Source organism: Mirounga leonina, unplaced genomic scaffold (genome assembly GCF_011800145.1).
Source record: "Mirounga leonina isolate KUSES-001 unplaced genomic scaffold, KU_Mleo_1.0 Mir_165, whole genome shotgun sequence".
NCBI classification, from domain to species: domain Eukaryota; kingdom Metazoa; phylum Chordata; class Mammalia; order Carnivora; family Phocidae; genus Mirounga; species Mirounga leonina.
In genome coordinates, this window is record NW_023270415.1 from 60,452,283 (window position 1) to 60,524,371 (window position 72,089).

The 72,089-nt window shown below is 37.3% G+C and overlaps 1 protein-coding gene across 1 annotated transcript; it reads right to left on the reverse strand.

Annotated features, from left to right (window-relative positions):
- Nucleotides 1–7,341: 7,341 nt before the first annotated feature.
- On the reverse strand, nt 7,342–35,962 carry RAD21 (RAD21 cohesin complex component). The gene is made up of 14 exons (XM_035011795.1): nt 35,775–35,962; nt 28,517–28,691; nt 23,770–23,899; nt 21,431–21,530; nt 19,622–19,728; nt 18,550–18,756; nt 17,956–18,081; nt 17,504–17,626; nt 15,587–15,810; nt 14,088–14,247; nt 13,523–13,671; nt 11,434–11,583; nt 9,702–9,785; nt 7,342–9,068 (listed from the first exon to the last, which is right to left on the reverse strand). The coding sequence occupies exons 2-14, from the start codon at nt 28,658–28,660 to the stop codon at nt 8,877–8,879; spliced, it is 1,896 nt and encodes a 631-aa protein (XP_034867686.1). The 5' UTR covers nt 28,661–28,691; nt 35,775–35,962; the 3' UTR covers nt 7,342–8,876.
- Nucleotides 35,963–72,089: the final 36,127 nt, after the last annotated feature.

Below are 72,089 nucleotides of genomic sequence, written 5' to 3' on the forward strand. Positions count from 1 at the left end.
TTGGTATTTCAATTTTTAATTTTTTGAGGAAATCCCATACTGTTTTTCACAGTGGCAGTACCAATTTACATCCCCACAGTGGCAGTACCAATTTACATTCATGAGGGTTCCCTTTCTTCTACATCCTTGCCAATGCTTGTTATTTCTTGTCTTTTTGATTCAAGCCATTCTGACAGGTGTGAGATGATATCTCATGGTGGTTGTGATTTGCATTTCCCTAATGATTAGTGATGATGAGCATCTGAGTGATTTGTCTGTTGGCCATCTGTATGTCTTTTTTGGAAAACATATACTCAAGACTTCTGCCCATTTTTAAATTGGATTATTTGGGCTTTTTGGTGTTGAGTTGTGTAAGTTCTTTATATAGTTTGGATACTAACCCTTTACTGGATATGTCATTTACAAATATCTTCTCCCATTTAGCAGGTTGCCTTTTTATTGTGTTGATGGTTTCCTTGGCTGTGCAAAAGTTTTTGATTTTGTTGGAGTGCCAATAGTTTATTTTTAATTTTGTTTCCCTTGCTTGAAGAGGCATGCCTAGAAAAATGTTGCTAAAGCTGATGTCAAAGAGATTACCACCTATGTTTTCTTCTAGGAGTTTTATAGTTTCAGGTTTCACACTTAGGTCTTTATCCATTTTGAGTTTACTTCTGTGTACAGTGTTAAGAAAGTGGTCCAGTTTCAATTTTTTGCATATAGCTGTCCAGTTTTCCTAGCACCATTTATTGAAGAGACTATGCTTTTCCCATTGTATATTCTTGACTCTTTTGCCAGATTAATTGACCATATAATGGTGGGGCTATTTCTGGGCTCACTACTCTGTACTGTTGATCTATGTGTTTATTTTTGTGCCAGTACCATACTGTTTTGATTACTACAGCTTTGTTGCATATCTTGAAATCTGGAATAGTGATATCTCTAGTTTTGTTCTTCTTTCCCAAGATTGCTTAGGGTATTCAAGGTCTTTTGTGGTTCCATACAAATTTCAGGATTTAGTTCTGTGAAAAAATGCTATTGGTATTTTGATAGGGATTGCATTGAATCTGTAGATTGCTTGGGTAGTAGAGACATTGTAATGATATTAATTCTTCTAATCCATTGTAACAATATTCTTCCAGTCCATTAGAACAGAATATTTTTCCATTTGTTTGTGTCATTCTCAATTTCTCTTGTCAACGTTCTACAGGTTTTCAGAGTACAGGGCTTTCTCCTCCTTGGTTGAATTTATTTCTGGGTGTTTTATTCTTTATTGTGCAATTGTAAATGGGCTTGTTAATTTCTCTTTCTGTGACATCATTATTAGTGTATAGACATGCAACGGATTTCTCTATTTAGTTTGTTTCCTGCAGTTTTACGGAAAGTCATCTGTCCATCCTAATAATTTCTGGTGGACACTTTAGGATTTTTTTTTCTTTTTCTTTTCTTTTCCCCTTTCCTTTCCTTTTCCTTCTTTCTTTTTTGAAAGATTTTATTTATTTGAGAGAGAGAGAGAGAGAGAGAGACAGCAAGCATGAGTAGGAGGAGGAGCAGAGGGAGAAGGAGAAGCAGACTCTCCTCCTGAGCAGGGAGCCCAACATGGGGCTCGATCCCAGGACTCCAGGGTCATGACCTGAGCCGAAGGCAGATGGTTAACTGATTGAGCCACCCAGGTGCCCCTAGGATTTTCTATATATAGTATCATGTCATTGGCAAATAGTGCAAATTTTACTTCTTCCTTACCAATTTGGATGCCTTTTATTTCTTTTTCTTATCTGATTACTGCAGCTAGGACTTCCAGTACTATGTTGAATAAAAGTGGTGAGAGTGGACATCCTTGTCTTATTCCTGATCTTAGAAAGCTCTGTTTTTTACCATTGAGTATGATGTTAGCTGTAGATTTTTCATATATGATCTTTATTATGTTGAGGTATGTTCTCTCCAAACACACTTTGTTGAGAATTTTTATCATGAACAGATTTTTAATTTTGTCAAATGCTTTTTTGCATCTATTGAGATGATCATATGGTTTTTATCCTTCGTTTTGTTAATATGGTATGTCAGGTTGGTTGATTTGTGAATATTGAACCATCCTTGCATCCTTGGAATAAATACCACTTGATCGTAGCAAATGATCCTCTGAATGTATTGTTGAATTTGGTTTGCCAATATTTTGTTGAGGATTTTTGCATTTCTGTTCATCAGGGAGATTGTAGTTTTCTACTTATGTACTGTCTTTGTCTGGTTTTGGTATCAGGGTAATGCTGGCCTCATAGGATGTATTTGGAAGCTTTCCTTCCTCTTCTATTTTCTGGAATAGTTTGAGGAATATAGGTATTAACTCTTCTTTATTTTTAAAAGATATATTTATTTGACATAGAGCACAGCAGGGGGAGCAGCAGGCAGAGGGGGAGGGAGAAGAAGGCTCCCCGCTGAGCAGGGAGCCCAATGCGGGGCTTGATCCCAGGACCCTGGGATCATGACCTGAGCCACCCAGTCACCCCTAACTCTTCTTTAAATGTTTGGTAGAATTCACCTGTGACTCCATCTGGCCCTGGACTTTTGTTTGTTGGTGTAGTTTGGCTACTGATTCAATTTGTTACTAGGAATCATTCTGTTCAGATTTTCTATTTCTTCCTCATTCAGTTGGAAGACTGTATGTTTCTAGGAATTTATCCATTTCTTCTAGGTTGTCCAGTTTGTTGGCATATAATTTTTCATAAAAATCTTTTACAATTCCTTGTACTTCTGTGGTGTTGTTACTTCTCCTTCATTTCTGATTTTAGTTATTAGTGGTTTTTTTCTTGATGTACCTATCTCTATTAATTTTATCTTTTCAAATTAGCTCTTGGTTTCACAGATCTTTTCTGATGTTTGTTTAGTCTCTATTTCATTCATTTCTGTTTTGATCTATATAATTTCCTTTCTTGGGCTTTGCTTTTCTAGTTTCTTTATGTGTAAGGTTAAATTGCTTTGAGATTTTTCTTGTTTCTTGAGGTAGACCTGTATTACTGTAAGTTTTCCTCTTAGAACTGCTTTTGCTGCATCCTCAAACTTTTGGACTGTTGTGTTTTCATTCTCATTTGTCTCCATGTATTTTTTGGTGTCCCCTTTGATTTCTTGGTTGACCAACTTATTGTTTAGTAGCACCTTGCTTCGCTGGCATGTGTTTGTGTTTTTTCCGTTTTTTTTCTTGTAATTGATTTCCAGTTTCATACTGTTGTCATCGGAAAAGATGAATGATAGGATTTCAGTCTTAAACTGTTCCATGAAAGGGACATATATGCAAAATGACCTCCAAAGGCTAAAGGAGATGAAGACTGATGGAGACTGAAGAAGTCTGACAAATCCAGGCTGATGAAATATGGTTTATTAAGGGGACTTACGGACAGGAGCATGTCTTTGATGGCTTCAAGACAAGTAGATCTCTGTAACCTCACCTCCCTGAACAGCCCTAGAGTCTGGGAGTACATGCTGGGGAAACACTGCATTGGAGAATGTTTAAGAATATATGTGTATCACAGTCATATCTCTAGAGCAGATCAAGGACATTATGCCCTGATCTGGGTGTGGTGAGACCAAAAGAATCAGGGTGGAGGGAGCTGTATTTAAGATTTCTGGTCATAGAGAGGTCCTCATGGTAGATTTTGTCCAAGGTGGCATTAGTGTGTTCACATATAAATGTATTGAGACTTATTTTGTGGCCTAACATGATCTATCCAGGAGAATGTCCCATGTGCACTTGAATGTATTTTGTGTTGTTTTTGGCTGGAATGTTCTTTATATATGTTATGTCCATTTGGTCTAATGTGTCACTCAAAGACCTTTTCCTTACTGATTTTCTGCCTGGAAAATCTCTCCATTGTTACATCGAGTGTTAAAATCCTGTACTATTATTGTATTACTGTCAATTTCTCCCTTTATGTCTGTTAACTTGCTTTATGTATTTAGGTTCTCCCATGTTGGGTGGATAGATAGCTGTTGCTATGTCCTCTTGTTGGATTGGTCCCTTTGTCATTATGTAATGCCTTGCCTTTGGTCCCTTTATCATTACGTATTTTGTCTGATAGAAGTATTGCTACCCTAGCCTGCCTTTTTTTTTTTTTTTTTTTTTTTTGCTTTCACCTGTATGGAATATCTGTTTTCATCCCTTCACTTTCAGTCTGTATGTGTCTTTAGGTCTCAAGTGGGTCTTTTGTAGGTACAATATAGATGGGTCCTCCTTTTTAAAATCCATTCTCCACTCTGTCTTTTGAATGGAACATTTAGACCATTTACATGTAAAGTAATAATACATATGTACTTATTGGTATTTTGTTAATTGTTTTTCAGATGTTTTGTAGTTCTCTCTCCTCTTTTTTCTCTTGCCCTTTTTTTTTTTTTTCCTTTTGTAATTGATGGCTTTCTGCAGTGTTAGGCCTGGCTTTTTTTCATCAGAATAGCCACAGCATTTCAGGAAGTAGGATGCAGAATTTTCTGCTAATTGTCATTAGAGATCGAAGTTCCATATAGTGAAGTATTGGAAAGGCTGTTTTGAGTAATAAGGGATCAATTAACATGAAACTGATAACCATATTTCTCTGTCTCTCCATTTTACTTGACTTTCTGTGTTTGTTTCTGTGAATTAAGTGCAACAGTTCTCCTAAACTTCAAAGAATGGTCTTGTGTATGGTCGTCTGTAGACTGTGAGTGCCCAATGCCTTTCACTGGCTGGCTAGAGCTGTGGCTGGTGTGGGCTGAGTCTTGGGGCACTCTGTGCTGGGGCTGCCCTAGGGGGGATGGCTGGAGCTGAAGTGGGCATGGGCTGGACTGGTCCTGAGGCACTCTGCTTAGTATATGCTCTGGTAGGACAGCTGAAGCTTAAATGTGTTCAAGCTGGGTCGTTTCAGCTCTCTGCACAGAAGAGCCCCTGGTAGGACAGCTAAAGCTGAAGTGGGTACTAGCTGAGGGGCCCAAGGCTCTACGTGCTGAGGGGCCCAAGGCTCTACGTGCAAAGGGCACATTGGCAGGCTAGCTGAAGCTGAAGTGGGTGTAAGCCAGAGTTTTCCGGGGTTCTCTGTGCAGAGGGTGCCTTTGCAGTGTGGCTGGAGTTGAGGTGAGGCATGGGCCAGGGGGCTTATGGGTCCTCTGTACAGGGGGCACCCTGGCATGATATAGCTGAAGAGGTCATGAGCCAGGGTGATCCTGGGCCTCTCTGTGCAGAGGATGTCCTGGAAGGACAGCTGAAGCTGAAGTGGGTGCAAGCTGGCGTGTCCTGGGATCCTCAGTGCAGGGAGTGCCATGGTGGGGCCACTGGAGCTGAGGCTGGTATGAGGCATGGTGGGGCCACTGGAGCTGAGGCTGGGGTGTTCTGCACAGGGGGCACCCTGGCAGGGTGGCTGGAATCAAGGTGGGTATGGGCTGGGGGTTCCTGAGGTGCTGTGCACGGGGGGCAACCTGGTGAGGCAGCTGGAGTGAACTGGGAGGTCCCAGAGTACTCTGTGCTGGGGGTTCCCCAGCAAACTGTCTGAAGCCAAAGTCATGACCAGGAGTGTCCTGATGTGTGCTACCCTTGGGCTGTGTTGGTGGGATGGCGGGGTGGGGGGGTTGGTGTGGACTAGGGGGCCCCGGGCTCATTGAGGTGTAAGCTGGCTAGGGCACCCAGACCCTACTTCCCGACCACCCTATCAGTGTTGGGGGAATGCAAACCATGGTGTTTGCCAACCTGACTTGAGAGTTCCAGCAACTCCCCTGCTGTTCAGTGGAGTTCTAGGGCTGCTGCTTTTATTTTCTAGTTTCTCTGAAATTACAGCTTCTTTTTCTGTGCTCCAGGACATCCAGGACTGGCGTGGGCTAGGCTCCCAGGGCTCACCGAGGTAACTGGCCGGCTAAAGTGCCAGGAACGTTCTCCTGTCTATCAAGGTGGACGGGGAATGTAAACCCCTGGGACCTAGAGAGTTCCAGAGCCTCTTCCATCATTTGGCAAGGTTCTAGGGCTGGATCTTTTACATACTAGTTGCCATTTTAAACCAGGGCTCCTTTTCTGTGCCCCAGGGCAGATCTGCTCAGTCCCTCAGTACTATCCCTCCCCACCACAGTTCATAGCATCATGACGTGGGGATTCCGTTATCTTGTGTCCATCTCCTGCTTCCATGTATGGTCTCTTTTGTTGTGCAGGTGTTTAGTCAGCCCTCAGTTCTTCAGGAGGAATTATCCTGAAAGTAAGTGTAGATTTGGTGTTCCTGAAGGAGGTGAGTTCAGGATCTCTCTACACTGCCATCTTGGACCATGAATCGAAGTTATTTTCCATCTTCTGAGAATCTTTTCTGGACTACTCCCTAGATACTTTGGCATGCTATATTCTGGGCTCCTATCACTTTCATATTAGATTATAATTTCTCCCTAAGTCTGTTTTACCATAGGTGGGTGGGCCTCAAAGAATCTTTGGGTTTGAGTGTAACTGGTGCTTAGTAAACACTGGTTTTCCTATTACAAACAGCATTAAGCTACTGATGGTTGAAGCCTTGCTCTATCGTTTTTTTTTTTTTTAATATTTATTTATTCATGAGAGAGAGAGAGAGAGGCAGAGGGAGAAGCAGGCTCCCCGCCTAGCAGGAAGCCCGATGCGGAACTCGATCCCGGGACCCTGGGATCATGACCTGAGCCGAAGGCAGACGCTTAACCATCTGAGCCACCCAGGTGCCCCTGCTCTATCATTTTTTAAAGATTTTATTTACCAGAGAGGGAGCACAAGCAGGGGGGAGCGGCAGGCAGAGGGAAAAGCATGCTCCCTGCTGAGCAAGAAGCCCAATGCGGGACTTGATCCCAGGACAACTGGGATCATGACCTGAGCTGAAGGCAGACGCTTAACCTACTGAGACACCCAGGCATCCCAGAAGCCTTGCTGTATCCTAAGCATAAAGTCTTAAGTGTCTTAAAGCTCACGGTTGGGAGCAGGATAAGGCTCAAACGCATAGGAAGGTACATTCCATGTTACTGACTGCTCTGGCTTGCAGCAGGCTTCTCTGATGGACCCAGGAAATCTCCAGTACATGCCCACTAGCGTACACTGACAGGCATGTCACAATTTGTAGGTAGTTAGCAGTTACAGGGATAGATCTGTGCCCCCCAGATTCCTCAGGACAAGCCATTTGTTACTTCCATTTTAATCTTAGATTTGTAACGTTGATGATGTGTATTAGAACATACTATCAAAGTTTCAGATCACATGGCTCTTCTTTTAAAGACACACTCGTCTTTTTTTTTTTTAAACAATTCACCTACTATTTGTATGGACAATTATTCTAGATAAGGCAAGCAACAGATGAGGCCTAATTAACATTTTCCTGGGGGAACATCATCAAACAGCTAATCAGTACTCCAAAATTTACAGCTTATACCACAACTTTTATTAGAAAAGTTATACATAACATAGCATCAACTATTTTCAAGAACAATATTAAACCCGGTAAGCAACAAAACCAGACTAACAAAATGTGTTAACAAGAAACTAATGACCTTTCTATAATCAAACATTCAATTATCTACAAATGACTTTTTACAAAGGGAGAAAAATCCATGGTTTACAGGCACATATTGAAAATAAAGCTGCAATAGCAATTTTTATACACTTACCATTTTCAAGAAACTGAATCATCAAAACAGTAATTACGAGTTCACTAATTTAAAACCTTTCACATAATTTAAAATTACTGGGTATACACTGAAGTCTGAGTTTCAAAAGTGATTTTTTTTTTCCACAAAAGTGCCAACACTTAAGCTAGAACTTTCAGTGTGAATAATTTTGCCCTAAAAAGTTAAGACATGTTCTGATAATCATTAACAGTCACATAATTTCTGGTGCTATCTGGTCTGTTAATAATAAAGCCTTTATTTGGATGCTTTTCTTAAATTATAGGAAACCGGATATAGGATTTCTGTTGCAAAGCCATTAAAATAAAGTTCCAAACACAGGAGTGTGCAGCCTTGGGAAAATATCAGTACTAACACTTATAATAAATACCAGAGAAGCCATTAGTTATTAACAGCACTGTCTGCTTAAGGGTTAAGTCAACCAGGTGTGTAATTTCCCATCAGTCTGTCCTTTTAGTTGGCATAGCAATTTCTATTTTCATGATCTGAGTACTCAAATATATCCAAACATCTTTTTAAAACTTTGATTTAGAGCTTCTGGAAAGTTATAAACGTTTTTATATTCTACTCTAAAAAGTCTACTTCTGCTCATTTTAGAGCCTCACTAAAACAACAGATTTTAGGATAGTCAGGTTCATTAAAAAGTTTCAAATGGAATGACTTACAAAAGAACACTTTAAACCAAGTCCTATCATTTTATAGCTGAAGGGGTTGAGTTTCACACACCCTCTTGGTCATTACAGAATTACACTTTAAAATAGTATCTCAGGAGGACATCTGTTTTAGGCCCCATCCCCAAACACAGCCGTTAACAAGACTGCCAGTGTTACTAGTGGGAAAAGACAACTTCTTTCTCTCAAAGGCTCACAGCATCGTTCTTACTTAAATCGTCAGGCATTTTTTTTTTCTGACAGGTTTTCCTTCCCAATGTGGTGATGGAGAACTAAGATAAAAATCCTGACTTTCAACTGCTACTCAATAGTATTACATGCGCCAGTATTGCACACATCTGTTCTGAACTGTTAAAATGATCTTCTGGGTCCTTGGGTGCGCTTGTTTTCTCCATCAGAACACAAACACACCCATCGAAGCAGTTTCCCTTAAAGATGAAATTGATAAAATACCGGGGGGAAAAAAAAAATGAAGAAAAAGGCAGACTTTGTACAGACAAAAATCTAAATTTTCTCAAAGGGTTTTGTGTGCCCTACACATGGGGGCAATTTGTATACACTAGTGAAATGAACACTAGCTATAATGCTTCTAGCTGCTCAAATAATGTGGAACCTTGGTCCAGGTGTTGCAATGATGTCACTGTATGGTTCTTCCTGCGTCAGCTCAATAGCTTGTTGCTTTTTAAGAACCAAGAAGCTGTAGAACTTTGCTGCAGCTTGCTTTCTGTTTGTGTTTCGACATAACTCAAGCAAACTGATGGATTCAGCTCCAGTTTTAGCAAGAGCTCGCTGAAATAAAACCAAAGGAAGAATTAAATCAAAGTAATCTCACAGTAAAGTGGTAATTTAAAAAGGGTGCCAATTTTGGGTACCAGAAAAAGTATACAGTATATTCTGCTGGGGGTGGACTTTTTTGAAGAGTCTGAGTGAAGGTAATGGGGCAAAGTGTATTATGGCATATCTAAAATCAAAGGTCCTTCCAACAAATGTGATACAATAGTAAAACTGAACATATACAGTCCCTAAAATTTCAACTTATTTTTAAAATCCAACTATCCTTTGACTCTATTTTGGGAAACCTTGAGCAACTTGCCTGGTATTTCACAGATGCGCAAAATATCTCATCTGTATCTGACTCAACAAATTTAATGGTTAAACACATTAAATATGTTCAATGAAAACCAAGAAGATGTAGACACAGAAAGGCGTTCTATAAACCACCACCCCAGCTTCCCTTTGCAGCGTAACTATAGGGAAGTGTTCACCTGGATGCTCTCCAGGCTTACTCTGGGCCTAACAATTTATGTATTAAAATACATAGTGCTAGAAAAGTAGGCTTTCCAGTCCGAGCCTGTTGGCTCTTTTTTTAAGGGAGCAATGCCAAGTCTTTGCTCAAGTGTCAGTCAGGACTGGTGTACCTACCTGAAGCCCATGAAGCATCTGCTGAGTCCTTTTGTTCCATCTTCTTTCTTCTTGATCCTGATCACCTCCGGAAGCATCTTCATCCTGCAAATGGCCCCAACACACAAAAAAGCTGACAAAAGTGGTCTACTGCAAAATGAACTATTTCCTTATGTCCTGAAAGTTTTAAATTGTGTATTCTGAGTAACAGAAAATTATAAATCTCTTTGCGCTTAGTATGAACTTTGAAGCTTGTCTTTCTTAAATTACAGAAGAAAGTCTTCCGTATCTGTAAGTAAACATTTGGATGAATATATGATTCTATGCTGGTCTATTAAGGATGTGGTCTACACCACGTGGCCCCTGGACTTCTGCTGGTTGGTGAGCTACTGGTTACTGATTGGCCCCTGCTAAGACCATTGTGTTGGATATAAATCAACTATGCCACTAAGCACACTGCTTATTTCAACTGAATGTATTTTTTCAGTAGCATGATTTTCTAGATCATTTATATTCTGTCAGATCCCAATCTCATTGTAAACCAGTATCAAAGAGCACAGATTAGCAGATGAGTAAGTAGTACTGGTCTATACAGTGTTTTAAGAGAAATAGGGTGTGGATGGCACAGTCAAGCATGCCTGCCTTTGGCTCAGGTCATGTGGGATCAAGCCCCACTTGAGCTCCCTCCCTCTGTTGCTCCCCCCACCTCTCTGCCAAGTAAATTTTTTTTTTTTTTTTTAAGAAATGGGCTATAATCCATAATACTTGATTTTACTTGAGCTGCCCAGCTCCCTACAGGACTTGCCTTCTAAATGACTTTCTAAACTCCTGAAGCTGGCATAGAGCAACAGCTGAGATGCTTCCATGCTATGCTGGAACTACATACCATACTTCAAAGAGCCAAGAGTTGTAAGGACTTCATAATAGCACAATTTTAAATACTGATTCAACACTAAGTCTGAGATAATGGCATACCTTAGACTAGAGTAGCTCTGGGGCTAAATTTTGACTTTAAAAAACCATAGCACTCCAGCACTAAATGGTTGTAAAATCTATAGTTGACATTTTCATTAGTATCCATTTGTATTTGTAATTTACTGTATGTACCCAGTCCCTAACCTTTAGCCTTAAAAGAATTTTAAAAACCTTCAATGCTTCCTAGAAGATATTTCAAGGTTTTTATTTTACATTTAAACAAAGATCCAGAAAAGGGGGGGGGGGGGGGGGGGGAAGACCTTGAACAGCCAAATAAGGGCCCCGAAAAGGAAATCCATTGCTAAAGTGCCCTTACTTTTCAAAAAATAAAAGCCATTCAAACCTTTACTCAATCTATTTCAGCCAAGTCACATCTCACCCCAGTTAATGAAAACAAACCTCCTACCAATGGACAATGGTTATCAGATTTCCAGGCCACAGAGATGTCATACCAGAGGCAGATGCTAAAAGCAGTAAAAATTGGCCACAAGATAATAAAACTAGCTACAATCAATTTAGAAGTCAACCAAGAAATCAGTGAAAGGGCGGTCAGTCCTATGTCCTTCAAAGGCCACAAGGGAGCCAATGAGTTAAAGCACAGCATAAAATTTGATGTTAACAATGATCTAAATTAAGAATTTGGTTAAATTTTGTTTCTGTTTGAACATTTTTCATCACTGTTATGCTCAACACCAGTTACTAAGAGAGCAGGTTGAAGATCTATACTAAATCTGGGATGGGATTTATTCATGAAGTCTCTTTGCCAGTGTTTCCTTACCTCCTCCTCTTCATCATCTTCTTTCTCCTTCTCTTTCTCCTTCTCTTTCTCTGGTAGAAGTTCTAACTCCGGAATTAACTGACAGATATTTGGAGGCTCCTCAGGGGGTAGCTCTACAGGGGGTATTTCCACCTGCTCTACCTGCTGGGGCTTAAAGCAAGAGAAGAAATACTGGGGTCATACTGCCATTCCTCACAATCAAAAGTTGATTATATCTTGTTCTTACAAAGCTTTAACAGAAATTAACAAAAGTGTTTTGTCCTTATACTTTTTAGGAACCAAATAGTTATAAAGTCTATGTGAGAAATTTGTAAATCATAAGAAAAACTATGAACAGAAAAAAAAAAACCCCAAAACTTTCTGTAGTAGCATTTTAGGAAAAACCACACAAAACAGAACTGCCCACTAATGCAATGCATTTATTAACATTAAATAGCCTGTACTGTCAACTGTTACTGCATGAAATTGTCTTAAGGCTATTACAACTAAGCTTGGGCTCTAAATAAGAGCCTAGGAGCTCTTATGGCAGCAAATAATAGGAATGAGGAGACCATTTTTCTGAGTCTATCTCTTGATTTTTTCCCCTCGGGCTTAATATAAATAGCTGAGAATGTTAAAAACAACTTCTTCCAGGACCGTAGTACTAGAGTAACCCACTTGTTACCTGTCCCCACCCCCATTCCTGAGCTCATACAGAAAGATGCTATTTTGGACAACTCCACCACCAGAGGGAACAGAAAAATAGTTCTTAAGATTGCAGAGGAATCTTCTGCCAGTACCTCTTGATGGAGGCTGAACCAAAAGTCCAAGGTTAATTTATTCTAGAAATTTAAGACTGGGAAGCCTTACACTAACTAGACCTTACTTCCTTCCCAGTTTAGTTCTCCTACCCTAAATGAACTTAATGGTAGAGTGTCTGCATGAAGAGGCCAGTTTTTTTTTTTTTTTTTTTTAAGCAATTTGACAAGTATATTCTGATTATTTAGTAAGGTAGCCTAAAACTGTCTCATGTTGCAGGAACCTGCAACAGAATAGAGAGCTGAGGAGTCAACCCATGCAATGGGGAAATCTTATTTCAATAATGGTTCTGGGAAAACTGGACCACTATCTTACACCATACATGAATACAAACCAAAAATGGATTAAAGACTTGAATGTAAGACCTGAAACCATAAACTACTAGAAGAAAACATAAGACAGGTAAGCTCCTCAAAATAGGTATTGGCAATGATTTTTGGATTTGACAGCAAAGGCAATTTTTAAAAGCCCAAAAAATAAGCAAGTGGGACCACATGGATAGACTTGGAAGGCATTATACTAAGTGAAATAAGAGGAAGACAAATATGTATGATATCACTTGTATGTAGAATCTAAAAAAACTCAACTCATAAAAGCAGAGTGCAATGGTAGTACTAGGGGTTAGAAAGATACTTCCACTTGTAAGTTCTAGGGATCTAATACACAGTATGGTGATTATAGTTAATACTGTATCATATACTTGAAAGTTGCTAAGAGTACATCTTAAAAGTTCTCAGGACAAGAAAAAAAAATGTAATTATGTAGGTGACAGATGTTATACGTGTTGTGGAATCATTTCACGACACGTATAACAATACCGTAAACTAGTATGATGTTGTATGTCAATAATATCTCATTAAAACTAGAGGAAAAAATGTTCAATCTTGCTGACAAAGAAAACCGAAATTTAAGGAACGAGGTGTTAAGAAGTTTGACAGTCTGTGTGCACTTTACTCATGACATACCTGAAGAATTTACCAGGTTCCTTATATTGTTTTTCATCTTTAATCTAGAATTGTCAGATTCACCCTGAACTAAACTGGAACCAAGTTTAGAGTCAAAGATTCCACATTAGCCAAGGATGGTCACATTAGGCCATTTTGAAACAAGACTACCTTAAGAAGAAGAGTCAGGAAGGCTGAAACTCCTGGAATATCTTCTCTCACTTAGGGCTCACCTGTGTTCACATCCTTGGCTGCCAATTCTTTCTCTCTGGACCTATTCCTGGTCATTTTTTTCCTCAACCAAAATATTTCAAAAGGGCTCCTTGACAACTGATGTGCTTACTTACAGGGATCACAGGCTCTGGGTCAATTTGTCCTGCTTTTCGCTTGACTCCCTGAGGAGGTGGTGGAGGCATGGCTGACTCGTCCAAGTTTGTTCTGCTGGTCTCCATCACTGACTCCTGGAGGCGGCTTGGCTCTTCCAAAATGGGCTCATCTGCAATTGGTCATATGAAGAGGAGATGTGAATTATACAGTCTTTAACAATATTTCAGAATTTAATACTAATGCATTAAGACAAAAGTAGAAGGCCAAATAAAAATTTTACCTCTGCAAAGATTACTCAGTTTGTAACAATACACATAAAGATGGGAAAGGGCAAAATTCCACCACCTGTAAATCTAATGCAGGATAATCCTCTTAGCAGAAGATTACTCACAGCCAGTCCTGAACTTTAAACCGTTCCAAAAACAGAAAGCTTCCTATTTAACAAACCAATCAAATGTATTTCCCTGCCCAAAAATTTGAGTATACTCCTTTGTTCCTGATTTCTCTTACTCTGGCAATATACAGGTAAATCTTAAACCAAACTGCATGTAAACTTCATCAAGGAACTATTACGACAGAACACACCGATAACATCACGCTGCTGGTGCTGCTGCTGCTGATCCTCTCTGGGAACCTCCGGATTTTCAAATTCTTTGAGGAATTCATCCAAATTATCAGCCTCTCCTCCTTTCCTCCTTTTTCTAAGATCTTCTGGTACTAGCGGTGTAAGACAGCGGGTAAAGAGCTATTAAAAAAAAAAAAAAAAAATCTCAATTATAAATCACATTAAAAATTTACCACTGACATTTCTATTTTCCATTAAGTACGTTTTCATACAGTTGTAATCAGTGTATATATAATTCAGCGTGATTTCTACTTAATGTTAGATCCACACTTCATTACATCTTAATATAATTTTTAAATATAGGATATTTGATTTTAAGTGCAGCAATTTTAAAAGTCAAATTATCCAGTCTTGTAACTTGGAGATAACACTAAAATTTTAAATCTTCCTGCAGTTTATTTTCATATTTACACACTTAAAACTGTATCTAATGGAATCATACCAGGTAGTTTTACATGTTTTTTTCACTTAATATGGAAATCTTATTAACTATCACAAATTTTCATGACTGCATAATATTCCACTGAGTGGAGATACATGTATGTATGTGTGTATACATCACATTGGAACCATTTTTCAATATTTTTTTTAGTTTAATTGCAAACAATGTAATGAACATCCTCACAGAACTGGCTTTTTCCATATTTGGAATTACTTCCTTAGGAAAATTTCTAATAATGAGACCAGTGCGTCAAAGAAATATTTTAAGGACTTTCTTCCAAATGATTATATGATTGTTCTTCCGATAAATAGTAAAATCTACAGAGTCAACTGGTTCTATGCATATTTCAACGTTAGACTAACCGTCTCCTAGCACTGCTTTTACTCTCCGTTCTTCCCTTCAGAACCTTGTTTTGGAGTAGTCTGGAACTTAAAACGAGCAGAAAAAGGCTCACGGGTGGAAATAATTCTCATAAAGCCAGAGAATCCTTCACTGGCTACGAAGCAAGATCTACAGACGGCAGGCTTGAAGCACAGTGTACACTGAGGCCAAAGAACAGTAATTCATTAAAAGGGTGAAAAGGGAGAACTAGTATTAAAGACCTCAATGGCTTTTTAGGATAGAAAAAGTTCCGTCTATATGTATTTTTTTAATTTTATCAGAGCGGGAGAGTACAAGCCGGGGGAGCGGCAGGCAGAGCAGGCAGAGGGAGAAGCAGACTCCCCGCTGAGCAGGGAGCCCGATGTGGGACTCGATCCTGGGACTCCAGGATCATGACCTGAGCCGAAGGCAGTCGCTCAACCGACTGAGCCACCCAGGCATCCCTCCTTCTACATCTTTGAGAAATACAGGTATCAGCAGGATCTTTCAGATCAGGTTATATTCACTATATTGTGATTTAAGTAAAAAAAGGTGCCATACAGTTGAAAATATCTGATCAAAAAGGTCAAAGGTTTCAAAAATTTTTAAAGATGGCCAAATATATATAGGATAAAAAAGTTCTGCAAACTATATTACCTTCAGTAGTCTATTATTCCATAAAGGCTGAGCAGGTAAGGAGAAGAGTTTTTCCACTCCCCCTGTCTCTTTCCACATCATCAATTTCTTGGTGGGTGGTGCCAGATCCAAAGTAGTAACAATATCAGAATAATCACTAAGTTGGGCTCGAATCGTCTTACTATCCAACTCTTTGACACTGTCAACAATCAGCTTCCTCTTCCTCTTGGCTTTTGTTTCTTTGACTGGAATGATAGAAGAAAATAAGGTCATTTTCCCGTGAGGCCATCATGAAACAGAGCTACCAGACTTGGTCTCATTGAAGCCCTGCTTTTCTATATACCTGGTAGAAAACCCTCAAGACGGCAGAGTCCGTGTTAACAGATGTGTTTCTGCAGTTCCACATAGAGGCTGGCATGCAATAGGTGCTCAATAAAAATCTGAATTAATGAATATATACAGACTTTGGGCAAAAATGAGTAAAGTAATGTAAAAGCCATTATGTTTTGCCCATGTACTGTAAATATGAAACATCTCACCCTTGATTCAGATTAGGCTCAAGTCCTGGGTTTTACGACTATTACACCTGGGTGACCATTAAGAAAAGTTAACTTTATCTTGCTTATCTCTTTATTTCCTCTTTTCAAATATGGCCAACCACTTTTAGGAGTTGTAAAATACTTAAGTTCTCCGTAAATGGCTGCAATTACTATTTTTAGTGGAAAAGTTAAAATTCATATATGGCAGTTGTACAGATTGATTAAATGGAAAAAAAAAAAGTCCACACCCAGTCAGATGGACCTGGAACTCCATCCTAGTTACTTATTGTATATTTATTTCTAATCCTTACTAAAATTGCAAAGTAGGTAGCATTATCTCAATTTCTTAAGATACAAGTAAGTTCAAGATTTCATCCTGTCAGAAATGTTACATGCCCAAAGATTTTTCTGCATAAAATTTTAGGTAAAGATGTTATTCAGTGACAGCCTCTGTCCAACCCCTATCCTCCAGCTACTAAGTTCCCTTCCTTCTCTTTGAAAGTCAAAAGTTATTAAAACAGCCGGCAAAGCCTGGTCATCCTATTTTAAACAGTGCAATGCATCCACCATCCTGCCTCATTTACAGTTCTCTATAATATCTGGCATTAATACAGTACATATTTTACTTACCCATGATCCACTAATTAGTACTTAAGTTCCAGGAGGATAAAGACTTGTTCATTGTTACATTTTTAGTTTCTAAACAGAGTAGGTGCCTAGCAAACACTCTTTGTAAGTGAGAAGCCCAAGTCACAATTTTTGGTGATCAAATTCTAGGAGAAAACCTAAGTAAGTTACTCTTGTTCTACTTAAAAGTAATACCTATATATTGAATTACACTCTGATTTCAAGTGTAACTGAAATGCAAGTATACCCATAAACCATCTAGAAATTTTAGTTTCACATCCAAATTACATATCTTGCTTTTACTGAGAAGCAGCACCCCCAATATGTTTTGCTATGTCTAAAACAAATACAACACTGATTTTAGAATCTATCACATTTCCAGTTTAAAAAAAAAAATTCTTAGGCTTTCCCAGATTGTAGCCCAACTATTATACAAAATCTAGAACTTTGAAACAATCTGTACTTCACTGTAAAATGCTTTGCAATGTTTTCTAATTGTTATACATGTGACTTGTTATCATTTTGGGAACCCCGAAAGACTAAGATACAGGTTAGCAAAAAACTCAGTTCTATACTTTTATATTTCAGAGCAACTTCTACAGGTATTCTCTAAGATACTTAGATTATAACTGAAGATTCTATAATACAAGACTGACAAAGAAGAAAGAAGCTTAGCTATTTATCTAAAACAAGAGTAACAGAATAGAGAAGAAGAGCCAGAATTAAGACCTTATGTTCTGAATTTTGTAAGTCAAAAAGTCTGTTTGCTCACCAGTGATATCAATAGGTTCCAAAGCAAAGGCTTCTTCTTCATTTGGAACAAGTGTTGTCTGATCAGTCATAGTTGGCATTGGTTCAACAGGATCCACTGAATCAGGACTATCAGGCCCTCCCACTATAAAAACAGAAATTTGGTCATAAAAGGCATGGGTATTTAATACATCTCCTACAAATGGGGGAAAAAAAATCCCTTTGAGAATTGAAAGAAACCCACTGGTACCAATACCAAACACTTCCAGTTATGAAGGAGGCCCTCCAGAGGGGCGGCTAAAAAAGGGGAGGGGTGCAGGGTTAATCACGTAAGAGAATCAGAACAATAAGCACTGTTTTTAAGGAGATTTATAATTCATTAAAAGCTGGAACTTTTAGTTTGTGGTCTTCGACATCAAATACCTTTTTAGCTGCATACAGCCACGCCCATGACACCGAGCAGGAAATGCTTACTTGATACGTTCTCATCTTCGTCCATATCATCATGTGCAGGCTGTTCTGGCAACATCACACCTGCCTCTGACAGGGCCGGGGGATCATCAAAGATACCACCATCATTATTACTTATAAGTTTGTCATCTGAAATAGGGAACATAATTTAGTTACAACTTGAAAAAGAAATGCTAAAAGAATTGCCAATCATTGGGAAAATAAAATTACATTAAAATGAACCAAATTTAAAAATCTGTACCCGACTTGCATCTGTTTCTCTTCAAGGTAGCATACAAAAAAGTGTAACGGTATAGAGAAAAAATTCCATTTTCCAGTTCACATCTCCATTTAAAACATTTACTATTAAGATATCAAACACAAATAGAGCAGTTTAAGAACTAGTAAAAACTTAAAACTCTGAGACAAGCACCTTTAACAAAATCAGGTATTGTTATAACATTCTTAGGCTATAGTTTGCGACCCTGAATGAAATCAACTAGTCACAATCCACACATGTCTACCTAACGAGTTGCTTATGACCCAGAATTAGCGACTGCTTTAAAACACTGCAAATGAACAAAGAAATGTTAGAATAACCACCTTCTTGTCACCTACCTAATATACCACCATCATTTCCTTCTCCAAAATTGTCATCTTTATATTGGTCTTCATATTCTAAATGATTAATTTTCTCATTCAGATTGCTGGTGCTCTGTTCAGGCTCTAACAGGAGGTTAGAAGCGCTAGTGCTCACTAACATGTCATCATCCTCAAAAGCACTTCCTTCTCTCATGATCTCACGATCATCCATTCCAAAGTCACCTGAACGAATTTATTAGTTGAAAAAAGTTACATCACTGTTATAAAAGAAAACAGCTAATGATTACAATTGGAATGTCACATTTGCTAACTGAAACCTTATTAACCTTTGAGTATTAAAACATCCAGTTTCAACTTTAAACCTATAGCATCTATATTTCATAAACTGATTCTGAGTATGACTAGCACACTCAAACATAGGACCCAAATTTAGGTTATCCTAAATATGTTAAGTAAATTTAAATATGTCTATAGGTTAGGTTGCATAAACATTCAGACTTAAACTTTGTTATGTTTTCATCAAGAAAAGAATTTGGCTAGCTGCTTTAAACACTATTCAAGAATAGTAGATGGGGTGCCTGGGTGGCTCAGTTGGTTAAGCATCTGCCTTTGGCTCAGGTCGTGATCCCAGTCCTGGGATTGGCCCTGTGTTATCAACAGGGATTCTGCTTCTCCCTCTCCCTCTGCACCGCCCCCAAACCGGCCCCACCTCATGCTAGCTCACTCTCTCACACACACACACAAAAATAATAGGTACATAATTATTCCCAAGTGATTAGTTTAAAAAATGTGCATTACTTCAGTATTGGGACTTTTCACACAGATTCATATATAGGTTCTATCACTGTACGGGAAGCAGGAATAGGCAAAGAATGAACTCAAGTTTGATGCATAAACGGAAATGATTGATGCTTAATATACTGTAGGAAGGAAAATTCTTTTCTTGATGAAAAAGCAGGAGATGAAATTTTGTCCTTCTGTCATCATGAATGTAACATGTCTGGGTTTTCTTTTTCAACTTGCTAGTTGTGCTGCAACATAATTCTAACATTATTTGCTAGTGGCTAGTGATTTGTTTCTCTATTACCAAAATCATTTTCTTGTAGAATACTGATGTTCCCAACTTCTTCTCTCATGGTTATTTCTTCCACTCTACTCTGGTTCAGGCTGAACTGCTGGGCCACATCGATGTCACTTTAAAAGAATTTCAAATACATTTTAGTCTCAAGTCTCACTGCAGTATATAAGGAAAAAAAAATCCTAATTCTCTCTACAAGGAAAAAAGATACATACAAAAGTCACCATGGTTTTTAAGACTTAATATTTGACACTAAATACAATTTAAGAATCTGAACAATGATTTGGAATTTAGTTTGTATTTAGATTTAAAAACCATCAATGACCAGCAAGCAAAACAGAATATGCTGGAATCACTAGCTAGGTAATATACAGAGGAAAAACTTGAAAATGAACAGTCTAGGGAGGTATGGGTTTTCATCAGGGTCGTGGTATGAACTCTGAAGTTACCCAGCTTTTCTGAGACTGTTTCTTCCTCTAACAAATTAATCTCTCATATCATTTAAAAATATTAAATAAAAGACATGTAATATTAAGCAACAACGTAGAATTATCATTGGCCAAATTCAGAATGTGAATACTTCAAAACAAATGACCAGGTTTATTCAGGAAACAAATGGCAAGTAAAAGCATGAAAGGCTTCTGAGACCTATCAACCAAATGCAGTCTGGAGAATCTGTAGAGACCCTAACTTAAACAAACTGAAGAAAAAAAGGCCTATGTGTCAACTGGGGACATTTGAATGCTGATTGAATATTGCATTAAGGAATTATTATAACTTATTTTAAACGTGGGATGTTATTATGGATAGATTTAAAAAATTCCTTACCTCAAAAGAGATACTAAGTATTTACAGAGGAAGTAAGAGATCTGTTCTTTATAATAATCCAGTGGGGGTTGGAAGGTGAGTCGAGGAAATACATATGAAATAAAACTGGCAACGTATTCATAATTAAACCGGTTGATCAGTACATGGGGTTCCTAATACTAATCCTTCTACTTTTTAGCGGTTAAATTTCCATGATGAAAACTTTTTAAAAATACATTAGAAGAGGAAAAAATAAAGGAAAGCAGCTAGATAGCATCTACATTAACACACACACACATATATCAAAATAAATGATAAATAGGAGTCATAGATCATTTTAAGACGCAGAGAAGTTTGTCTCAAAAAATGGGGCTTGGTGTAGAGGGTTTCTTGGTTGTCAGTTGTGCCACTAAATCACCCAGGAAGTTACAGGCACATTCCCTGTCATGGTAAAGACAGCTGAATTTTGAAGACTTGAGAAAAGGGAAACATACTATAGTATTCTGCTATAGCCATCTCTGTACAACTTTCCCTTCTTAAATGTGTGTTAGGACAATGACCTTTTCTTGCTCTTTAAAGAGTTATCTCATATGTTTATTAAAACACAAAAAAAACAAAAACAAATTGTGGCTGAGTATAGCGTGGCAAAGATGATAACCAGCAGATGACTTTAATATATACCTCCAAAGAAAAATCATGAAGCAATAGTTCCTTGTTCACTGATACCATTATGTAAAGCATACACCTGGAAAACCGTTTAGTTTACACAAGCTTTGCCTAATCACATCAGAATTCTCCTATCTTAGCTTTGTTAAAGTTGGATCTATACAACTTTCTTATAGAAGAAACATTTCTCAGTTATATGTTTCACATTTATACACTATCCTAATTGAAAGTATATGCATTTTAACCTCACATTAACTTGATGACAAAATATTCCAAGGAAAACTGTATGTTTGGTGCCAGTAACGTTATTTGTAGACCAAGTCAACAATTAAAAGAGGGACATACTCTAAGTCAGGCAGTGGCTGATCAAAGTCATGAAATTCTTCAGGTAAGGTAATAGCATTGTAAGCAGCTTCTCGATTTTCCTCAGGCAGGTCAACAACACCTGGAAAAGAAATGGTAAGCTTGAAGGCCTAACGGTTATACCACAGATTATCTAGAGACCAAAGGAAGGTAAAGTCAGTATAATTTCTCAGGGTTATAGTCTAGAAAGATTGATAATATATGCAAAGTACCACGGAAGTACAAGTACTTTTGTTTTTCTATCATCATAAGCCAAACTATTTGCTTTCCAAAAACAAAGTCAAAGCACTACCTATGCATTAAGGTGATGGTCTTTAAAAGGACATATCGGGGTGCCTGGGTGGCTCAGTTGGTTAAGCGACTGCCTTCGGCTCAGGTCATGATCCTGGAGTCCCTGGATCGAGTCCCGCATCGGGCTCCCTGCTCGGCAGGGAGCCTGCTTCTCCCTCTGACCCTCCCCCCTCTCATGTGCTCTCTCTCTCTCATTCTCTCTGTCTCATATAAATAAATAAAATCTTCAAAAAAAATTAAAAAAAAATAATAAAAGGACATATCAACAAATAAATATTAGTAAGAGTTTTCTCAATAAACATGAAATTTGTAAGAGAAACAATGGCAAAGGAGCACCCTAAATGTTAAAAGAGGAGTTAGTTATTTTAGGGTAAGTGGGATTATACTGTTTTAATTATTTCTCTATAGTCTTCAAGTTGTCTATACTAAAAATTCATTGCTTTAAAAGACAAAAATAAACAAAAAGCATGGCTATTTAAGCAAAATGCAATTAGTATCCACATGTTAGAAATCATTCAAGTATCACAGCCTCTGCCTAAACATCTTTGGTTTTTGTTTTAAGTTTTTATTTAAATTCCCGTTAGTTAATAGTAATATTAGTTTTAGGAGTAGAATTTAGTGATTCATCACTTACATATAACACTTATATCTAACAAGTGCCCACTTTAATACCCATCACCCACTTAGCCTACCCCCCCGCCCCCACCTCCCATCCAGCAAACCTCAGTTTGTTCTCTATAGTTAAGAGTCTTATGGTTTGCCTCCCTTTTTTTTTTTCCTTTCCCCTCTGTTCATCTGTTTCCTTTCTAAGATTCCATGTATGAATGACATCATGTGGTATTTGCCTCTGACTTATTTTGCTTAGCATAAGCTAGCTAACACTCTAGCTCCATCCATGTCACTGCAAATGGCAAGATTTCATTTTTTGATGGCTGAATAATAATACTTCATTGTGTGTATACACACACACACAAACACCCCCCCCCCCATCTTCTTTATCCATTCATCAATGTACATTTGGGCTCTTTCCATAATTTGGCTATTATAGATAATGCTGCTATAAACATTGGGGTGCATGTACCCCTCTGAATTAATGTTTTTGTATCCTTTGGGTAAATTCCTAGTAGTGCGCTTGCTGGATCATAGGCAGTTCTATTTTTAATTTTTTGAGGAACCTCCATACTCTTCTCCAGAGTGGCTGCAACCAGTTTGCATTCCCACCAACAGTATAAGAGGGTTCCCCTTTCTCCACATCCTTGCCAACATCTGTTGTTTCCTGTGTTAATTTTAGCCATTCTGACAGGTGTGAAGTGATACCTCATTGTAGTTTTGATTCGTATTTCCCTGATGAGTGATACTGACCACCTTTTCATGTGTCTGTTAGCCATATGTATCTTTTAAATAAAAGATCTCAAAAATTTCACTGTTCATATATTAAAATAAAGTACTAAAATATAATTCAGCAGAAACTACTGTATAAGGCATCTTTCCTATACACTGATTATTTTAATTACAATAAAGTATCATCAGTGCTCTAAAAAATTACAAAGTGATAACATGAATTCAGATAAATACCGTAGTTATTATCTATGGAAATTTGGTTCCTAGAGCCCAGCTTTAGAATCAATCATTACCTAAGATAAAACAACAAAAAACTATAGAGAACATTTAATAAGAGTCTCAAGTTAAAAGTGAATTTTAATATGCTAAATTATTCAGAAAAAAATTTTAAATCCTTAGATTTTTTTTTTCTGAGCTACACATTTTAAAAAAATCATGTAACAGTTTTCAACATTTCAACTCTCAGTTCTACAAAAGCTGATGAAAAGGGATTAAAAAAAAGGAATGATTGTCATAACTCCAAATGTGTAATGTGGGTTTCTCCCCTTGAACCATGTCTCTCCAAATCTTGCCCTATTTTTGAAGGGTTCCTTGTACTACAATTAAAATGAACGGATCTAGAATGTATCTTTTGCAGTTTTTCACACTACATAAACTCCAAGGTTTAAAAGAAAAAGAAAAAGCAATACCTGGCCGAAAAGCCATCTTTATCTTAATGAATGCTTCATTACAGTCTGCAAGCAGGTATTTGGCTTTTCTATGATAGATTCGAACTACTCCCAGTAAGAGATGTCCTGATGTTCGGAGTGCCATCTTCACCTAAGAGTAAAACATTAATATTAACCTAATTTATAAAGTTAATTTTTTGGTTTTAGAGGTAATCACACTTCAAAAGCTTGTATTCTGTGCAATTATAGGCAGCTTTTACTTTACCTCTTTATACTCTTGATCATTTATCTGAAGTTTCCTTATAATCACTTATATTTTATTTATGCCTTTACCTGTAAATCCTGAGTATCCACAAAGAATAGACTGATAGTAATTCATCAGTTAACACATATTTGAAGGTAGCTATGAAGCAGGTAGGGTAAGGCACTCCATAGATTGCTGTCAATAAGGACATTAAGGAATATGGAGCACTTCTGGTTGCGAATCCAGAGCTGTTGGTCCTTGCTGGCTAACTGAACTCTGATTTTGTTTGGGAAGTGAATGTCCTCAGCCTTGAAGAACTGACTCATTCTTCTTTGCTAATGCTTCGTGAGTGGGCACAAAACCCAATTTAACCAACAAGAAAGAAGAGTGAAGTAGGTCAGTTTCTGAGAAAGATTTTCCCAATAAAAGAAGAACGCCTGCCTCTTTCTTCTCCCCTCCTGTGTTGTGAGCAGGTGGGGTTTGGATCTGCTTGTAGTCACGAGGCCATAAGTATAAGGACAAGAAACCAACATAAGACTTGTGAGTCCTGGAGCCCCTGGGTGGCTCAGCCAGTTGGGCATCTGACTCTTGGTTTCCGCTCAGGTCATGATCTCAGGGTCATGGGATTGAGGCCTGCATGGGGCTCCATGCTCAGTGAGGAGTCTGCTTGGGACCCCTCTCTCCCTCTTCCTCTGCCCCACCCCCCTCTAAAAATAAATAAATCTTTAAAAAGAAAAAAAATTGGTGAGTCCTTAGATGAATGACATCATTGAACTGCTCAACTAATCCTAAATCTTCCTATTTCTAAACTCCTAGTTAAGTAAGACTGTTAACTTCCTTATTGTTTAGGCCATTTTTCACTGAGTTTTATCAGTAGACTGGAAGGCAAACTAACAATAAATGGTAGTGGTAACCCATCTTTTTTCACAAGAAAATATACTCCTGCTTTTTTCAAGGTAGATCTCAATCAACATTTATGTGGGATCCACTGTGTGGGACAAGATGTAGTAGTTGGGAAAAGAAAGAAAACACCCAATCTAAATAGAATGATTCAAAATTCCTCTGGCTATAATACGGAAAATTTTTTGAGAACAAGACAACATGAACTCAAACTTTCCCAGACTATTTTCCAAATCAGACCATAAAAGTCCTCATATTCTAAAGTAAAGAGTTGTTAATCATTGTTAATCATTTACAACCAAATACATTTGGAATTAAGTTATGATTGATACATTATGTTACTTATAAAATGAAACACTGTATTTTTAAGTTATAGGTGTATTGTCCACAGCAGCCTAGGATTCTATTTGTAATGACTCTTAGGCTCTACATTTATGTCAAATTCACATGACTTACAGCATAAATTATGAAATTTACTGCTATATAAATTCTTAGGTATCTAAAATTATAAATTTATGATCAAATCTAGGACTTATCATATGAAAAATCCTTCCTATGAAAACTAATACCCAATTAAAACATTGCAATTAATGGAAAAAGAGAATCAATCTACTTTTATGATGTGGTCTTAGGAAATTTAAAATACTGACTGCACCTTAAGAAAGGAGGAAGGGTTTAAAACCCTCTGCGTGCCATTATCTTGTAAAGGATCAGCAACTTTGAAAAAAGGTGGTGTTTGGGCAAAAACTTTCTTTGTATATTAGTTTGGTTCAGAGTTTAACATAGGAGTAGGTAAAATGAAGTATGCCATTTTTGTTGAGCTAGCTCATGTAGATGTAATAAGGAAAACAGGCTATATATCCAGAGAAAGCTCTATAGAGGTTACCACTGGCTGTTCCAACGGAGGGGTGGGGGTAAGAGGGGCAGAAGGCAACACAGCTGCAACTGAGCTATATGTCTGACACTTGTTCGAAACAACTAAACCAACGTTCACCCGTAACAAGAACTGCACACCAAGAGCAAACATTAGAAATTTTCAGGTCAGTTCACTCTGGAAATACCTTTATATTCTACCAAAATAAAACAAGATCAATCAAATAACCCACATAGAAATGTTTTTTAAAATAAGTTATTCTTTCTCTCGCACACAGTCCAGTTTTTTACGTTATTCCTGAACCATGTGCCTTGCTTTGTGGCTATTCGCAGATACCTTCATATTATCAGATTGTCTTGTACTCTTTCGTAGCCTCCCTAACAGGGTACAAAGTACTCTGCACATACTATGAAAAAATTTGTTATCCTTTTAAGCCAAATCACCCTCAATATTTGTTTATAGGTCTTAAAGATTAGTCACACATTAATTTCAAGAAAGCAGCTCAACTTCTTTTTCCATTCACTTACCTCAGTAAGCATACCTATAAAAAGTAGAAAACATTATATTTTCATACAGTCTGACCAGCAGTGCAAACTGGTACTATCTCCCTATAGAGCAAACTATGAATCCATATCAGAAATCTTTAAGTGTATCACCTGGCCCATCAATTCTATTCCTAAACATCAACATTAAGGAAAAACTTACAGATGTGAACAAAAGATCACTGAACATGAAGCTTCTCTATGCAATACTGGTTTTGATATATTCTAACTTCACATAAAAATTAAATCAAAAAAGAGATGTGAACAAAATATTTTGCAAGCAATGTTTATTCAACTGGTTATTTTTTAAAAAGAGGAAAATAAACCTGTAGTCCTACTACCCAGAGAAATCTTTGTATATTTTAATACACTGTACAGGGCCAGAGGAATTAAAATTCAAAAAATCAGGAAAAAATATAGATTATTCAAAAAAGAGACCGGTAAAATAAATCATGTACAATCAAAAGAATGAATTACAGGTTCATAATCCTTTAGCTTAAATCCTAGGGGCCAAATGTGTTTTGGAATTCAGAGCTTAAGAGATAACTGCATTATCTTTATGATATATATTAAGATATCTTTATGATATATATTAAGACATTCCCAGCAGCATCTATTTAAGAGCAGTTTCTAATAATCATTCACCTTAGTGATTCTATAGTGAATATATGAATACACAAGGGACCTCACTTCAATTTCTGTCAAGTCTGTTCCCGTTTTTTGTATTTAAATTCTGTGGATAAGAGACTATGACACTGTATAATGCAACACTAAAAATGATGATAAAGCTATGAACAGAGCTTTTCCTGAATGTAGACTGGTTATAAAACATATAATGCAGTTGTATACACATATGATAAGGAGAAAAATTATGTGTAAAAAATATATACACGTTTTAGAAGGCATACCAAAACACTATTCTCTAGGTGGTAGGACCAGAGATCACCTATTTCCCTGTTTGTAAAGTTTTTATTTTAATATTGTCTTAGAAAGAACATGATAGAAATATCCTTAATAGCAATAAATTCCACCAACTGTAACTCTAAAACCAGCCAAAATTCCATAGACAGATGGAAATTTTATAACTTAACTCTAATCACAAACTTTCACTTTTTCACCTAAAACATATCCTGTCCCACATGACTTTTCTGAACAAGTCTCTTCTAGATCCCAGCTTTATTCCTTTGAGACCCCCTTGCTCTTTCAGCAATAAAGGATTACTCTTTTTAACACCCTATGGCAGCCAGCAGCATCCAAACTGCCAATTCTAAGAGTAGCTCCCAATGCTGGTCCAGACAGCTGTAATCTAGGACAATGGGTGCATGTATGTGTTAATACAAAGTCCAGGAACCTTTAAAACACATCATATATATACATATTTTCGAAGTCAATGTATCTGTTTTTCAATGAAGTGCTCATGATGTTAACAGATGTAATATAGATGTAATTGTGTCTGTGTGTTCTAAAGTCCTTTCTTGGTAACACAAAAACCCTGGATTACTTCCAGTTACACTATAAAATTCAAGGGTGAAAACCACTGCTTCAGAACAGTTTCAGAAGATGTCAATAAAAGCTCTTCTAGGCATAGAGCAGTAAACAAGGCAGATAAGGTAAGGACTTTCATGAGGCTTCCATTCTAGTGGGAGACAGATAGTAATTAAATATTCAGGAGAAGAGCACAGCAACTATAAAAGTTTTGAGGCGGGAAAAAGCTGGATATCTTCAAGGAAACAGCAAAAAGCTGGGTATTTTCGAGAAATAGCAAATAGGCCTGTGGAGGTAAGGAGGAACAAGCGTTATGGATGCTATTTTCTAGGTGGGTAAGATAATTAGATCTGATCACTACAACCTTTTCCAATTAATGGATCCTTTTTTTGAATATTTTCTAAATTCCCAAATCAGAAACACTTACATACAATTTTAAGTACAAATACATCTAGGAAGACAAAATATAAAATATTTGACCTCATATATAAAATGCTTGACCTCATACTTATCTACCATGAAAACTGGCAAATGAAAGTATCTGTGCACTTACAGAATTTTTAAAGGGAATAGCATATCAAACTGGAACTATGGATAATCTGTAAATTTTTCTTTGCCTCCAGTATACACAGATGTCAACCTAAAAAGCTGTTTTACAGAATTCTATTTTACATATCAATAAACAATCAATAAAGTGAATAAAAATATCAACATCAAACATACCTTTGGTGAGATGATACTCTCTACACTGCTCTCTAAATTACACTCAAACACATGGGCTTTGGTTAGCTTCTTATCCCAATGGGCCGCTAGCCAAATTTTGGCCAGAGGCCCTCTCTTACTGAGGACAAAGTGTGCGTAGAACATTGTTCCGGCTGATTATGAAACAGGAGGAAACCTGAAAGGGAAAAAAAAGTTAATATAAATACCATATGAAAACAAGGATTTATCAAGACATATAAAAAAATCTGAAAATAAAAGTTTCCAATTCTTTTAAATATGAGAACTATGAAAGGTTTGAGTAAAGTACAATACACATTAAAAAAACAACCACCTATTGCTTAGTTTTGAGAGGGCAAGAAAAAAACCTCAAAATATTAAGAGCGGAAGGGAAAAGGCACAAAAGAGCCAAATCACTTTCATACTCCAAATAAAAGTGCCAGGGTTTTGTTTTGTTTTTTTGGTAAAAATTGTCACCAGAAAACTCTTGTTCATTCCATTCCTATCCTGATTACTGACTGTGGAGTCTGACTCTGGCCAAACGCTAGATAATATATTCTTCATGGCAAGAAAAGTATGTCCAAGAAGAAAAACACTCAGGCACAGATATTAATTAATGTGTAAATTTCATTTCCATTTTTCAGAACCCCATTAACAATTGATACTCAGCTAGATGCTTTATACAATAACTGCTATCTCATGACAAGCACTGTAATAATAAGCATTTCATATTGTACCAAATAAAGATAAGCAGGTGGGTTGGCCCCATTTTCCAGGTAAGTAGTTTAGAAAAGCTGAGGCTTAAAAAGTATTATATATATAGTTTTCCCAACTCAGGAACTTGAAAAGCACTTGTCCATAATTTAAATACTATTTCAGGATAATGACACAGTGTAACATTTATCTTATGACTGAAACAGCCTTAGAAATATAAGCGTTATTCACATTTTATTTTTCTTTCAGCAAGCTATGTATAAATACGTAAGAAAAAAAAAAGCAGCTTAAAAACTCCAGCTTGCAGAGCACATTAACTGTGCATGTTTCCTATATTTCCTGTGTTGATAGTTCCCTTATATTATTTACTTTCCCTCTTTCACAGATTAAAAAAATCTATTTTGCCAGATGAATTTTTTTCTAAAATGCCTAGGACTAGAAGATATGTCATGTTTTTACAGAAATAAATTCAAGCACACCCGTAGCACATGAAAAGTACTTAAACATTTTTAAAACATTTTTGATCTTGAAATAATTATAGATTCACAGGAGTCCCAGAAATAGTACAGAGAGGTCCCACTTACCCTTTAACCAGTTTCCCCCAATGGTGACACCTTACATACAGTATCAAAACCAGGACAGTGACACTGGTACAATGTGTATGTATAATTCTATGCCATTTTATCGCATGTGCAGATCTGTGTAACCACTACTGTGAGGGAATAAAATGCAAAACTAATTCATCAACACAAAGCTCTCCCTCTCCTATCCTCTTAAATTTCACATCCATTCCTTCCTCTCTACCATTCTTAAGCCCCAGCAACCACCACTCTGTTCTTCATCTCTAATTTTGTCATTTTGAGAATGTTATATAAATGGAATCATACAATATGTGACCTTTTGGATTCAGCCATCTAACACTCTTTGAGATCCACCCACGTTATTGCATGTATCAATAGTATACTCCTTTTTATCACAGGGTAGCATTCCATGAGATGGATATACCACTATTCGCTTTGTCAATCACCTATTGAAGGATATTTGGTTGTTTCCAGCTCAAGGCTGTTTCAAATAAAGCTACTATGAATATCTGTGTATATAGACTTTCAGTGAACAGAGTTTTCATTTCTCTGGGACACATGTCCTGACGTATGACTGTTGGGCAGCATGATAAGTGTATGTTTAGTTTTAAAAGAAACTTTAACATAACGCCTATCAAAATCCTAGTGAGTTTTCTTTATAGCCATTCGTAAGATTTTTGTAAAATTTACATGGAAAGACAAAGGAATGAGAATAGCTAAAGCTGTATTTTTTAAAAAAGAATATAATGAGATGAATTTGTCTAACCAATTTCAAGATTTACATAGCTACAAAGTCAACATTGTTTGGCAGACAGAAAAACACACAGATCAATGAAACAGGGCAGGGAACCCAGAAATCCACATAAATAAGTCCACCTGATTTTTCACAAAGATGAAACTTGACAAAGGTGAAAGAATAGTCTTTAAAACAAATAATGCTTGGGTGATTGGACATCAACCACGGGCGGGGGAAAAAAAGAACCCTGATCCAAACCTCACACATTATATGAAAAGTAATTCAAAATAAATCATAGACTTAAATGTAAAAGTTTAAAATTTTTAGAAAAAAACCAGAGGGGAAAAACCTTTGGTATACCTAAAGCTTGGTACGTGTATTTATTTTTTTGAGAGAGAGAATGAGAGAGAGAGAGAGAAGCAGACTCCCCAGTGAGTAGGCCCCTGGGATCATGACATGAGCGGAAGGCAGACGCTTAACTGACTGAGCCACCCTGGCGCCCCAGTAAGAGTTTTTAGAAAGGACACCAAAAACATGTCCCATAAAGGAAAAAAACCCAATGAACTGAACTTTATCAAATTAAGAAATTTTGTTCTATGAAAGAGCTGAGAATGTAAAGGTACAACAGGGGAAAAAGTTTGAAAATGACATATCTGACAGGGACCTGGATCCAGAATAAAGAATTCTAAAAACTCAAGTAAAAAAATCTAATTAGAAAATGAACAAAAGAAATTTCACAGAAAAGGATATGCCAGTGTCAAATAAGAACAAGAAATGATGCTCACCATCACCAGCCATTAAGAAAATGCACATTTAGACCCATGAGAGATCACTGCACATCTATTATAAGACCTAAAATAAAAAATAATGGCAACACCAAAGTCCAGTGAGGATATACAGAAGCTTTATCTCTTATACACTGCTAGTGGGAATAAAAATTCCTTTTTGAATTAGCTTAAAAAAAGAAATCCAAAGTAAACTCTTATTTTCATGTTTTTACAGAGAGACTGTAAATTTTAAAATGAGAATTTTGCTTACTGTACTTTGAGTTAAAAACTGTGCCCATTCTTTCCAGTGATGTACAGAAAATATATATTAAACATATCACAGACAAGAGACTTCACGCCTGTCAAAAATGTTTGAATGTGTGGAGGTGCAAAAGTAATTCAGTTAGGTTTGCCTCCTCTCCATTTTCCATCACTTAATAGCATAGGGTTCTGAAATTCTCATTTGCTGAACCAGATGCTCCCAGGAGATCATTAATTTACACTAGGAAAACTGTCTCCAAAGGGGAAAAAAAAAAAGGCTTCATCAATTGCCCAATGTTGGGAACTCTCTCTCTCAAATGTGAAATTAAGAAAAGAACTAAGGAATACGAAACTAGGAAGAATTCAGATCAAACACTCTAAGGTAGAAGAATTAAATAATAACACTTCAAGTGTATCTTATGCCTTGCTCAGCAGTATTTTATAGTTCAAAATATGCTTCCCATAATCAAAGAACCTATGTTGCAAGGCAGTGCTTTTACTTTAAGCCTAAATGTTTGTTAGCGTGAAAATTAAGCTGCATCCCCAGCACTATAAAGTCTACAGGATTTTGTAGAAATTCAGTATGTCAGTGTGTTCTTAGAAATACCATCACTGTCATACACAAGAAGTCCCAAGTTTCACTGAAGATAGCTGTGTTCCAATAAAAATCTCCTTAATATTTAGCTCTTAGAATATTGCCTGCCGCATGTCAACTACTAAATACGTGCTTAATGAATAAGGAACTGAGATACACCAAGTGATCTCATAATCGACACACGTAAAAAATTCTGGAGATTTTAGAAATTAAAACTACTGGCGCTTTTCAACAGGTGTCAGTAGCTCATGGCCAGGACTTAAGCTCCTAGTCAGAGTACCATGCCTAAAATATCCCAGCTATGTGGAGGCAGAGATTCCTAAATAGATGTTTTCTTGGCATGGTATGGGGGTAACTAAAGCAGAGTGGTGCTAAAATTACTCTGGGAAACAATTAGCAAGAGGAAATCACCCTAATAACTAAAGGAAGCCTGAAGCACAGTGGTGGATCAACTACTGGCTTATATCAAAATAAGGAGAAAGTGTAATCATTGCTTTTAAACAATCTTTTTCCTTAGTATTACTATACTTAACCAATCTTAAAAAAAGTTGATTAATCTCTGTAGATTTGAATTTCTGTAGATCTATGTTAACCCTTTGCAAAAGATCTTAGCATAAAGCCTGCATTTGGTCCCATACCATAGTTTAGCAATTTCATGATTTCTCATTTTTTTCTAAAGCAGCAAACTTTTTCAATATATCCTAAAAAGTAATTTTATGTTTTTACAATATGAATTATGATATTTCACTCATCTGTTAGAAAATAGGGCAGGACAATGGTTGTATAAATTGGTATGACCTTCTCAAGGGCAATTTGCCAACATCTTATGAAAATCTCAAACATTCGTACTTTTAAACCAGAAACTGCACTTCCAGTAATAATGCCAAAGATATACATAGAGATGTAAAATATTAGTAACAACAAAAAAATCTTAAAAAATCTCACTAAGATCTAAGAATTCTGTGTGTCCATCTTCATGACAGTCGTATAAGTACTGGCCCATTTTACAGACTGGAAAACAGAGAAAAGGAGAGGACAATGTGCCAAAGGTCACTAGCATTTAATGCAAGTGGAAACTTGAATTTCAGAACCCACACCTCTAACCGCAACACTGCGTTGCCCTGCCAGCATGACTTTTAACGGCAAAATACTAGAAATAACTTACCTAGCTGCTAATTAGCATCTTTTAACAAATTAATACACCCATATAACAGAATTCCATGAGGCCTTAAACACCGATATACATATATGTATTTAAAAAAAAAGGAGGGCTCTCTCTCTATAACATATTTAATGCACTTGCATAAAATATCTGTGGTGTACAAATGAAACTGATGACACTGGTTACCCTTTGGAAAGTGGGTCTGCTGGGAAAGTGAGACCAACCTTTTTGTACTGTTTAACTTGGAACATACACAAATATCACGTACTCTAAGTACTATTGAAGTCAAGACACAATGCTCCTTTGCCATTAACTGGCAAGTCAAGCTGCTTAGTCTGTGTGGTTCATTTTCATAAACTATAAACACCTGGAAGACTGAAAGTCAGGGATTTACTAACCTTGGAAAACATCTATACCTAACTCGTGGAAGAATGTATCTCTTGGGGGTTGGGGAGTGTCTCAGCAATAGAAGCTATTTCCAACCCTGCACACTAGAGTTCCCCACCCTTTTGGTACTAACATTCTTTGAACAAGAGATTTACAACCAGAAGGTCCTAGATTCAAATTCTGCTCCCTCGTTAGTTGGTTAGTAAGGGTTAAACGTTACTTAACATTTGAGTCTTAGCTTTCACATCTATAAAACGAGGATATTTACCAAACAGGATTATGAGAATGAAATAGAACAGCAAACCAACACAATCCCACTGCAGATGTAAATAAACAGTAACTCTGAAGAAAATCTCACAGCAAAGCATATACAGGTCAACATGATTATGCCTAACAACCTGACATCACATTTAAACAAATAACACAAAACTGTATTTCTCAAAAATTAGAAATTTCCCTTCTGCACAAAACTGTAAAAGATAAAATTTCTCAGAATATGGGTTCCAATAAATAAAAATTCATCAGGAAAGAAATAATCAACTTTAAGAATACTTTAAACATATGCCACTCTAAGTGGAAAACTTAATTCTAGAGTGTACTAATGCGTTGTCTTTATAAACAACAAAAAAAGTAAATTAGCTTACACTCTACCAATGTTAAGTCTAACTTTGTATAAAAAGCACTATGTCCATTAGTTATGCACTGCTGTCACCTCAACCATTTACGAACTGTTAAATAATTTAATCACTGGATATGGTATACGTCCTCATCAGTGTCTTTTGAAAGATCATTATGAGATGCCTCCAACATTAAAAAAAGGATATTCAATGACTCTACAACTTAGGAAAGCTTCTCCAGCCCGTCTCCAAAATTCTGCCGACTCACACAGGTCACTGGCATTTGCATTCCTTTTATGAAAATAAGAATTTTTTTCTGGATTTCAGTGGTGATTCTAAACGGCATTATAAGAGCAAATATTAACTTTCGCTTGCAAAGAGAGCCGATAAACACAGGCCTTTACCAGAAAGCCTGAAAAACACAAGCGCGTTTTTGAACGCTTAAGACGGCCTTACAAATCATAGGGTGGGCAGACAAACCCTCCAGTGTTTCCTCCTTTCAAATTTGAAGAAGGCCGCTAGGTATGGCAGCACAAATAGACAGCGTCACCCCACTCTATCACAGCAGATCAATCGCAAAGCCTTTCCCGGCGAGCAAAAAGACGTCAAGCATTTGTCAGAAACACACACCTTCCCAAAGCGTCTCTACATCAGTATCAAAACACTCAATACCCCTAATCATTAGAAAACTCGGGGCGGGGCGGGGCGGGGGGGGGAACCAATTATGCTAATTTCCTTAGAATCAGAAGCAACTTCCCTTGGTCGGGTTTTCTATTGCTCTGTCCAGTATGTAATATTCCCAACGCAAAATTTTTCGTTTAAAAAAGGAGAGGGAGAGCAGCAGCAGTCCCTGGAGAGGCGCCCGCCGCAGTGATGTGGGTTCACGGCGCCCGCAAGGGCAAGGCCCGCACGTCTCCGACCCCCGAACCCAAGCTCTGCGAACGGCTGCTGCCCCTTCGAGCTGCCATCGCGGGCGCCGACCCGCCGCCGCCTCCCGCCCCGCGTCTTCCTAGACAGCCATTTTTACCGGAGTAGGCGGCCCAGTGCCCAGAGCGGGCTCGTTCAAACCTCTGCCTCTCGCTCCGCGGCCCAGGGTTTCCTCCACCTCCCCCGGGAGATGCGGCTCCCGAGGGACCGGCGGAGTAACGGCTTTTCGGCCTTGGAACGGACCAGAACCATTTGTTACCGAACAAGCGATAATGCGGGCCCAGGCTGCGCGGGTCCTGGCCGAGGGCGGGCCCGGGGGAAGAGGCCTGGGCGGGCGGCGCTGCCGTTCCGGAGCTCGGACGGTGGCAGCACGGCCACCATCCCGGGGCGCGGCGAGGGCTCTTCTCCCTCGCTTCCCCCGCCCCCCCAGAGTCCGGCTCCTAGACTGCAAGACGGCAGGGAAGGGGTAGGCGGAGGAAGCCCGAGGATGAGAGGGGCTGGCCGAGTATCTTACCTTGCTCTCCGCCGGGAGCTGGGCGGGTTGGGTGGCCTGGGGAGGGGAAAAGGGTCGGGGGAGGGGGCGGGGAAAGGGGGGGAGCCCCTGTGAGGTGTAGCTTCGGAGCAGCTCCCGCCGCCGCCACAGCCACCGCCTCCTTTCCGATTCACTCAAACAAACAAGATGGCTGCCGTTACGCCGCGGCTCTTCCTGCCGCCCAAATCCTCGGTTCAAATCGGCAGGATGTTTACGGTCAAAAATGGTACCTATGCGCCTGCGCAACCAGCCTAAGCCCTAGAAGGAGCGACGCAGGCGCATTGACCATTTCCTTTTCTTTGGACCCCCCCCCCCCCCCCCCGCCCTCTGGTTGTGCAGCCCCGAACTGAGCAAGCGCAAAGGTGATTCTCTTGCCGGAGGGTCTTCAAGCGCTGCGGACCAGGGAGACAGCGCACGCGCAGCGCTTGCCAGTGGCATGAATATCTGAGTTTTTTTGTTGTGCACAAAAAAAATTCATTTTAATGGTTCCATGGTGACGAAGATAACATAAAACCCTTAAGCTCCATAAAATCTAGGGGTTCATTGAGTCAACCTATATTTATACATGGTCTTCTCCGAACCATATATTGCGATAGCTAGGATCTGGGGCATAATGATGAATACGGAAGAGAGAGTACCTGCCTTCATGAAGCTTTCGGTATAGCTAGGGAGGAATTTTTAGAAATACTTGTGCCACAAAAAACGCCAAATGTAAAAGGAGACCGAAAAGTGGGCAGGTTTGGAGTGGAAGAGAAGGGCTTCCTTGAGGAATTGATGTGGAGCTGGGATGTGGATGTGAGTTCCCAAGAAGAGAGAACAGGATGTGCAAAGGTCCCACGGCAGTAGAGAACAGGAGAGGGATAGAGGGGGAAAAAAGAAAGTCATGTGTCTGGACACTAAGGGAGGCTTCTTCATTTTAGAAAGACTATCCAGGCATATTGGAGAGGACTAGAGTAAATGCCCGGGTGTGAATTTGTGTTCTTTTGTGGGTTTTTGTTTTTGTTTTTTTTAAAGGAAATAAAACCAATAGGAATTGGTAACCGATTCTTTATGAGGTTGTGGTAGAGGGAGTTGCAAAGATGTGATAGCTAGGCATCTTTGCAACTCTGGTTTGGGACTTAATTGCAAGGATTAGATGGACTGGACTGGGGAGCCATACACTGAGACAGAGCAGATGGGAGGAGGGTTATATGAAGTTAGTTTTGTTTTCTTTTGTTCGTTGTCTATCCTACCATCAAGTCTCCATTCTCTCAGTGGCCTCCTTACCTGGTCTCTCTACTCCCACTCTTGTCTTCCTTCAATTAATCACTTTCCTGCAATGCAGTCTAAGGAACCTTTGCAAAACACATGTCTAATCACTCCCCTCCCTTTCTAAAAACTTTTCCATAGTTTTCAGGCTATTACCCAGAATACTTGATGTAGCCCTGCCTCCTGCTCTAGCTTCCTCTGCTGCCTGCTCCCCAGCTTTCTCACAGTGCTCCAGTCACTCCACTTTTTAAATCATCAAGTATACTATGAGCACTTCTGCCTCAAGATTTTTTCACTGGCTATTCCCTGTGCTTAAAACAGCATTTTTCATTTCCATACCCTCCCCTTGGTCTAGTTCTTAATCTTTTACATCTTAGTTCCACAGTCGCTTCCTCAAGAGAGTCTTCCCTGATCCTCTGTATTATTTAGGGTAACACTATTACTATAAAATAGATCCCCTCCCCGCCCCAAATTTCAGGGCTTTACAAGATGGCCTTACCAATTACTGCCTGTATGGGGATAATAATTTTCATGATTTTTGAAAGAATTAAATGAGATCATATATACAAAGCACACAACATAATGCTTGGAACTGAGTAATTACTCAGTAAATTGTGGCTATTATTCTTGTTCCTTCTACTTTCTGAGCAATGAAATAGCAAGCAAGGTAGGGCAAATATTTATCAGATATCCAACTTTTTAAGAACATTAAAAATACCTGGATATTCTAAATGTCCCTCTTAACTATACTTGCTCTATGACCAATTTGAAAATTTATCTCCCTCTCCCCCCCCTTCCTTTTCTCCCTCATTCTTTCTTTCTCTCCCCCCCCCCTTTCTCCTCCCCTTCCCTCTCTCCCTCCAGTACTGAATTCCCAAGGTACTATCACTTCTTTTCTCTGGAACTATTTTTATTTTTAGCCATTAGATCTCCACCCAAGCCCACATTCCCTTTCATGGATTTTATATAGTTTCTTCACATACAGCCCTAGTCCCCTACATCTGCTGGATTTGATTCTTTTGAACAAGGTATATGTTCTGTTCTGGCTCAAAGTCCCATCCTATCAACATATTCATTCATCTCCTTGTACTAAAATGTCAAGTTAACTTTTCTTGTTACAGAAGTTAGCTGCAGTCAACATCTCCTTTACCTGGAAATACTTATTTGATGAATCTGCATATGTTAATTTTAATAATTGTGAATTTGTTTGACTGAAACCATGACAGGACTGATTTAAATTATAGCTTTACTCTTCCTTTAGTTGAAAATGGTCGGCTTTTCTTTTCTGATTACTTAGTTGATTACTTGTCTGATTTGGGACAATCACTGTCTGAGTATGTTTATGAAAGCAGCTGTGTTCTTTCTGTCTTATTTCACAATGACATGCACACACCCATGCATATACACACAACTGAGACAATGTGGAATTAAAAACTTGTTACAGAAAAAGACGACCAACTGATAGTAGCAGAGTTACTTAAGACTTACACACAATTTTGTAGACTTGTTCCTCTGAATTCCCAAATTTTAAAAAACAATTTTATATATATATATATATATGTATATATTAAGTAGGATGCATTGCATTAGGAGAGAAATAAGGCAGATGGATAGATTTTCAGGAGTATTTCAATGTTAGTAATGGGTGAGTATTGAACATTCTGCACCAGAATTTTAAAAAATCTTCTTTAAATAAAGAACAATCAAAGTGTAAAATATTTGTTGCATGAGACCTCTAAACCTGATTAAAGAAAATCCAGAAAGAGTGAATAACCTCTTTAAGATTTGGAGCTAGGGCAGAGAAATGGACAGAAAGGAACTGAAAAGACAACTGTAGATTCCGGCTCTTCTTATCAACAATATCCTTTTTATCTCTAAAAGAGACTGTAATATTTTGATCAAAAATAAAATGCATTTTAAGGACAACAGTCCTAGTCAAAAATCTTATAATCAGACAAGTTATATAAGAAGCAGATGGACAAAACATTGAAATATCAATTCTTAATATGCTTAGATATTAAGTAAATGACTGGTGATGGGGTGTGAGAGAGGGTTTTGTAAGTCACAGAAATGGTAGATCCTATTCATAGCCACATGCTCAGCTTTGGGCATGTGGGTTTGAGTCAGTATTGTGCTCTGGAGAGGGGCTGCAAATATCTCTGTCCAGGCGTACTAAAGGTCTGCTCAGGCAGGTAGGTAAAGAAGAATCACAAGGGGCCAGAGCAGGCCCAGGGATCTGCAGGTCTGTGGGCCAGGTGGGACTGTGAGTTTGTCAAGGATTAAGGTTGAAGCCAGGGAATGCTGCAGATGCAGAAGCTGGGTCAGGGTCTATGCTAATTACTTAGACTTTTCTCAGAAAATTTCATCATGCTAACTGTATTTCAGTGCTAAGAGCAGTTTTAACTCTTAAGCTGGGAGCTTTTGTCAGTGACTATTTTGATGCCTTTCTTCTGTTTTCAAACCCATCATCTCTTCTGTGCATCCTGCTGCACCTTTGAGACTAAGTGTTTATTCAAAAGCAGATGGATAGTGTTTCCTCTGAACTCCTCTAGCCATTGCAGGATGCAGGCATTTTCGTTGTTGTAACATGATATACTTTGTTCCTTTCATTCTGCCTAACTGCTTACTAAAAATAGTAGGGCAATTTGGAAGAAAATATGGTTGGGTAGATCTCTTAAATCCTATACAACTGACAAAAATGGTAACATCTTAATGAAAAATCCTTGCAAACTTAAAAAAGACACGTTAAATTACCATTAATAAAGAAGTCATACAGTAAATATAGTACTTTTCCTAAAAAGAAGATGAAGGTGGCTTGTTGGAAGAGGTGTAAGGGAAGGTAGAAGCTGCTGAGTTATGAGACGGGGGCAAAATGCACAGAGATAAAGGAAACTAGCACTTCAGAGACACAGCTTGTAGCTAAACTGAGCCAAGAGCTGACTCGAAGTGAATGGGCATCATGTACAGTCCTGTGTCCTCCATGGCCTCAGCTGTGTTAATGTGCTTTGCTTTAACATGATGGGGGCAAAAAGTTAATGTGCCAGGGAAAGGAATCATACCTGAACTAATGTAATTTCCATGTAATTTGGAAATCATTTCCCTATCTGCTAATCCTATGCGAGGAATTAACATTATCATATAAACTCACACTGAAAAATAACAGACTGAAATTCTTTTCCTAAGACTAAAGGCAAACTTTATTATCAGTGAGGTCTGATATATTCATGGTAGAATGGCAGAGAGTGATGCTTGTCCAACTTTAATAGACTTATAACTTGGGAACTTGTGAAATCGCTGATTTGCATTTGGCAGTTTGGGGTGGGGTCCAAAATTCTTTGTTTTGTTTGCTTGCTTTTTTTTTTTTTTTTTTTTTTTTTGGCAAGCTTCCAGGTAATTCTGAGGCTGCTGGTACATGGACCACATCAAGGAATAAGGATTTTTTACAGAACAGACTTTGGAACTAGGTAGACCTGGGTTTATATCATGGCTCTTCCATTCAGTAGCTGTGTGACCTTCAACAAGTTCCTCAACTTCTCTGAGACTCAGTTTTCTCATCTGTAAAATCAGGCTAATTATATCTATACCCTCATGGCCGTGATGTTTATTACCCAAGATGATCTAAAGCATCTAGCATAGTGCTTGGCACATTATTTAAACCCAGCAAATAATAGTTACTATTCTAGTATTATTGTAGTTGGATCTGATAATTTTCTCCTTCACTATTGATTTAGAATAAAGATCTCTATTGAGTTCCATGACAAAAACTGAGAGTTGCTTCCCAACACTTTCCCCTTTTCCTTTAGTATGGCACATGGCCCCAGGTAAAACATTACATTTCCTAGCCTCTCTTGCATATAGGTGTGGCCAAGTGAATATATTCTACTCAGTGATATGTGGGTGTTCCTAAAAGATTTAAGAAGGAGTAGCCCAGACTTCTTTTTCCTTCATCTTGCTGCTTGGAATGTGGATGTGGTACCTGGTGCTCCAGCAGCTAGTTTGGACCATGAGCACAAGGGTTATACTAAGGATAATAGAACAGTAAGATGGACAAGTTTGGATCCATGATAACTTTGTAGAGCTCTCATGTGACCTCTCAAATGCCCAGACTTCTTTCTTATAACTGAGAAATAAAGTCATGTATTGATATTTTTGTTTCTTCTGTCATTTGCAGCTGTATCCAGTCCTCACTGATACACTTAACTAGTTTAAGTGCTTTATAAGATACAAGGGATATAAAAATTAATGTCTGATCTCTAACTTCAAGTAGCTCAGTCTTCTATGTTATATCATTTACTTGTCTTTTGTAGAGTACTGTTTTATAATTTCATTGAGAGAATTTTGTCACCTATAAACCTCACTTTCAAGCACGCTGTTTCCTCATTTTTTTATTATGCAGATGAGTCTCCCACCAAATGTGTTCTTCCAAGTCTTTATCATACATTCCATTTTTCTTTTAAAAACGCATTTTAAGTCATAGGGGGAGAAAACCAGGACCTGTAAATAGTCATGATCAGTTTCTCCAGCATTTTTCTATAGCTTTCACAGTCACTAGCTTCATGGTGAAGAAATAAATTTACATGTTTAATCCCAAGACTTGGCAGTTCCCTATTCTAGATTTTAGGTTCACTGGCAATACTTTACAGGTTTCCTTTGAAGGCAGCATTTCATGTTATCTGAAATTGTTAGGAGATGATGAATTTGTTGATCCCTGGAAAGCTTTCTATTACATTTCTCTCCAAGATGCTGTCTCCTAAACCAAGGAGCATTTCTCTTTGGCCACGTCAAGTCCACATAGGAGAGTCTCTGCACATGTTGTAGAATTATCAAGGTGCAATGGTCATGAATTATTCCTGGGATAGAGTTTTCTCACTAGGATCTTTTCCTTCTTAGCATTATGTTGAATATGGGTAACTATAGCTGCTTCTCTGGATGGTCCAGAATCAACCATCATATTACAAAGGTGCATCTGATATAAAACTCTTTTCTTATGTACTATACTTTTTGTCTGGCATACATTGGATTTAATTTATGTTAATGTTTTACTTCAACCATTGATAGGATTTTAAGTTGCAGAATAAAAGTTTTAAAACTAGACAAATTCTTTTTCTACTAGCTCATGGAAGGTCAGGTTCAAAAAGATAATAGTAGGGGCGCCTGGGTGGCTCAGTTAAGCATCCGGCTATTGATTTCAGTTCAAGTCATGATCTCAGGGTTGTGAGATTGAGCCCCACCTCAGGTTCCAAGCTCAGCATGGAGTCTGCTTGTCTCTCTCCTTCCCCCTTGCCCCTCCCCCTGCTCATGCAGGCATGCTCGCTAGCTCTCTAAAATAAAGAAAATCTTTTTAAAAAAGGATGATAGTAAAGAATTATTTATTTTAGATGTGAAATGGTATTGTGGCTGTATTTTTATTTTTTATTTTATTTTTTTATTGTTCTGATACTTTATGTCTTTATTGATTTTTTTTTTTTTGTCTAGTTCTATTACTTTCTAAAAAAGACATATTAAAACCTCACACTATAATTATGGAATTGACTATCGCTTTACTTATATCAACTTTTTAAAAAATATTTATTTGACAGAGACACAGCAAGAGAGGGAACACAAGCAGGGGGAGTGGGAGAGGGAGAAGCAGGCTTCCCGCCGAGCAGGGAGCCCGATGCGGGGCTTGATTCCAGGACCCTGGGATCATGACCTGAGTCGAAGGCAGACACTTAACGACTGAGCCACCCAGGTGCCCCTACTTATTAATTAATATATTTTAAAACTCTGTTATTAGGCTTACACACAATTATGACTTACCACTTTCTAATAAACAGATTCCTTTATCATTATAAAATGTCTATCATTGATAATGATCTTTGTCTTGAATTCTGTTTTATCTGCTATTAATTCCACTGCACTCTTCTTATGGTTACTATTTGCATGGTATATATTTTTCTGTCCACTTACTCTTTAAAAAACTAAAAAAAGTTTTTAAGTTTTTTATTTTAATTCCAGTAGAGTTAACATACAGTGTTATATTAGCTTCAGGCATACAATATAATGATTCAACAATTCTATACATCATTATTCAGTGCTCATCATGATGAGTGTACTCTTAATCCCCTTCACTTACTTCACCCATCACTCCACCTACTTTCCCTCTGATATGCTTTATTTTAAGCGAGTACTCTCAGTTAAAGTTATTTTTTATTCAACAAGAACATTTTTTATTTGAAGCATACTTCAGAATGCACGGTTCTCTAAGATACATATAAAACTTTCTATCCAAGAAAAATAGAATGCACATTTTCTTCAAGTACACACAGAAAAATCCCCTGCTTAAATCACATAAAAAGAGACATAACAAATATTACAAATTTAAGAAAACTGAAATCACAACAAGTCTATGTTACAACCACAATGGTACAAAAGTAAAGTTCAACAATAAAACAAAGCTGGAAAATCTACAATGTAAATATTAAATATTTAATTTATAAATATTAACACATTACTGCACAAGCAATAGGCGAAATAAGAAGTCAAATGGCAAATCAAAATATGTCTCAAAAAAAAAAGTAAAAGAAAGCACAATATTCCAAAACCTACAGGATGCAGCAAAAGCAGATGTTACAGTGAAATTTATACTATAAATGCTTGTATTAAGAAAAAAAAGTTCAAATAAACAACATTACAAGGAACTAGAAAAAGAAGAAACTTAGCTGAAATTTAGTAAAGGAAGGAAATAACAAAGGAAAATCAGAAATAAATAAAATAGAGACCAGAATGAACAATAACATAACATTGAAAATGACAATTTTTTCTAAAAAAATAAACAAAATTGGCAATGCTTTAACTACATTAACTAAGGAAAAAAGAAGACTCAAAAACCAAAATGAGAAATGGAAGAGAAAACAATAGAATAGATAACCACAGGAATACATAGTGTGATAACACATTACTATAAACAATTATATACTAACACATCAGATAACTTAGAGGAAAAACCCAGATAATTCCTAAAAATGCACAAGTTACCAAGATTGAATTATGATTCTTGAATCCAAGAAGTAGGAAATCTTCTTAGACCAATAATAAGAATGAAAGTTCTCAAAAATCTCCCAGCACTGGGCACTGGGTGTTATACGAAACTGATAAAGTACTGAACACTACATCTGAAACTAATGATGTACCGTAAGTTGGTGAATTGAATTTAAATTAAAAAAAAAAAATCTCCCAGCACAGAAAAGCCCAAGACCACATGGTTTCACTGGTGAATTCTACCAAACATTAAAAAAAATAATGACAAGCTTTATCAAAATCTTACAAATAATGAGATAGAGGGAACACATTCAAAATCATTCCATGAGGCCAGTTATTACACTGATACCAAAGCAGGATAAAAACAATAGAAGAACAAAAAAGTCTAGTGTGTCTGATCTAAGTATTGCTACTTCAAGTTTCTTTTGACATCCATTTGTGTTATAAATGTTTCTCCATCCCCTCACTTTCAATCTGCAGGTGTGTCTTTAGGTCTAAAATGAGTCTCTTGTAGGCAGCATATAGATGCGTCTTTTTTTTTTTTTTAATCCATTTTGACATTCTATGTCTTTTGATTGGAGCATTTAGTCCATTTATATTCAAAGTAATTATTGATAGAAATGTATTTATTGCCATTTTATTACTTGTTTTGTTGTTTCTGGAGATTTTATCTTTCCTTTCTTGTCTTTGTCACTTTGGTCTCTCCTTTGCACTCAAAGGGTCCCCTTTAATATTTCATGCAGGGCTGGTTTAGTGGCCACAAGCTCCTTTAGTTTTTGTTTGCCTGGGAAACTCTTTATCTCTCCTGTTCTGAATGAGAGCCTTGCTGGATAGAGTATTCTTGGCTGTAGATTTTCACTACTCACCACTCTCAATATATCATGCCACTCCCTTCTGGCTTGCTAAGTATCTGTTGAGAAGTTTCCAACTAGCCTTATGGGTTTTCTTTTGTAAGTTAAGGATTTCTTTTGTCTTGCTGCTTTTAAGATTTTTTATCACTATATTTTACAAATTTACTTACAATATGTCTTGGTGTTGGCCTGCTTTTGCTGATTTTGATGTGAGTTCTCTGTACCTCCTGGATCTGGATGTCTGTGTCCTTCCCCAGATTAGGGAAGTTTTCTGCTATTATTTCTTGAAATTTTCTGCCCCCTTTTCTCTCTCTTCTTCTTCTGCAACTCCAATAATATGAATATTATTACATTTGATGGAGTCACTGAGCTCCCTAAGTCTATTCTTGTGTTGCATAATTCTTCTTTCTCTCTTTTGTTCAGCTTCATTATTTTCCATTATTTTATCTTCTAGGTCACTAATTCACTCCTCTGCTTTTTCCAGCCTGCTGTTCGTTGCATCAGGCCTGTTTCCAATCTCATTTATTACATTCTTCATCTCTGATTCTTTTTTAACTTTTTTTTTTTTTATCTCTTGTAAGGGTCTCACTGATGTCTTCTATTCTTTTCTCAAATCTAGTGAGTAGCCTTATGATTGTTGGTTTAAATTCTCCATTAGTCATGTTACTTTTATCTGTTTTGCTTAGATCTCTGGCTGTGGCCTTATATCGTTCTTTCATTTGGGATAAATTCCTCCATCATGGAATTTTGTCTAAGTCTCTGCCTTCTTCTCTGTGTTAGAAAAGCTAGTTATGTCTCTTGCTCCTGAAAGTAATGGCCTTATGAAGACAAGGTCATGTAGTGCCCAGGGTCTGGCACTTCAGGGAGTCTCCAGTGTGTGCTGCATGTGCCCTGCTGTTGTGTTTTGGCTGCTCCATCCTTTAGGACAGTTGTCTGCAGAGGTTCTCCTTGCCTGCTGTGGGCAGTGTTTGGTCCCTGGCCTGAATGTGGTGACTTTTAACTAGATGTGCTCTGGTCTGCTTGTGAAATGAGACCTGAAACCAACTCCACCAGCACTGAGGCCCTCCAGAACTCTGGTCAGGAGACATGGTGTGGGCAGGGGTTTGTACTGGTCTTCTGGGGTAGGGGACCACCACACTGGGACTTAGGCAAGCTTGACTGAGAAGGGCAGTTCCTCCAGAGTGCAGAGACGTGGGGCTTGGTGTAAGCAAGTTAGGCAGCCAGTGTCGGAGCTGCACTGCTTCCTGCAGGTGGCTCTGTTTATGCTGAGAGGTGGGGGAAGGAAATGGCACCAGCCAGGTCCTTTGTTTCCAGAGAGGCATCTCCATGAATGATGCCTCTCAGGGAAGCACTTCTAGACTAGGGCACTGTGTGCCCTAGGCATTCTTCAGATGGCGGTTCCCATGCTGTCTGCCCCTGGGTTGTTTGCCTGCCTTCTCTCTAGGAACAAGACAGTGCCCTCGGAACTTTATCCCAGCCAAGCTCACTGACCTTTAAAACCCCTGCTTGTGCTTGCTCTCCCTCTGTCAAATAAATACATGACGTCTTGTCTTAAAACAAAACAAAACAAAACAAAACAACAACAAAAAAAACCCCAACTCTTAGCTTTAAGCCCCGTTGGTTTTAAGAACTCATGAAATTCAGCCCCTCTCATTTTCCAAACCAGTGGATTTGGAGAAATGTCTTCCTTGTCCATTCTCCTGTGTGCTCCTCTCTTTCGCCCTTGTCCTCAACCTTGGCTCCCTCTCCTCCACAGCACCCGCCATCTGTTTCTCCCATGAACCACATCTCTGTACTTCCTACCTTCTTTGATGTGGCCTCTTCTCTCCCTTTATTTGTGGAGTTTGTTCTGTCAGTGTTCAGGCCAATATCTGGGGTATTTAGGATGATTTGATGGTAATTTAGTTGTGTTCATGGGACAAGACGAGCCTAGGGTCCTTCTACTCTGCTGCCATCTTGTTATTCCACTTGTGGCTATATTTTTAAAGAGCATAATTATCCTTTAGAGATCCATACTAAAATATTTACATGTTAAATGATAGGATATTTGGCAGGTATTACAGAATAATCCCCAAGAAGTAGGAAGAGAAATGGGTAGGGCTATAAATAAAACAGGGTTGGCTGTGAGTTGATAGTTGTCGAATTTGGGTGAACTGTATATAAAGGATCACTTTAATTATCTCTTTACCTTTACATATGTTTAAAATACTGAAAATTTTTAAAAAATAAAAAAATGAGATTGAGATACGAATAACTTTAACCTTAAATAAGCAAATTTCCAAAGATTTACAGAATGTTTTTCAACCAGCAATTTGTCAACCATTTGGAATTTATCAAAGTATATTTATATATAACTATGCAATTTGACAAGCTATTCATCTCTTCTATTTACCAACAATCAATTGGAAATAGGAATTCTCATTCACACACCTTGCTGTTAGCACAGACCCTTTATCTACTGTCTCACTATGTGAGGGAGAACTGAGATGAAATCTACCATGGTCTTCCATGCCTTATGTTGCTTCCCTACTGCCATCATTCATTTCTTTAGCACAGTGAGGCCATGAATATCAGAGGCAAAGGTGGGTCATGATTTCATCTGTCAAGGATCTAGCAGATCAATGGCAATCTTCATCTTTTCATCCCAAGGTGAGCTCTGCCTGGTAACCATACATCTAATCATCCATTCAACAAGTATCTATTTGATAACTGTTATGTGACAGCAAGATTTCCAATATCTTAAAAACTTACTCTTCCCTTCATATCCCCTTCCAGCTACTGTATCATTTCTCAGTTTCCCTTTAGAATAAAACTTCTTGAAATAATTGTTTATGTTTTCCACCTCCAATTCTTCCCCTTCCATAATTTATCTTTTTATTGTGGTAAAATACATATAAAATTCACCATTTTAACCATTTGTGGTATAAAATTCTGTGACATGTAGTGCATTCTCAATATTATACAACCATCACTACTATCTAGAGTATTCTCATCACCCCAAAAGAGAACCCCATACCCATTCAGCAGTCATTTCCTACTTTCTCTTCCCTCCAGCCCATGGAAACCACTAATCCAAGGATTTTCCTATTCTGGATATTTCATATAAAAGGAATTATACAATATGTGACATTTTTCTTGCCTGATTCTGTAACTTAGCATAATGTTTTCTAGATTCATCCACATTGTTGTGTGTATTTACTTCACTCCTTTCTACAGCTGAACAATGTTCCAAATATACCAGATTTTGTTTATCCATTCGTAAGTTGATGAACATTTGGATTGATGCCACCTTTTGTCTATTGTGAGTGATGTTGCTATGAACATTTGTGTATAAACATTTGTTTGAACACTTGTTTTCAATTCTTTTGGGTATATGCTGAGGAGTGGAATTGCTAAGTCACATGGTAATTATTGAGGCACAGCAAAACTCTTTCCCAGTGTCTGCACTATTTTAGATTCCTACTAGCAATGTATCAGAGTTCCAGTTTCTCTATATCTTTACCAACACTAGTTATTTTATGTTGCATTTTTTAAAATTTATCTGAGTGGATATGAAGTGGCATCTCATTATGATTTTAATTTACATTTTTCTGACTAATGACAGTAAGCATTTTTTCATGTGCTTGTTGGCCACTTATATATCTTCTTTGAAGGAGGTCTATTCCAATACTTTGTCCATTTTTAACTGGGTTGTCTTTTTGTTGAGTTGTATGAATTCTTAACATATTCTGGATAATAGATCCTTATCAGATACATGATTTGTGAATAGTTTTTCTACGATTGGTCATTCTAGACAAAGGATAGTGCAGAGCCAAAGGATCTCAAATGTTCTGATATTCGATAGTGTGGGTTGAAAGTATAGATTAAAAAATGTAGTTTGCCTATAGGCTCATTATTAGCAGAAATAAAAAATATTTCAAATTCTTGAGTTGTAGGCAATAGTAGAGTCCATTTCTAATACCCAAACACTTCCCCAAATATTGAAGTATTTAGATGTGCAATTTAATTCCCAGACTGATATTTGAAATATTGTCTTGGACTACAATTTTGTAGTCCATTAAAATGAATGTTAATGGGTTTAAGGAAGAACACCACAACTGAAATTCAATGTTTTTGAGTCTTTCCTGTTGCTGGACCTTTGCAAAATAATATATATTGATTAAATTTAATGTACTGGATTACCAGGCTTGGAAATTTGGCCTGACATTACAACTGATATTTGGAAGTCAGTAGACTCTTGACATTTGTGTAAAATAAAGATACCACATGCAGAATTCCTATGAATGACCTAGAGATGATGTGTTGGTCAGGGTCTACCCAGGAGATAGAAATCACTTAGTAATTTGAGTGGTACATTTTAATTTAATATAAAAAAAAGAATTACTACTTAATAATGAATTAATAATGAATTTATAGCATGGAATTAACTACTAAAGATTCAATAGTTGATAGTTAACTAATAACAGAGGATTAATGACTAAGCAATAAAGAGAACTCAGAATACAAGAGCAGTAGATACAGGGAGTAGCTGCTACCTCTACAGCTGAGGATCAGTACCCACGGAAGGAAAAGAAAGGAGGCCAACACTGACACCCAGACCATGTTGGAGAGGGTGTGGCTGTGGCCTACTTAATGGCAGAGAAAGCTACTGCAGTGTCACCAGTCATGGCTGCCTAGAAACCACCCTTTGGGCCCCCAATGAAACTAGCTGGTAATCAGGATTCTGGGAATTTGGGGAAACTCACCGGGAAGCCACCCTCTGAGGGGCTAGTGAGACTTGGCAGTGGTCCTGGCAAAACTTGCTGGAGTGTGAACGCTTCTAGGTGTCCCATAGGTTGCTTGCTTTTAAGAGTTGTGGGAGCAGGGCGCCTGGGTGGCTCAGTAGGTTGAGCGTCGGCCTTCAGCTCATTTCGTGATCCTAGTGTGCTGGGATCCAGTCCCGCATCTGGCTCCCGGCTGAGCAGAGTCTGCTTCTCCCTCTCCCTCTGCCCTTCCCCCTGCTCGTGCTCTCAATTTCTCTCAAATAAATTAATAAAATCTAAAAAAAAAAAAGCGCGCGAGAGAATTGTGGGAGCAAAAACCCCCAGGGAAGAGCAAACCCTTCCTCCAGCGATGTCCCTTCAACGCCCCCTGTTGATAAAGCCTAATATTGCACCAGCTGCCAAAGGGGAGATGTTCATATAGTCCAGCTCCTGTATCACAAAGCAAGACAGAGACAGGTGGATTTGGATTGATTACTGGCACAAATGGTGTTTTGAGACTGTTTGAGAGAAAATCCAGGAAAAAATATGGTTGACGCAGAAGACATTCAGAGGTGGTTATTTGTGCAGTGCATGGTAGCAGTGTGATTAATTTGAGTACAAAAGTTTAGCAATAGCTGAACCAGGAAACCTGTAATAATTAAAAACAGATATGTTGAGGATTATCTGAATTTGTGAGCCAAAAGTTCACAAAACAGGAAATTCTCTTTTGGAGCAGACCCAAAGGCAATGCCAGAAGCAGGTGCTATACAATTAAGTATGAGTCCATATCGCATGTTTGAGATAAAGTGTTCTATTAAATGAAGAATTGCAGATATCAGCAAGCAGATGACTTTTTTGTTTGTTTTGTCTGGAAGTGTTGTGGCAAAGGGGACTTGAAGTCAGACCAGGCCTATTTTTGAGGATAAAAGATAAATTTTTCCTTTTAGGTGCACATCAATTAAGACTGCATTTTTTTTCTTAAAAGTAATAAAAATGACCTTTATTTTTTCCTGTAATAAATAACAATGGTTTCAGGAATAAAGAATATGACATCTAATTATTTCACATAACAAAACATCTGGAGGAAGAAGCTCCTTGATAGCCGCAAAGACCCACATCTTTTACATCTTTCTCCTCTTTCATCCTTTAAATATTGGCTTGTGGCTTCATGGTTGGAACATGGTTTCTCTTGCCCTAAGTATTATGTCACCACTTAAGACAAGAAGAAGGAAGAAAAGAGTTACCATGTGCATCTGTGCTCAGTAGACATCATTGGTATCAAACTGTTGGACAAATAATTTTATTGAACTATTATGCGTGTGGCAATGTGTCAGGCTGTGGAATTTAATGATTTTTAAAAATGTACATTGTGGGCCCTTCCTACAGATCCAAATATGAGACTCGTCCTTCGTGGGGTTTCCTTTTCTACCCTACACATGCTTGACTTTGCATAGCAGGGTCTTTCTCCAACCCCTACACACTTAAGGCAATTCCTCTGCCTTGAGCCTACTGGTACATTCTAGGAGTTATCCTATTTATTTATTCTTACTATATAATGTTTTTGGGATGACTTTTTTGTTTTGTTTTGTTTTAGATTTTATTTGAGAGAGAGGGAGAGAACACAAGTGGGGGGAGGGGCAGAGGGAGAGGGAGACAAGCAGACTCCCCATTAAGCAGGGAGCCTAACTTAGGGCTCAATCCCAGGACCCCAAGATCATGACCTGAGCCAAAGGCAGAGACGCTTAACTGACTGAGCCACCCAGGCACCCCAAGGATAACTTTTTTGTAATGGGTTTTCATGATACAGTTCACTAATACAAAATCTTTTTTAAAAAATATAATTTCTATTGGGGTGCCTGAGTGGCTCAGTCGGTTAAATGTCCGAGTCTCAGTTTTGGCTCAGGTCATGACATCATGGGCTGTGAGACAGCAGGGGGTCAGGCCGTGCTCATTGAGGAGTTTGCTTGAAGTTTCTCTCCTTCTGCCCCTCTCCCTACTCACACACACTCTCTATATCAAATAAATAAATCTTTATATATATCTATTTATATATAATTTATATATATTTAAAGATTTATTTATAAGTAAATATATTTATGTAATTTATATATTTTATATAATTTATATAAATAAATGTTTTTATATATTTATACAATATATTTATTTATATAAATTATATTTATAATTATATTTATATGTATATATGTATAATTTTTATTAAAGGCAGCAAAGATTTTATTCTCTCCCTCCTCTATTCCTCTTTTAAACCTAATAAACTATGAATTATGCTAAATAATATGAAAGTGCCATTTTCCAGAGGTATTCTCTTTGTTGTTAGAGTCTGACTTCTATGTGAGCTATGGGCAATTTATGATTGATTTTGATGGCAAAAATAGAATCTCTCTTAATAATTTTTACTAATGATAATTTCTTATTATCTGTTTTACAACTTTAGAAGGGCTGTTCATTCCTTCTGTAATTTCTTGGGCCAATTCTTAAAAATTCATGGAATAACTCTTTAAGTAAAGAGAAAAAACAGTGTGTTAAAAGTGCAATATAGTTAATACATGGTATTTGATAACCTTGTGTTACTAAGTTTCAAGTATCCCTGAGAAAATATGTTGGTTTTATTCATCCTCTGATACCCTCTACTTCATTTGCTTTCTCTATTATGGAATCCCATGTTACCAAATTTGTTTGTTCAGAGGAGGAGCCCCTCCTTGGCTTGTTTGTGTAACACTATATAAATTATGGAGAGGGTCCCCACCCCCCGTCATGATGTTTTTCTGAGATGGTTTTCTGACAATGTTTTCAGTTTCAAAAGCAAACTCCACAGATCCATGAAAAATAACTAGACACAAAAACAGTTTAGCTGGTTCAACAGAATGTGCAAAAGACAGGAAGCAACAGCTAGATTCTCCGTCTTTCATTGTCCCAAATCACACAAGTCATCAACTGAGTAATCAGAAAAGAAAAACAAGTCATTTATAGTTGCAAGAAGATTTGAATCCATAATATGCACTGTAAACCCATAACGGATGTTTCATAACCAAATCAAGCTGATTTGTGTGACTTAATTTGAGTTTCCCAGTACAACATATATTGAAAATTCCACAAAAATATCATACAGGATATATTATGTAAAACACTCAGATACCGAGATGCAAAATTTTCTTGCCTCTTGGGAGCAGTCTTAACAAGCATCAGTAGCAGGTGCAAAACCATTCTAGGCAAAGGGCTGGGCTGGAAAGAATATATGTATTCATCAGTTACAGAAATTGATGTTTCTGAGGGATTAGGAGGAGGAATTTTTGGGATTGAATAAGTTTTAACTATTCTGAGTCATTGAAAGAGGAATCTAGAAGTGTTCATTTTGTTTGTGGGATCATATAAACTTGAGCTCAACCTATTGCTATCATTTAGTGTTCCTGATGTTCAGCTTTCTTGTTGTAAAATGGGGACATAATACTAGTCAGGGCTCAGTTGTGTATAATAGGAAACATCTGGATAATCTAAGATGAATGAGACAGATTGTGGAGAAGAGCTGGCTCTCGCTGGGTCTCCAGGAGTGGCTCTCAGAATATCAACTGAGAACCACCCTCTAAGAAAAAGTAATCTCTGCCACTGTGAGGAAGCGGACGAATCAGAAAGGCATTGTTGGGACACTTGGTTTCATCATCACACCGACTTGGCTTTGGACTGGAGTTAGAAGCTGCCGCCAGCATTAGACTCCAGAGCCAGACCATGCCTACTAAATCCATTCCAGCAGAATGGATGTTGCTGGCATCCTCATCTTTGCTTCCTTTTCACTTACTAAATGAATGCAACACACATTAATTGGATACTTACTACAATAAATAAGTAAAATATTTGTCATGCTGGAGAGTAAAAAGTGCAGCGGAGAAAAATAGTGCAGCAAGTGTAGAGAGTATTGAGGGGGTGAGGGAAGGCCCCCCCCGAGAAAGTGATACGTGAAGATTTGAAGGAAGTGAGAGGATGAGCCATGTGGGTGTTTAGGGAGAAGGAACAAGGTGTGAAAGCTCTGAGACAGGAGCTTCCCTCCAAGTTTCAAGGAACAGTAAGGAGACCAGAATGGCTGGATGAAGTGAAGAGATGAGCCCTTTGTTAGAGATTCATACTTATTCCAAAGTAGAAATTTCTTCAGAGATTTCTTAAGTAATTAATCACTTGGTTTGCTATATTAATTGCATGTATTTTAAGCTAGGATATTCAAAGATTTGAATAGAATTCAAACTAATATATTCTTCTTGCAGTGAAAGAACAGATCTACTGATACCAATAGATTTCAAGCCACTGTGCTTCCAAATAACATTGGTGCTATTAAAGATGTCACATGTAGTTTGCTATTTTTTCTTTGTTTCAGACGTTATCAATGAAAAATGTAAAATTACATGCCTTTGATGTAACATTTTTGTGTGAAGAATTAATGAGTTACATGATTAAATCTACCATTTACGGGATTCTTACAACAGACTTCATCTTTTTTATAGTACAGTTATTACATCTAAAGAAAGTCTGAGTATAAGTTGTCAGACGCATCAGAGAAACATATCTTAAGGGTGGAGAATAGTAAGTAGGCTTTGACACACTACTTCTTTTCAATGGAAAGCTAAAAGTGAGAAAACAAACTCATTTCTGTGGGAGATAGCAGCTTACATTTATCTTTCTATGACAAATACTCCATCCTCACAAACAATATACGTATTCTATGAATATTAGTTTCTGTCTGAGACAAAGAGCTCTTATTGTAAAAACCTTTGTCATTACAATTGTATATAAGTCTAGGGATTAAAAGAAACACATGGAAGCTGGGCTGAGAAGACTACTCAGAAGACATCTGAGAGAGTAAGCATTTGAGCAGGAGTCCTCAGCCTTGGCATTATTGTTATTTTGGGCTGGGCAATTCTTTGTCGTGGCAGCCTTCCAGTGCCTAGGATCTTTAGCAGTATCTCTGGCCTCTACCTACTAGAAGCCAGTAACATCTCCCTTCCCCTCCCTAAATGACAACCAAAGATGTCTCTAGGCATAGCCAAATATCTCCTTGGGGGAAAAGTACCCAGTTTGAGGACCACAGAGTTAGAGTCAGAGGAGTGATACAATTTTTTAAATTGATCTGAGCTTGAAATCTGGAAGAGACAGCTTCATGGATATAGGAGCAGAAGGACTCACTGAAGAGAGATGTAGTGATTAAAAACGATCTCAGAGACAATTTTAGTATCAACTACAACTCTAGTTAAATAATTATTGGTAATAATTGCTATTTTAGTACATGTTTCTCAGACTAGGTTGTAAGCTACATGAAGGCAGGGACTGTGTCTCTCACTGTCAGACTCATATCATAATCCTAAAGTCAATCAGTCACCAGGTATTTATTGCACTGCTATTGTAGGTTTAGCAATGGGCTATTGTGCTTTGGAAATGAAAGTGAGGATTTAGGCTTGAGTCCTTAGAATAGTTTATTACCTAGTTTCACAGAAAAGAACTATTGTGTATGAAACAATAAGAAGCTATGAACTCAATCGTACTAGGGACCCTTGCTGAAAGAAGGGAGAAAAGAATATGAACTAGACTTTCAAGGAGGGAGAAGGACTGCAGCTGCCTCTTGATAAATGCATAGGTGGGTGGAAGAAAAAAACAAATGAGAGAATCCAGATATGGTGAAGAGCATAAGCAAAGTTCTACTGATGGTGGCCAATGTTTATTGGTAATAGGAGTTTGTGTTATCACAATAGGACTTTGGGCATTTTAAAGTTAAAAAGGGTCTTTGCTGCCACATATGAGTTTAACAACCAGACAACTAAAAGGAGATATCCTCTATGCAAATGACACCAGAATCCTCATGAGAAGATACAGGTAAAGACATATTTTTGGAAATCATCTTCCAAGGGTGTAGATTAGACTATTATTAAAGACATTTACCAAAAAAAAGTGCTTGCTTGCTGACGCCAGAGCCTGAAAGACACCAGGCGTTACAGCACAAGACAATGGGGAGAAAAAGGCAGCAAAATGGGTCAGGGAAGAAGAAATAAAAAAGGAAGGAAGAGAACCAAGAAAATACAGGGTCAAGGCATGTTCAGAAAGTGAATGATGTGTCATCCTTAGGATTTCCTATTACTCCATGAAATACAAAGGAGACCAAGCCAGTTTGGGGAACTCCCAAAGTCATCAGGCCTGAGTAATGTCATCAAGAAGATGAGGAGCTCAAACTTGGTCATTCAGTTCTCATGGCCTCAAAAACATCATGAGAGGATGATTCAGTTACTCTGTAGTTTGTATTTCTCTTTGTGGCTACAACATGGATGGTTTACACTTGGTAACAATTTTTTTTTCTTTTTTTAGTTTTTTTTTAATTTTTATTATGTTAGTCACCATACATTAGTTTTTTTAAATTTTTTATTGTTATGTTAATCACCACACATTACATCATTGGTTTTTGATTACATCATTAGTTTTTGATGTAGGGTTCCATGATTCATTGTTTTCGTATAACACCCAGAGCTCCATGCAGTACATGCCCTCCTTAATACTCATCACCTGGCTAACCCATCCCCCCACCCCCTCCCCTCTAAAACCCTCAGTTTGTTTCTCAGAGTCCATAGTCTCTCATGGTTCATCTCTCCCTCCAATTTCCTCCCCTTCATTTTTCCACTCCTTCTCCTAATGTCCTCCATGCTATTCCTTATGTTCCAAAAATAAGTGAAACCATATGATAATTGACTTTCTCTGCTTGACTTATTTCACTTAGCATAATCTCCTCCAGTCCTATCTATGTTGATGTAAAAGTTGGTATTCATCCTTTCTGATGGCTGAGTAATATTCCATTGTATATATGGACCACATCTTCTTTATCCCTTCATCTGTTGAAGGGCATTTCGGCTCTTTCCACGTTTTGGCTATTGCGGACATTGCTGCTATGAACATTGGGGTGCATATGGCCCTTCTTTTCACTACATCTGTGTCTTTGGGGTAAATACCCAGTAGTGCAATTGCTGGGTCATAGGGTAGCTCTATTTTTAAATTTTTGAGGCACCTCCACACTGTTTTCCAAAGTGGCTGTACCAGCTTGCATTCCCACCAACAGTGTAAGAGGGTTCCCCTTTCTCCACAACCTCTCGAACATTTGTTGTTTCTTTCCTTGTCCATTTTTGCTTTGATTTGAATTTCCCTGATGGCTGATGATGATGAACATTTTTTCATGTGTCTGTTAGCCATTTGTATGTCTTCTTTGGAGAAGTGTCTGTTCATGTCTTCTGCCCATTTTTTGACTTGATTATTTGTTTTTTGGGTGTTGAGTTTGAGAGGTATTCAAATTGGCAAAGAAGTTAAACTCTTTCTTTTCGCAGATGACAGGATACTTTATGTGGGAAACCCAAAAGACTCCACCCCCAAATTACTAGAACTCATACAGCAATTCAGTAATGTGGCAGGATACAAAATCAATGCACAGAAATCAGTTGCTTTCTTATACACTAACAACACAACTGTAGAAAGATAAATTAGAGAAATGATTCCATTTACAATAGCACCAAAAACCATAAGATACCTCAGAATAAACCTGACCAAAGAGGTAAAGGACCTATACTCTAGGAAGTACAGAGCACTCATGAAAGAAATTGAAGAAGACACAAAAAGATGGAAAAACATTCCATGCCCATGGATCGGAAAATAAACATTGTTAAAATGTCTATGCTACCCAGAGCAATCTATACCTTCAATGCCATCCCGATCAAAATCCCAATGACATTTTTCGAAGTGCTGGAACAAACAATCCTAAAATTTGTATGGAATCAGGAAAGACCCCGAATCGCCAAGGATATGTGGAAAAAGAAAAACAAAGCTGGGGCATCACGTTGTCCGATTTCAAGCTATATTACAAAGCTGTGATCACCAAGACAGCATGGTACTGGCACAAAAACAGACATATAGACCAATGGAACAGAATAGAAAGCCCAGATATGGACCCTCAACTCTATGGTCAAATACTCTTTGACAAAGCAGGAAAAAATATGCAATGGAAAAAAGACAGTCTCTTCAATAAATGGTGCTGGGAAAATTGGACAGCCACATGCAGAAGAATGAAACTTGACCATTCTCTAACACCATACACAAAGATAAACTCAAAATGGATGAAAGACCTCAACGTGAGACAGGAATCCATCAAAATCCTAGAGGAGAACATAGGCAGTAACCTCTCTGACATCGGCCACAGCAAATTCTTTCAAGATACATCTCCAAAGCCTAGTGAAACAAAAGCAAAAATGAACTTTTGGGACTTCATCAAGATAAAAAGCTTCTGCACAGCAAAGGAAACAGTCAACAAAACAAAAAGGCAATCCACAGAATGGGAGAAGATATTTGCAAATGACACTAAAGATAAAGGGCTGGTATCCAAGATCTACACTTGGTAACAATTTTTATAGAAAAACAATTCAATTAATAAAAGGAATTGCTGTAAAAGTGTGAGTGTGGAAGGACAAGACTCACATGTTCAATGGATAATGGGATCCAACATAGATCATAATAATGTTCTTGAAATACGCCCAGTGTGACAATGAGCTAGAGCAACAGCAATGTCTTCTCTCTTGTATCTACCATTATGGTGTCATACACAGTATTTTCACTGCCCCCAAATCCGCTGTGCTGTACCCATCCATCCCCCCTCTCCCTTCAACTCCTGATGTTTTTACTGTGTCCATAGTTTTGCCTTCTCCAGAATGCCATATAGTTGGAATCATACAGTATGTAGCCTTTATAGATTGGCTTCTTTCACTTAGTAATATATATTGAAGGTTTCTCTATGTCTTTTCACCATGGCTTGATAGCTCTTTTTCCTAAAGTGTTGAAAATATTCTACTGTCTGGATGTACCACAGTATGTTTATCCATTCACCTACTGAAACAAATTTTGGCTGCTTCCAAGTTTTGGCAATTGCAAATAAAGTTGCTATAAACATCTGTCTACAGGTTTTTGTGTGGGCCTAAGTTTTTAACTCCTTTGGGTAAATACTAAGGAGCACGATAGCTGGATTGCATGGTAAGATTATGTTTAGTTTTGTAAGAAGCCACCAAACTGTCCTCCAAAATGCCTGCACTACATTGCACTCCTACCAGCAATGTAAGTTCTTCCACATCCTCACTAGCATTTGGTTTGTCAATGGATTTTGACCATTTTAATATGTGCAGAGTAGTATCTCATTTTAATTTGCATTTCCCTGATGACATATGATGTGGAGCCTCTTTCCATATATTTATTTGCCATTGTGTATTTTCTTTGGTGAGGTGTGTGTTAAGATCTTTGGCTCATTTTTTTAATCAGGTAGTTTTCTTATTGTTGAGTTTAAGAGTTCTTTGTATATTTTGGATAACACTCCTTTATCAGATATGTATTTTGCAAATATTCCTTACCATGTTTGTCTTTTTATTGTCTTGATAATATCTTGCAGAGCAGGAAATTTTAATTTTAATGAAGTTTAGCTTAACAATTATTTCTTTCATGGGTTCTGCCTTTGTTGCTTTATCTAAAAAGTCATCAACATCATTTAAATTTTCTTGTAGTTTTGTGTTTTACATTTAGGTCTGTGATCCATTTTGAGTTAATTTTTGTGAAGAATGTAAGATCTGCCTCCTTCTCCCCCTCCTCCTTCTCTCTCTCTTTTTTTGTATGTGGGTATCTAGTTGTTTCAGCACCATCTGTTGAAAATCTAAGTACATTTTAGGTGTTATTTAATCCTTATGAAAACCTTATGAATATAGTGCCCTCATCATCCCCATTTTGTAGACAAGGAAACTGATAGCAGAGAGGTTTAGTAACTTATCCAAGGTTACTAGAAAAGGGTGGAGGTTGTATTTAAACTTTGAAAGTCTAGGTTTGTAGACTGCAATTTTAACTACAGGGCTAATGTTGTTAATTTTTGCCAATAATTATAATAATGATATTGATAATCACTGCTATTTCTTGAGCATTTTCTATTTTATTAAAGGGACTTTGATAGGTGGTGAGTGAAACACATGACACCATTTAGTTTCTCGAAAGAAATAAAATATTTTATGCATATATTATGTATATCTATATATTGTTTATTCTGCTATTGTTAATTTTATAATCCTATATCACAGATAGAGAAACTGAGACTTAAGGAGGTTTAAGTATCTGCTAGTAAGTGGCAGGTACACTCTTTGAACTGAGGTCTGTCTGACTCCATAACCATGTGCTCAACTGTCAGGTAATACTTACTTTGCTTTTGGAAATTTAGTTTTTTCAGTAGTCTCTGCTGCATCCTGCAGGTCTTTCCCAATAAAAGGAAATAAAAACTCTACCTGAAGCCTAAAGATGGGATCAAGAATCCAGTATCTCCTTTAAATTGTGCAATTCTAGCACATGTAGTGTTGTTTTACAACTCATCCCAAATTGCATTTATTACTCTTGTTCCAAATACAGACCATAGAGACCAAGTAGTCCATTTCATGAAATATGGGTAGCAGGAGTCTTTGGGTTTTCTAATGGGGAAGCAGAGGATGCCAGCAATAACTTCCCATGTTTCCATTAAGATATATTATTGGTGCTTGCATTCATGTAGTTGAATCCATAAATTTATAGAGAATTATACTCATTTTTTTTCATCCCAGAAGTTGAAAGTTTCCAAGTAGGAAAGTAAATTGACTTTCATGTAATTTTCTTAGTTCATTTATGTTGAGAAGCCTTTTACTATCTGAAGTTTTCTGAGTGTAGCTCAGAGGCAAATGAATCTTCCACTTTAAGTACCATGAAACATCTGGGAGTTAGTTCTTATCTGTTAAATTAATAGTTCATGGAACTTCAGTTCTGTAGAGTTTGTCCTAAATTCAGGGTTGAATGAAAGTCCTTTTTCCCGATTGGAAAAAGCCTTTGCTGATATGCTGAGATTGGTTTTGCCAAAGATTGCAGTTTGCTCCTTGATTTAATTAGGTGATTCTCATTCTATTTTACTTTAAGAAGATGTCTCTATGGGATTAAGTGAATTTTTTTAAACACATGATACAAAAATTAGTTATCAGCCAATATCAGAAATTGTTGATTCAGTCATTAGACTGGCAGGCTGAAGTGACCTGAGATTAAGATACTTTTCAGGAGCACTCTTCAGATGGTAAAAATTGAACAATATTCCATACAAGTTCATCCTTTTATAGTAATCATTTCACCTTTTAGAATTCAAAACAAATGGTAAACATGAATTTCTGTATTAAACACTTTCTATAATAAATACTCTGTTAGACATTTTCTATGCAGACTTTATTTCACTAAAAACTGGCAAACCCAAACACCCAATTCCATCCAATATACAAAAATGTTCCCTTTTGTTCTAAACATAGCACTGTTCTTCAGATGGGGTCTGACCTTCACAGAATAAAACTGATTGATCCCCTTTCTCATTGCAAGCCTTTAATAATGATATGGAAGACCCAAGCAGAGTGTCAAATAAGAAGTTAGTGAATATTAACTGCATTTGAAAATAGGCTAAGTTCATATTATTTTTTTCTGTATCCTACATTTAACCCAATCAAAGCTCCTCTAATTTTTAAAATTACTATTATACCTGCTGCTGCTAAGTCACATCTTCTTGTATTTATGCACCTGTTTCCTACATTTATCCTTAGTTAACTTCTTAGTGGTGAATTTTTGGTTCATCTTATTGGCGACTTTGGCTCAAGTTCACGTAGGTCTTTTTCAGTTTTGATTTCATAAACAGTGTCATCTGGAAATTTCTTGGCTATAACTTTATCCAAGTCATTAACAATAAACAATGAAGCAAATAAATATTAACTAGACAGCACCAAAGACAGAGTCAATATCTAGTTCAAGCAGCTGGATTGATTCTGTTACCATGTGTATATATACATGGACTCGACTTTAGCATTAACACAGCCTTTTCTAACTTACAAAAGTCTAATTCATATACCAGAATGCCAAAGGATTATTTTAACAAAAGATTTATATGCCGTGACCAATGTTATCATTGTGTCTACCAGCTGAAATTTCCCTTCCTATTATCAAATAACTGGGACTTTAACTCAACGAGTCAGAAAGTTGCTTTTTTGAGAATGATCTTGCAGAGCAAAATCCACCTGAATTAATGTAAGAATTATTTTCATCATTCGTGTTGTCCTATACAAGTAGCAAGAAGTCTTGATTTATCAACTGGCTGTGTTTCAAATGCTGACTTGGGATTTTCTTGGTTAGAATTTTTAACATATTTTTCCCTTAGTAATGATATTAGCATGGTGGTTAAATTGCAAGCTATTCCCAAAAGACTTTTTTGAGCTGTAATGTAGGTAAAACAATGCACTTTTAGCAAAAATAGGTAGGAAATTGTAGCTGTATTACAACTAATACTTAAACAAAACAAACGCATTGAATGAAAAGTGGTCCCTAAAATATTCACAAAAATTCTCCAACCTTCAATTTCTCTTGTGTTAACCTGGCCCCATGTCTACTTTCAACACTCTTCCTCCATCTTCATGACACACTGGATATATTTATAAAGCAGCATTTAGGGGCTTCTGGGTGGCTCAGTCAGTTAAGCATCTGTCTTTGGCTCAGGTCATGATCTCAGGGTCCTGGGATCGAGCCCTGTGTTGGGCTCCCTCCTCAGCGGGGAGTCTGCTTCTCCCTCTGCCTCTGCCTGCAGCTCCCCCTGCTTGTGCTCTCTCGCTCTCACTCAAATAAATAAATAAATAATCTTTTAAAAAAAGATAACTTAAAAAAAATAAAGTGGCATTTATTACACTGCACTGTAATTATAAGCTTATTTTGCTGTCTTCTTTACTAGAAGAATCTTTTGTAAACTATGATGTTAATGTTAAAAAAGTTTTTGGAGGAATTAATTATGAGCATGACACAAGCAAAAAGGCATCTAGAAGGTTAATTCAAAGATTCACTCCGGGTAAGAACACCTATAGGAAAAGGGAATGATTATCTAATCTTTGTTGAAATATAGGAAATAATATTTTGTAGTAGTCACTGAGTGAGTCAGCAGGAAGGGTGGATGACTGCTTTCTCAGAACAAGTCTTAAACCCATTAAACCTCATGAGGAAATGCTTATGCATTTTTTTTTCAGGAGGGCTAATTTCTTCCCAGAGGGAAGTTTGGAATAACATTACAAAATAGGGTTCTGTCTCATATTAGGTTTTGGACATTTTTTTTTTTTTTACAAAGATAATGAAGTCTCATATATATAAACAACACTGATGAAAGAAATATATGTGGTTTAGTTCAGTCTTGTTAATGAACCCAAATTTAGCTCCTCACTCTTGGAGATCACAGGTGTATAATTAATGAGGATATTACAGAGAGAAAATGTGTTTGTGTGTGTGTGTGTGTGTGAGCTCCATCCTCTACAGATTCAAGATCAGGAAAACCTTGCCCTCAAGCACTGTGATCATTTACGATAAGGCAGGTGTTGCATAGCATGTCGAAACAAAACAGCAAGAATGCAAGTGTTAACGACATCACATTTCAAGCCAGTGAGGGCTAGTTCAAATATATGAAGACCTAAAAGACCTGCAAGATATTAAAATTGTGGAGAAATCAATTTTGCCTTAGCAAAATGCTACCACAGCAATGTATCCTGAACAACAGAAGATGATTAATGAAAAGCATTATCTAATATGACTGGGTTTTAATGCCACAGATCTTACTTGTTTTGGAAACTGCTTTTTGGAATATTAATTTATTCTTTAAAAAATATATTTAATGCCATTTCAGCCATTTTTAACTCCCCATTTTATATGAGACCTTGATTTGTGCCAAACCAGAGTTTGACAAAAGTAAGATTTTCCAGGAAGATAGAGCCCAGAAGTTGATGAGAGATTACTATATAAATTAACCTAGGGCAGAGATTGTCTTTAATTTGTTTCTGCTCAGTAGGTGGTTGGAAATTTTTTGTGAGTGAACTTATTGGATACAGGAGAAAATGTTTTCTGCAGTTCTGTTTAATCTATTAGGGGTTAACCATTATATGATACTGTGCCAAGTCACAGTACTTGAATGAATGAATGAATGAATGAATGAATGAATGAATAGAACTATCTTTTGATAATCATCTGGGAGCTCAGGGTTCTGAGGTCACAAAGGTGCTTTCATTATTATCACCATATTTGTCTTGTCTTTAGTAACCACTCATTTGCTTTACTCTTTTTAACACATCATTTTAACTAAAATATTTTACTTTTTTAAGAGGCTTTTTTTTTTACCCCTGCTTTCTATTCTTTTTAAAGATTTTATTTATTTATTTATTTATTTATTTATTTATTTATTTATTTATTTGAGAGAGAGAGAGTGGACGAAGAGCAGAGGGACAGGAGCAAGCAGACTCTGTGCTGAGTGTGGAACCCCACACGGTTCTTGATCTCAGGACTGAACCACTCAGGTGCTCCTCCCCTTTCTGTTTTTTAATGGCTTAACAACAGCTATTAAAAAGATTAGATGGAATATACAGGTGTTGAAGTCCTTAAGGTGAAGTCATTAGAGTTGTGTTTTATCATTTTTATATTTTTCTACAACTAGTACGCATTAGTTTTTATATAAAAATGTGTAAAAATATCTTAAACCTAGATTCCCGAGTTTCCTCATACCCAGAGCTAAATATTCACATAACAACCAGACCCTACGCTCACACTCCCATAGCCCTCAGTAGATACACTAGAAGAACTGTAGAATTGTACAAGTAATTCAAACAGCAAGGGTAAGATTGTACTAAATTTTATGTTTCTACAACATTCATTAAACAGCCTACATTTTTTAAAAGCACGTAATTGGTGTGATAAGTCCCAGGAAGACCAAGATAAATAAGATGCCAGTCCTGTCTCCATGAAGCTTGTAGGTAGGCAAATACATGTATTGTCTACAGCTCACGTAGTGAGTGATAGATGAGTAAGATTCCAGGGTGCTATGGAGTCAAGAGGATGTCATGACTCATTACACCTCCCAGAAGGATCAGAGCACACTTTTTAAAATAGGCAACTGACTCCTTTTAATCTGAGTGTTAAAGGGTTGAGAGTTGTGAGGTAGACTAGGGAGGAGATTTAGTCCATGTACAAACATGTAGCCAGTGTCAGAGATGGCCAGGGTAGTAATGTGGTTAATTTAGAGTTGGTAGCCCTCACAGTTTCTGGTTTCACTTGAGTTGTTGCCACTGAATGGAAGTGACTTAGAGAAATCTGCAATTGTCAAAATGACTGAAACTCAGTAGTGCAATAGAAGAGCTTTTACCTTTGTTCTCAAGGTATTAGAATCCCCTTGACATCAAAAAAAGATAGTGAAGTGAGGTAGAGAGTGTTTTTAATTGTAGGTTCTCAAGTTAGATCGCCTGGCTTCACATTTCCAGCCCCACCATCAGGTACATCTTCCAAAGTAAGCAGAAGATGACTTCTTTCTGCCTCAGTATCCTCATCTGTAACATGGGAATAGTAAGAGTAACTATTTCACAGGTTGCTTGTGAGCACTGAAAAACGCAGTGTGAGAGAGATCACCACGAGGGACGCCTGGGTGGCTCAGTCGGTTAAGCGTCTGCCTTCGGCTCAGGTCATGATCCCAGGGTCCTGGGATTGAGTCCCATGTCAGGCTCCTTGCTCAGCGGAGAGCCTGCTTCTCCCTCTGCCTGCTACTCCCCTTGCTTGTGCTTTTGCTCTCTGACAAATAAATAAAATCTTAAAAAAAAGATCACTGTGGGTTTATTTCTGGGCTCTATTCTCTTCCATTGACCTATGTGTCTATTTTTGTGCCAGTACCCTACTACTATACTATTTTAATTACTACAGCTATGTCACATATCTTGAAATCTGGGGTTGTGATACCTCTAGCTTTGTTCTTCCTTTTCAAACTTGCTTTGGCTATTTGGGGTCTTCTGTGGTTCCATACACATTTTAGGATTATTTGTTCTAGTTGTATGAAAAATGCTGTTCGTATTTTGATAGGGACTGCATTAAATCTGTAGACTGCTTTGGGTAGTATGGACATTGTATTAATATTGGTTCCTCCAGTCCATGAGCATGGAAATATCTTTCCATTTGTTTGTGTCATCTTCAACTTGGCTTATCAGTGTTTTAATTTTCTCAGAGTACAGGTCCTTCACCTCCTTGATTAAGTCTATTCCTAGGTATTTTATTCTTTTTGGTGCAATTGTAAGTGGACTGTTTCCTTAACTTCTCTTTCTGCTACTTCATTATTAGTGCATAGAAATGCAACAGATTTCTTCATATAAATTTTATATCCTATGACTTTACCAAATTCAGTTATCACTTCTAGTAGTTTTTTTTGGTGGAGTCTTTATGGTTTTTTTTATACAGTATCATGTCATCTGCAAATGGTAAAAGTTTTACTTTTTCTTCACCAACCTGGATGCCTTTTATTTCTTTTTCTTGTGTGATTGCTGTGGCTAGGACTTCCAGCACTATGTTAAATAAAAATGGTGAGAGTGGACATTCTTGTCTTGTTCCTGACCTTAGGGGGAAAGCTCCCAGTTTTTCACCATTGAGTAGGATATTAGCTGTGGGTTTTTCATACATGACCTTTGTTGAGGTATGATAAAGGAGGCAAAAATATACAATGGGGAAAAGACCATCTCTTTAACAAATGGTGTTGGGAAAACTGGACAGCTATGTGCAAAAGAATAAAACTGGATCACTTTGTTATACTAGCCACAAAAATAAACTCAAAAGGGAGTAAAGACCTAAATGTGAGACCTGAAACCATAAAACTCCTAGAAGAAAACCTAGGCAGTAACTTTTTTGACATAAGCCATAGAAACATTTTTCTAGAAATGTCTCCTCAGGCAAGGGAAACAAAAGCAAAAATAAACAAGTGGGACTATATCAAAATAAGAAAGTTCTGCACAGTGAAGGAAACTATCAACAAAACAAGAAGGCAGCCTATTGAATGGGAGGAGATATTGCAAATGATATAACCAATAAGGGCTTAATATCCAAAATACATAAAGAACTTATACAACTCAACATCAAAAACCCCAAATAAAAAAATGGGCAGAGGACCTGAATAGACATTTTGCCAAAGGAAACATACAAATAAATGGATGACCAACAGACACGTGAAAAGATGCTCCACATCACTAATCATCAGGGGAATGCAAATCAAAACCATAATGAGATATCACCTCACACCTGTCAGAATGGCTAAAATCAAAAACAAAGAAATAACAAGTGTTGGCAAGGATGTGGAGAAAAAGGAACCCTTGTGCATTTTTGATGGGGATGCCCACTGGTGCAACTACTGTGGAAAACAGTATGAAGGTTCTTCAAAAAATTAAAAAAGAATTACCATATGATCCAGGAATTCCACTACTGGGTATTTTTCCAAAGAAAACAAAAAGACTAATTTGAAAAGATATATGCACATCTGTATTTATTGCAGCATTATTTATAATAGCCAAGATATGGAAGCAACCCAAGAGTCCATAGATAGAGGAATGGATAGAGAAGATGTGGTGTGTGTACACACATACTGGAATACTACTTAGCCATAAAAAAGAATGAGATCTTGCCATTTACAACAACACGGATGGATCTAGAGAGTACAAGGCTAAGTGAAGTAAGTCAGTCAGAGAAAGATAAATCCCATATGATTTCACTCATATATGGAATTTAAGAAACAAAGCAAATGAACAAACAGAGAAAAAGAGACAAAAAACAGACTCTAAGGTACAAAGAACAAATTGGTGGTTGCCAGAGGGGATGTAGGTGGGAGAGGGGTGAAACAGATAAAGGGGATCATGAGTATACCTACCATAATGTACGCTGAGTAATGTATAGTATAGTTGAATCATTATATTGTAGACTGTATATTAAATACACTTGAATAAAAAAGAAAGAAAGAAAGACCACTATGGCTGCACTTCTAGGCTCATCCTCCAGAAGGTTTTTGGTAGAAATCCTGTCTCTTAGAGGGTGCCATGCTTAACAGCGGAAGAAAGTAGTGTTATGTGTTAGACACTTAAGACCTTACTCACTTAAAGGGTTGCCAAGTTGAAGGGAGAGAAGATCTAATAATTTTGTTTCCTAATTAGACATTTTTCTTCTCGGAAGATGACACAGTAAATGATAAGAACATTCTGATTGGTTTGATAATTGTATCTCTTATAGTAATAATATAGGTGGCTCTTTTGGTTTAGCAAATCAGAAAGCAAAAATGTGGCTCATATTTCATGTAAGCAGTTTGAGGGTCAAATAAACTTCCTTTAGTACAATCTCTCCCTCTAAACATGATACATAAAGCTTACTGATCAAGTGTGAGCCTTTCTTCCAATGCCAGCACTATATTATTGGTAGGTCTTATACCTTAAAAATTTTCATCAGGAACGGGAACATTTTCATCAGAACGGGAACATTTCTACTTAAATAGAAAAGCTATAAGCCAAAGATGTTATTTCAGAAGTTGTTTAAAATTTTAAACACTTCTCACTAGATATATATGGTTCTTAGACTGTGGCATCAAATTTTGTCCTTGCTTAAGATGACAAAATTCAGTAGAAATATTTTATTATATTAATTAAGAGACATTGTAGGGACATGTTTAATGGTAATAGGAATCAGTATTATTAATGATGGGGTGACTATATTAAAAAATGCTATTCCTGACTAAAACTTATCTTGATTCACTTTCTAAAAATAATTCAACATATTTCATTTCTCTGATACATTTATTACAATTCTCTATGAATATCATTTAGCCTAGGTAGGATATTTCACTAATTAAGTATAAATTTTACTTCATCAAGGTAGGAACTAATAAAGTTATGTGTAAGTATTAACATGCTGAGAGTAAATGATAAAAATTAATCTTACCAAGATGTCAATCATAAAAATAAATTACATAGGTTGAAGAAAAACGTGAACATCAAATAAAAAAGAGGAACTGCATTCTAAATCTAAGGCAAGGTGGATGGGTAGAATTGACTTCCAGATAAAAATTTAAGTTCATAACTATAACCAGACATAACTTCAAACTAACAAATTTCAATTTAGTTTCTTTCTTACCCTGAGCTGCAGCACTATGTCTCCATTTCATGATGAATACTGTCAAGAATGACAATGGAGGATGGAGTTAAACCATTATGAAGATCCTCCTAGAATAAAATGCCAGCAATGTGAGGGTAAAGAAGACAAATTAAGAAGTCAAATAATACATATTACCAGCATCCCCAAAATACTGACTCATAATCAGGCCAAAGCAAACCCTTTGTTCTATATTCTTCTATTTTCAATGTTTCCTGGATAAGTCAGTAAGAATGGGATTTTTCCAACAATAACAAATGTCTCTCCAAGAAGCTATGGCAGTAATGGTAAATTGTCACAAGAAACATTCAACAGAGGCAAAAAAAAAAAAAAAAATAGACTAGGTTATGTCTATTTAGTTTTTTTCCCATTCATTTTTTTAGTTGAAGAATAATTAACATAAATGCTACATTAGTTTCAGGTGTACAATATAATGATTCAACAATTCTATACATTACTCAGTGCTCATTCTGATAAGTGACATGACAAAGCTGTAGTAATCAAAACAGTATGATACTGGCACAAAAATAGACACACAGATCAATGGAAGAGAATAGAGAGCCCAGAAATAAGTGCATGCTTATATGGTCAATTTTCCATTCAATTTTTAAATTATAATGTCTAATTTTTTGCAGAATTTCCCTTTAATTGACACACATTCATTACAGAAAAATTCTAAAGTCAAGAGAAATCAAAAGCAAGAAAAGATCCTATGAAATGTTTATTACTTAAAACAAAACACTCTAACTCTTATTGTACACTTTCCTAAACTGTTTTAACTTAATCATGTTCATATAAAATATACATTTAAAATGTCTATTGCATTCTTTATTCGATATGTACATACACAGTATATTCTGTATTTTATTCATTTATCAAGGTATCATAAGCATGTTTCCACGTTATAACATACTCCTCATAAAGATAATTCATAAGAACTTTACAATATTCTGACAAGTATACAGTCCCAGATGATGGAGTATGTTATTAACTTTATACATATAGACCAATAGCTTTCCAAGCATTGTACCAATTTACACAAAAACCATCATATTGTGTGGGAGTGCTTATTTCACTATTTGTTTTTAACATTAATCTGTTTCTGGATGGTTTGTTCCATTTCTTAGATCTCTTTATCAATTCCTATATCAGTACTATTGTTTAAATAGCAAAGCTTTAGAGTGTGTTTTGATGTGGGACAGGCAAATGTCCCCGAAGATTCCTCCTTTTTCACCAGTTCTTTAAAAAGTGTATTAGCTTTCCTCCATAATAACATTGCAATGGCTTCTAAACGTAGTAAAAACAATCTTGTAATTTTTATTGTGTTTTATTGCTTTACACTCTTCAATTCTTCGATGAACTGTTTAGGGCAATGGTGCTTAACTAAGAGTGATTTTATCCCCCAGGAAAACCTGACACTATTTGGAGGCATTTTGGTTGTTGCATTTGGGAGGACAGTGCTGCTACTGACATCTAGTGGTTAAAGGCCAGGAACGCCACTGAACAGTCTTCAATGCACTACAGGGGACAAGCTCCCCTGCAACAACCGTTTCCCCAGATTTTTCAAAGCGGCGGTACTGTGGAAGTTGAGCAACCCTGGCTACGGGATAAATTGAAAACCCCTTTGCTTGGCACATCAGTCCCTCATTCAAATAACTTCGTAGTCATCAAATGGAGTACATGTATCTTTGGTGGTCAGTTTCCAGATCCTCAAACTGATCTGCTGGGTAACACGCCCAAGTTCAAAATAACATTTCTACATTAGAAGAAGGAGAAGGAGGCAGAGGAGGTGAAGGAGAAAGAGGAGAAGAAAGAGATGGTGAGGAAGAGGAGCTGGAAGAGGAGGAGAGAGGCGTATTTTTCATCTATCGAAATCATACTATGCATGAATCCATGTGGCTACCCATGTTGCTTCAGCCCCCCCCCCCTTTTTTTAATGGAATACAGCATACAGTTAATATTTGGTAAGGCTAGGCTTATCTTTATGTTTGTTTTATTTTTTTCTAGATATTTTCACAAATTTATGATTACATTTGAACTTGAAAACTGATTCAGTTAAACTCAATCTACTGGCATATTTTAATTGGATCACATTGACTTTATGGATTAATTTTAGAAGTGGAATGGCCATTTATTTGTCTTCATTTATATACTTTTATATATATAAAGTTTCAGAGCTTTCTTTCCATGTCTTGCTATTGTGAATCAGATCTTTTCTCCCTTGATACTTAAAAATGGTTAGTATTTGAATATGGAGTTGATCTGATGTAGACTCTCCTCCCTATGACTCTTGGCCACACAGACTTGTTTGCAAGTCTCCAGCCTTGTGGGCTGTCTGGGTCTCACTCATCTCTGTATTCTCCATGCTCAGCAGGGGGTGCCTTACACATAGCAGGTGGGCAATAAATGTCTGCTGGATTAAGAACTAGTTAAATGTTTGATGCAGGATACCTGAATTGTAGTCCCAAGTACTCCACACAGTACTCCCTTTCCCTCTCCTTTTTAACCAAGTATTTAGATTACTTTATTATTATGGAGAGAATAGATGTACAAATTAAGCAACTGCCTTTGTTTATGTTTACCCCAACAATAGCAATAATAAACACTGAGCAGTTATTACATGCCTGGCATTATACTAAGAGGTTTGCCTATAGATAGTTTATTCCATTCTTCCCAAAGCCTATGATGGAGGTATTGTATTAGTTATTTTTTAAATAGACTTTAATTTTTAGAGCAGTTTTAGGTTCACAGCAAATTGAGCAGGAAGTACAGAGATTTCCTGTACACCTCCTACCTCTGCACCCTCCCCCCAAGCCTCTCCCACTATGAATATCCCTCACCCCAGTGGTACATTTATCATAACTCATGAACCTACATTGACAATTCTTTATATGTATACATATAACACAAACATTAACATATACTACCTTTGTGATTTTGAAGAACTGTCTATGTCTTGTCTTTTTAGTTATAAAATGCAAATAATCTTTCCTGCAGGCAAAGAACAGGATCTATTTCCCTCTGTCTCAGGAATTCTTTCTAGAATTATCCCAGAAGGCAGATGGGAGGATGCTGTAAGCTGTTGCACTTGAATACAGGGTGGATGGGAGAAAAATGTGAATATCAGTTTCCCCAAGTAAATTCTTAAAACCAAATAAAAAAGCTAATTCCCACTAAAAGAGAAGAACAAAAGAAAGACTAACCTTCACTTCCTCCAAAAGAGAATACAATGAAAAAAAAAAAAAACCACACTAATGTTGGTGATATTATTATCCTCATTTTATGAAGGAAACAGGTTCAGAGCAGGAACTTGCCCCAAATCATAAATCTATGAAGAATCTAGATTAACCCCAAATCTATCTGATGACCCT

Bases quoted from the DNA above. Each gene is read 5' to 3' on its own strand.
- RAD21 (XM_035011795.1), bottom strand. From the start codon at position 28,660: ATGTTCTACGCACACTTTGTCCTCAGTAAGAGAGGGCCTCTGGCCAAA. The intron at 19,729-21,430 runs GTATGTCCCTCT...ATTCTTTTAAAG, and splicing joins CAGCCACTGCCTGACTTAGA to TGACATCGATGTGGCCCAGC. The intron at 18,757-19,621 runs GTAATAGAGAAA...AAATTCGTTCAG, and splicing joins TCTACAAGAAAATGATTTTG to GTGACTTTGGAATGGATGAT.